The sequence below is a fragment of the Mus musculus genome, chromosome 12 (assembly GCF_000001635.26).
Source record: "Mus musculus strain C57BL/6J chromosome 12, GRCm38.p6 C57BL/6J".
NCBI lineage: Eukaryota > Metazoa > Chordata > Mammalia > Rodentia > Muridae > Mus > Mus musculus.
The window spans coordinates 93,413,115-93,485,203 of NC_000078.6; the positions used below are offsets into that span (position 1 = coordinate 93,413,115).

At 36.2% G+C, this 72,089-nt stretch overlaps 1 long non-coding RNA gene across 1 annotated transcript; it reads right to left on the reverse strand.

The window, feature by feature from the left end:
- Positions 1-3,342: 3,342 nt before the first annotated feature.
- Positions 3,343-31,709, reverse strand: 4930559C10Rik (RIKEN cDNA 4930559C10 gene). Its single transcript, NR_126436.1, has 4 exons — positions 31,600-31,709; positions 17,237-17,373; positions 16,231-16,335; positions 3,343-3,640 (listed from the first exon to the last, which is right to left on the reverse strand). It is a non-coding gene; the product is annotated as an RIKEN cDNA 4930559C10 gene (long non-coding RNA).
- Between the last annotated feature and the right edge of the window lie 40,380 nt (positions 31,710-72,089).

Below are 72,089 nucleotides of genomic sequence, written 5' to 3' on the forward strand. Positions count from 1 at the left end.
AGGAACACTTCTCCATTGCTGGTGGGATTGCAAACTGGTACAACCACTCTGGAAATCAATCTGGAAGTTCCTCAGAAAATTGGATATAGATTTACCAGAAGACCCAGAAATAATATTCTTAAAATACACTCAAATGATTCCCCACCATTCCACCGGGGTATGTGTTCCATTATGTTCATAGCGGCCTCATTTGTGATAGGCAGAAGCAGGAAACAACTCAGAGTTCCCACAAAGGAAGAATGTATACAGAAAATGTGGTTCACTTAAAAAATGGAATACTACTCAGCTTCTAAGAATGAGGATATCCTGAGTTTTGCAGGCAAATGGATGGAACTAGAAAATAGCATCCTAAGTGAGGTAACTCACATACAAAAGAACATGCATGGTATGTACTCACTAAGTGGATATTATCCCCCAAAAGATACAGATTACCCAAGACACAGTCCACAGAACTCAAAAAGTTCAACAAGCTGAAGGCTCCAGGTGGGTACACTTCAAGCTCACTTGGAAGGGAGAAGAAAGCAACCAGGGAGGAGGGAGGAAAGGATCTGAGTGTGAATGGGGACAGTGGAGGTGAAGAGGAGAACCTCTTCTAGTATTGGATGAAGGAAAAGGACTGAAGCCCTGATGGCCATCAGAAAGAAAGGGAACAAGCAAACTAGGGAGGTAGGAGTTGAAGGGACCCTCCAGAATGTACCAGAGAATTGGGAGATGAGAAACTTTCATGACTCAATGGGAGGGACTCTAATGAAATGCCCTAGAGTAGGGAGTGGGGACTTGTAGAGTACACCAATAAAGAAAGACAGGTTGTCAAGTGAGAGCTAGGGTTGCCATTCCACAGTCAAAACTCTAACCCATAATTGTTCCTGTCTGAAAGAACTGCAGGGACAGAAATGGGAACGAGCCTGAGGAAACGAGTTCAGGCGACAGACCCAAACTTGGATAAAGCTCAAGGGGAGGCTCCAAAGCCTGACACTGTTACTGATGCTATGGTGTGCTTACAGACAGGAGCCCAGCATTGCTATCCTCTGAGAGGCCCAACAAGCAGCTGAAAGAGCCAGATGCAGATATTTGCACCCAATCAATTGACAGAAGCTGTTGACCCCTGTGGTTGAATTAGGGGAAAACCAGCAGTCTCACTTAGCCTGTACCCCGAGAGCTCACAGAAACTGGGCCACCAACCAGGCAGCATACATCAGCTGATATTAGGTCCCCAACAAATATACAACAGATAACTGCCAGAGCTGGGTACAATCAGAGAAGATGCACCTAACCCTCAAGAGACTAGAGGTCCCAGGGTGTCTAGAGGTCTGGTGGGGTAGGGGTTGGAGTGGGGACATGTTTGTGCAAATGTTGCTGCCGTTCTTTCAGACAGGAACAATTCTAAGTCAGAGTTTTGACTGGGATAGCAACCCCATCTCTTACTTAATGCCCTGTCTTGCTGCTGAAGGTGAGTTCCACAAGAGGTTATGGAGGAGGTATGGGATGGGGAACAGTCAGAAGGTGGACTAAGAGGAGGGTAACATCTACAGTGTGAAAAAATTAAATAAAATTAAAACAAAAGCATAAATAAAACATGTATGTATGCGATAGGGTTTGTCAGTTTTGTAATTTGTTAAAAAAATATTCTGGACATGGACCTCTTTTGAGTTGTATATAAAGAGTACAGACAATGGCAGGACAAAGTTGAGATGTGACTTCATATGGTACTCAGGTATATCTTCTTCCTTTGTGACAGTGTACACTTCATCCCTATGATTTCTGTTTTAAGATTAAGAGAGCTAAAAATTATCAACAGAAAAACAAAGTAAACAGGGAGAGTGGAAAAAGAGGTAGCAGGGAACAATAGCCAGGTCTCAAGTCTTCTAAATGAAATGATTCTCAAACTGCATGCCCATATTCACAGAAAGAACAAGTGGTGGAAATAAACATTAAAAACATTTCAGAAAAAAACAAGACTAACCACTCTGAAGTAGTAACTGAAACAAGTAAAGAAGGATGTTTGCAATTATTTTAAAATTTATTTTATATTCATGTGAGAGAGAGAGAGAGAAAGACAGAGAGAGAGACAGAGAGAAAGAGAGAGACAGAGAGAGATGGAGAGAGACAGAGAGGGAGAGAAGGAGAGAGAGCAGAAAGAGGGTTTGAAGAGAGGTGGGAATGGGTGTGGTTGTGGGTGGGTGCACATGAGTTCAGTTGTCTCTAGAGGTCAGGGAGTCTAATCACTCTGAAGTTGGAGTGGCAGGCAGTTGTAAACCAGTGGATCTGGGTCGAAAGTGGTAAATCACAAATCCTCTGAAAGAATAGCATGTGCTCTTAAGGACTGTTTCAACTCTCCAGCTCTTAACACATTTTGAATAATTGTCATGAACCATGGCAGCCCAGAGCGTATCAGTATAGCTCACTATACACATGCATTCATTCAAGTTCTTATTAGCAGAGAGAGATAGCGAGAGAGAGAGAGAGAGAGAGAGAGAGAGAGAGAGAGAGAGAGAGAGAGAGAGAGAGAGAGAAAGAGAAAGAGAGAGAAAGAGAGAGACCTTCTGAAGTCAAACTAGCTCAAAGATTATTATTTTTCCATCTATGCTGGGTTGAAGTTTCACTCAAATTTACTCAATCCTTTTGCTTGTTTATTTCTCTATTTAATAAAAATTTTGATGTTATTTTAATGTAGAAACTTCAATAATTTAAAAATCACATTACACCACAAAAGTCAAGATGTCAAATAGTCATTTGGAAACATCACAACTGGGGGAGGCTTCAGCTTAAAGCACTTTCTAAGATATTTAGTGTAGGCTTGATAATTTATTCAGATTCTTTTAGTCTCCCAAATTTAGCTTGAAAACATGCCAAAGGGAATATAATTTCCCCCCATAACACTCAGTGCTTATTTGAAATGCAAATTAGTTCAGAGCTATGTCTTGCAGGATACTGTAACTCTTTCATTTCTACCTGCAAAACCGTACAGAACAGGAACCTGTTTCACAGTTTGCTAATTTTTCTAATATTTGAGAAAAAAAATGGACTTTTCTGGGGACCACTGGAAAATAATTAGGCCATAGATATGGCTGAGTCTCATTTCCTGAATCTGCATGCTATCTCAGAATTTTATCACCCATCTTTCTTCCTGTAGGGGCTGGGTGACTGACAGGCCCACATGAGAGATATATCTCTGAACTTACAAGCTGTCATTTCTGTTTTTCTAAGCAGCACCTTTTGTTAGGGATAATAAAACAAATTCCTCTGAGATTTCATATTTTAATTTAAATCCCTGGAAGTGAAATGTTCCCATAGTTACAGCTTTTGCTATCAAGTTTATTTTTTAAAAAAATTGAATGCCACTCTTTGTATGATAAAATGTTTATTTCCTATGATGACTGTTGCGCGGTCAATCCCGCAATCTGTCACTGTGCAGTGACCTCAGCATGTTCTTTGTTAAAATCTTGAAAGAGAAATTTCTTCACGGCCTGTTGAATTGCTTCATGAGTGCCCTGGCAATTCTTCAATTCTTCCTACAGAAGTAACCTCTGCAGTTTCAGACAGAGCTTAGAAATTCCAATGAAATGATACGCGTTGGTTTAAGAGTGGCATTTATGAAGACCATTGTTCTTTATAAGACAGGAGAAATGATCATAGTTCTCTGAGGAGAGAAATTTTATTTCATTTCAATTTTATGAAAGATAAAATACTATTAAATTGTTATTAATGGTAAATACATACCAGCATCAAATATTCATCAATGGAAGTGAGAAAGTTTGGTGAAATATATAAGTAGATCTTACCTCGTGGTATAAAAATATTACAGGTCTGTCAGGATAGACAAAACAATCCTGAACAATAAAAAAAAAAAAAACAACAACAACAAAAAACAAACCTTAGGGGGAATTACCATCCCTGACCTCAAGCTGTACTATGGAGAATTAGTAATAAAAACTTAATGGTATTGGTACAGAGACAGACACATTGATCAATGAAGTTGATTCAGTGACCCAGAAATAAACCCACACACCTATAAACAATTGACTTTTGATAAAGAATCCAAAAAAAAAATATAATGGGGGGAAAAGGTTCTTCAACAAATGGTTCTAGCCTCACTGGATGTCCGCATTTAGAAGAACTAATATAGATCCATATTTATCATCCTGTACAAAACTCAAGTCCAAGAGGAAAAAGGAGCTAAACATAAAACTGGAAACACTGAATCTCACAGAAGAGAAAGTGAACCCTTCAATGCATTGGTACAGGAAACAATTTTGTGAACAGAACACCAACGGCTCAGGCTCTAAGATCAATAATTGATAAACGGAATCTCATGAAACTGCAAAGCTTCTGTAAGGCATAGGATACTGTCAGTAAGACAAAACAGCAGTGTATTGATTGGGAAATGATATTCAGCAACCCTATATCTAACAGAGGGCTAATATCCAAAATTAATAAAGAACTCAAAGAGTTGAATACCAGTAATTCACACAAAACATGAGGTGTAGAGCTAAATCGAGTTCTCAATAGAGGAATGTCAAATGGCCTAGAAGCACATAAAGACATGTTCAAAGTCCTTAGTCAGGCATGGTGGCACACATCTTTAATCCCAGCACTTGGGAGGTAGAGGTAGATGGATTTCTGAGTTCGAGGCCAGCCTGGTCTACAGAGTGAGTTCCAGGACAGCTAAGGTTACACAGAAAAACCCTGTCTCAAAAAACCAAAAAAAAAAAAAAAAAAAAAAAAAAAAAAAAAACAAAACAAACAAACAAACAAACAAACCAAAACCCAAAAACCAAAACAAAACAAAGTCCTTAGTCATCAGGAAAATGCAAATCAAAACAACTCTGAGATTCCATCTTTTCCCAGTCAGAATGGCTAAGATAAAAAACTCAGGTGATAGCACAGGCTGGTAAGGATGTGGAACATGGGTAACACTCCTCAGATCCTGGTGGGAGTGCAAACTTATGCAGCCACTCTAGAAATCATTATGGCAGTGTCTCAGAAAAGTAGAAATAGTTCTCCCCCAAGACCCAGCCATTCCACTCCTGGGCATATACCCAAAAGATAGATCTTACAAAGACACTTGCTCAACTATGTTCATAGAACTTTATTTCTAATATTCTGAAACTGGAAACCACCTAGATAATCCTCAACTGAAGAACAGATAAAGAAAATGTGGCACATCTACACAGTGGAATACTATTCAGCTATGAAATACAAAGGCATCGTGAATTTTTCAGGGAAAAGGATGGATCTTTAGTTTATTCTGAGTGAGGTAGCCCAGTCCTCAAAGGACATCCATGGTATATACTCACTTATAAGTGGATGTGAGATGTAAAATAGAGGATGCTCATACCATACTCCACAGATCAAAGGAGGCTGGACAGAAAGGAGTACACAAGTGAGGATGCTTGAGTCTCCCTTGGAAGGGGACAATGTAATGGTCATTGAAGGCAGATGGAGAAAGAGAACTGGGTGGAAGATGGTATGGGGAGGAGGGTTAGGGGGTCAGGTTCAGTTATGGGGAGGGGCAGGGGGATGTCCTGATAGCCATGAGAATGAATGAAACTGATTCAGGTGGGAAGAGGTAGGGGGTCATCTCCTGGAAGAGACCAGGGATAAGGGAGATACCCAAGGATCAATGAACATGATCATAACTGTAATTCACAGCTTTAAGGGTATGGATGCTGTGTAGGCTGCCTCCTATGATCAGGAAGAAACCTCACTAGAATGATAGGAACATCAATACACCCACAAAACTTCTGACCCCAAATTTAATCTGTCTCCAAAAATGCAGGGATTAGGAATGGAGCAGAGACTGGGAAAACACCCAACCAATAGCCAGCCCAAATTGAGACCCATCCCATAGGCAAGTACTATTAATGGTACTCTTTTATGCTTGTACACAGGATCCTAGCATGCCTGTTCTCTGAGAGGTCTGACCCACCAACTGACTCAGACAGAAACCCACAGCCAAACAGTGAATTAAGCTTAGGAATTCTTATGGAAAATAAAAGCAAGGAATCCAGTCCCTAAGGAGATAGAAAAACAAACCGAATCAAGTAATCTAGATGCTTGGGACTTTCAGAGACTGAAAGAACTAAAGAACATACATGGGCTGGACTTAGGTTTCCCAGGATATGCATAACAGTTGTGCAGCTTGGTCTTCATGTGGACCCTGAACAACTGGATTGGTTGCTATCCCCAAAGCTGTTGTTACCTGTCTGTGAGATATGTTTTTTTCTAGCTGGGATGCTTTACCTGGCTTCAGTGGGAGAGGATGTGCCTAACCTCAGGAAGACAATATACCAGGGTGGGGAGATACCCAGGTGTGCGACACCCACTCAGAGAAGAAGAAGAAGCGGTGAGGAGGAATTGTGTGAAAGGGTAGTGAGTAGTAACATGAATAAGTAAAAACAATAATAATAACAATAATAAAAACAAAAAAATTATTACTGGTTTGGATGGGAATTAATATAGGTATGCATAGAAGTAATTGCTCCAAAGTGATATGTCCAATATCAAGTACATAGGTAAAGGTTAATGGCAATGTGGAGGGAAGAGACTAATTAGTCTGTGGGTAACTGTATAGAAATTTTAAGGAAATGAAACAAAAAAATTGTGGCCTAAATATTAAGACTAAACAATTATTCACATACTGATAAGACAGAGAACAGCAGTGAAAGGGGAGGCTATGGTTTTACTTGAAATTCTCCAGGTAAATAGATGTTTCTCATCACAAAATGAGCTGAAACACATGTAGAGGCTATGTAGTCATCATACCAAAGTATGTCACAGCAAGTAATATAAAGGTGTTTGATACAGAGACATATCCAAAGACAATGTTTTTGCTTGTTTGTTTCATTTAGTTTTGATGTTTTCTTATGTTTTCTGCCATTTTATCTTATTGATTATTTTATTTATTTATATTTCAAATGTTACTCCCCTTACTTGTCTCCCCTCTACAACCCCCATTTCATCTCCCTCCTCCGTGCCTATCAAAGGGTGCTCTAACACACATACACACACACTCCCACCTCACCCTATAGCATCCTCCTTCACTGGAGAAACAATTCCCATATGACCAAGCTCATCACCTTCCATTTATGCCAGATAAGGCTATCTTTGCTCCATATATAGAGGGTGCCATGGACCCACACATGTATACTCTTTGGTTGGTGGTTTAGTCTCTGGGAGCTCTGAAGGGTCCAGTAAGTTGATTTTGTTGTTCTTCCTATGGGGTTGCAATCCTTGTCATCTCCTTCATTCCTTCCCTATCTCTTCCATTGAGGTCCTCAGGCTCAATTCAATGGTTGGCTATGAGTGTCTGCACCTGTCTTAGTCAGGTGCTGGCAGACTGTCTCAGAAGACAACCCTACTAGGCTCCTGTCAGCAAGCAGTTCTTGGCATCTGCAATAGTGTCAGGATTTGATGTCTGTAGATAGGATGGATCCCAAGGTGGGCCTGTCCCTGGATCACCTTTCCTTCAGTTTCTGCTCCATTTTTTGTCCTTGTGTTTCCTTTAGACAGGAACAATTCCGCATTAAAAATTTTGAGATGTGTTAGTGGCCCATTCTCTCAACTGGGGACCGTGCCTATCTACTGGGGATCAAAGACCCTGTTCTTAAGAGATTCTCCTTCATAAGATTCTCCAAACTAGGATAACGTAAAGAAAAGAGATATTGGCTTTCCATATATATATATATATATATGGAATAATATATATATTATTAGTATATAAATAATATATATACTAATAATATATATTATTAGTAAATATATATATATATATATATATATATACAATGTTTCGGCAGGGCTAGAAAGGTGACACAACAATTTTGTGTTAAGCGAAGACATTATTTCAGAGAGAAAAGAAAGAAAAAGTTCTGCATGGTTCAGGATCTGAGGAAGATATGTGTACTTTATCATCCCAAGAGCAACAAAAATATCATTGGTTCAAAGCCGGGGGAGTATTATGCACAACCCCCTTGCTGGAATATTTGGTCAGACAGTGTAGTAGGCCAGTAGTTTGAAATAAATTATGGATGCCTTCAAAGGTAAAGTGCTAAGGGCTTCCAGGAGAGTAGTATTGAGGGAAGTTTGTTCAGACAATGGTCCTCAGGAGAATCCAGTTTCTTATTCTCCCACTCGTCCAGTAAACTATGCTGGTCTTGCAGTTTTGTGAGCGCCTGGGATATAATAAATTTTAAGACTGGCTGGAAATTATTTTTTTACACATGAGCACCACCAGTGTGTGTTGTTACTCACTTCTTCCAGCAAAGCCTTCCTGTGGACCTTATGGTTTGAAGGAAGAAAATACTTTAGGTAAGAGAGAGTGGTTTGCTAAGGGCCACACTGGATGGGAAGAGATGGTGTGAAAAAATATCTTTCTGCCCAAGGACTCACTCCTGAAGTTGGAAGGAGTTATGAAAAATATATCCTTTGTGTGATGTTCACAAGATGAGGAAGAAGTTGGCCTACAGGGTTCAGGATCTATCTATCTATCTATCTATCTATCTATCTATCTATCTATCTATCTATCTATCTATCTATCCATCTAGTTTTTTAGAGATGCAGTAAAACAGGCCCTGACATCATGACCCAATTCTTCAAGGGACCGATATTTTCTGCTTCACTCTGAGCAAACACCAGGCAGTGAAAAAGGAAAGCATGCCTGATATCACAGCGCCAGCAGAAAGATTTGCTGAATAATTAACCAATAATGAAAACAGCCTCCAAACAGCAAATGATTTCCTAGAATTCTAATGATTTATCTAAAACTTAAAGTATTTAACTAGATTCAAACAGCAGTATTCAACTAAACTCAGAATGCGAATCAGGGATAAATCCATTCAAAACGTACAGAAGAAAGCATTATGAGAATGGAACTAACATCATACTATTTAAGTCTCCTTTTATAAAGCTTTTGGGCCATTGCAATTTATATTCAGTTTTATAGGGAAATTAGATTGCAATGATATATAGATGCTATTAAGGTGTAGGTAGTAGGACTATATTCTGCTTCTCCAAGAGCCACTAATTGAATTGTTTCAGTGATAATGGATAAATTTTAAATATCACTGTGAAGAAAGAAGGGGAAAAAGTTTCCTGTGATCCACTTAATGTGATCCACAAGCCATATAGGTAAAGCCAACCAAAAATATTCAACATTTATTCAATCCCTGTAACTCCCCATTCTGAAGCTGACATTTCAACTACTTTCCTAAATGATGATAAATACTCAAGGCTGAGACATCAAAAAGATAGAATTATTTTATCAAAGTTAATTCCTTCACCGAATCGTCACCTGAAAGTTTTATGTCAAAGGTGAGTGGCTAAGGCAGACTTGAATTATGTTAGGTAGACAAGAAAAGGCAGAGAGGAGATAATAATGTATGAAAGATTTGCAACTATCTCTAATAGGCTTTTTCCATTCTGACACTGTTGGCTTAGGTATTTTGCAGGGATCAGCTTGAAGGGTGTGTGCATATGTGAAAGAGAACTTGCATGCACATGAAGCATGTACAATACACTTGAGCACTATCTACCACGTTTAAATTTGTATAATTAAGGTTTTTTTATGAATTCTAATCCTCCTAGTTTACCATGAAGATGAGATGAGAAAAAAAACAAAACAAAACACAACACCAACAACAAAAGGGTAAAAATATATTCACAGGGCTTCAAGATTTTAATTGAGCATGCCTCTGGAAATTCAGTGCCATTCCTGAAAGATTTTTCATCCATTTCTGCATATAAATTTGGTTTCAGGATCTTCATGCACTGTATGCTCCCAAGTGATATTAGTGGCATTTGAATGCTTATTTCCCAATTCATTCCAAAGTGATACAACACCTTAAAATGACAAAGTACAGCGCAATAAGTCTAAATAATAGCAATATAGATTAAAATAAGAAATGGTCAGCCGTATCTTGAAATTAAAGTGTGAAGGAAATATATTTATACATACAGAAATGCGTACAGAAAAAGTAATGTATGTTTACTTTTCTCAAATACCTTAAAGCTTACCTCTTTTGTTTGTCTTCCATCTGTGCCCTGACCAGATTGTACCTGTTCATACCAGGGTGATCAATTAGCATGTGCCACATAGTATTATTTACTGTACAGTAAGTTTTAGTGATACTGAAACAACCTGTTTTATTTTCTTCTCCTGAAGTTTTCCATAAGCTCTTACCACCTTCTCATTAAAGCTTTACTGAATTGTGACTTTTTAAATCTTCAGACAATATATGGTCATATTCACATGCCCAATCAAGGAATGCTAGTTCCCTTAATTTCCCCAATTGCTATCTACTAACATATTTTACACATAAGGAACTCTGTTTATTTCAGTTTCAAATACAATTTCTAGAAAAAGATAGAGTTTCACATTGGTTCCTGTGCATAGCACCTACAAATTGTTGCTTCCTGTGTGTACTATTTCTTAGAAAGAAATCACCCCAGGACATTGCTAAACTATTTTATTTGATGATTGACAACAGCCACTGTTAGACTGGTAATGAGCCTGGGCTCATCGCATGAACAGTATAAACCAGAACATGGAATTTAGAATGTTTAATTTACTTAACTTCTGATTTCTAATTTTAGAGATAATGAGAAAGGGGAAGGATAATTTTCATATAATTGAACATTTAAAGTATTGTACAAACCTCTAAGTCATTAATTGGAGAGATATAATGTGGCACTCATAATAAATTTGAGTAAAAGAATTTGAAGGAATGATGGGCAAAAGTAGGAAGTTTTAGGTAGGAAGGTATGAATGAGTGCTGTATCCACTGTGAATTAAAAATCTGCTTCATGATTTTAGTATTTAATATTAGCTTGGTCATAATCAGGTCTAGTTGCAAGACTCCTCAAAGAAACAAAGATACACAAGGAGTCAAGATCCTCATATAAAATAGGGTAGTGATTTACATATCTTACAAGAAGTAAAATGATACTAGAATATCCTCCAATCAGTATATTGTCTGCTTTCCTGTGGCAAATGTCAATTCTAGGAAGTTTATTTACATCGCTTACTTTTTATCTGGCTCCAAAAATGCAGATTATTTTGAGAGATTTAAATGGAAGTACAAAGCAAAATTAGTTCTCAATTGAGAGAAGTTATAAGAAAGGAATTTATTTATGATCCAGGTCATTTCCCCCACACAAAGGGCTTTGCATTGCTCATGAATTGGTACACTGTAGTGAAAGCCTAAGGCTTGTAGCAAGGTTCATATGGACCACACATCCTAAATTGTTTCCTTTCAAACAAGTGCTTTCAATAGAATTCTACAAAAGACCTCCTGTACCTAAGGCTCTGAGAGCTTTGCCAAAGACAGGGTGTGATTAATGTAAGTCTGTGTATCCTAGAAATGTCAGAAGATACATACAGAAGTATCACTGTCATGGCCTTTCCATCTCCCAACTCACCCAATTTTCTTCTCCTGCCTTGTCTCCATCTTTCAAAAGAAATTCATAAAACAAAAGCAAAGACCTAAACAAACTCATGAAAAAAAATCAACGAGAAAAAAATACCAAGGCAAACCAATACTCCCTACATACACATAAATGCATGCACAACCACATCCTCATACACACACACACACACACACACACACACACACACACACACACATACCAGAAACATGCAGTCTGTTCTTTGTTGTTGAATTGATACTGGCTAAAGGTTTGTTTTAAAGTGTGGTCGATAGACATGATGACACCCCACTGGAGGAAAATTTTGATTTCTCTCCAAACCAGCAGGTATCAACTACAAATAGGGTTTGTTTACTTGTCTGTCTGTCTGCTTGTTTGTTTAAATTAACAGTGTAATCTTGTGATTACTTCCTCATCTTTGTGCAGAGATAATGTCTGGGATTTTCATATTTTTTATCAGTCCTGATATATCTGGAAGACATTTCTTTTGGGGAATCCTTAAGACTTGTGTTCCTAAGGTTCTTTTTTTTATTTCTTCTTCCTCACAGAGCCCTGAGCCTTGAGAAAAGAGGCCCGATAAAGTCATCCCATTTAGGACTAAGTGTTTCAAAGTTTTCACTAACTGGGCATTGTCCAGTTTGTGTTTCTATGTTTATTACCATCTATTATGACAAGAAGCTTTTCTGATGCTTCTTATTGGAATCCATTTATTACATGGGTATAGCAATATGTCTCTAGGTATCAGTCTTCATTGGGCTCATGAACTATCTAGTCTCAAGCTCTTAACCCCTTAGATGTGTTTGGTATTGCTTCAATCTCAGAGAGTGGACCATAAATTTCATTGAAAAAAAAAAATTGGGTGGTTGTCTGTGTCACTATTGCCACACCATATTGTGCAGTCAATTTTCTGATGTATGTTGCTGAGTTTGTAGTTCGATTATATTGATGACTACTTTTCTCCTCTGGTAGCATGTAAAGTCTCTTCCAGCACAAAGAAGGCTACTCAGTACCAGGAAAGTTTCTAGCTGTGTGCTAGCTCAATTTTTAAGCATTCAAACACATAAACCAGTGGTGTCCTCAGCAACACAAGCCTTAATGTGTTATTATTTGAGTATAATTGTAATCTACAAAATAGAAAAATCGTCACCAATTAAATATGTGATAGAGATCTACTATATACTATATATAAACAACTAAAAAATGTAAAAATGTTAGAAATAACTCAAATTGAAAATGATACATAATACTAACAGAAAATTTATAAAAGATGAAATATAAATGGTGGAGAAAATTGATATTATTTAATATCAAGCTATATCATAATTGGACATATACATAAATGAATCCATATCTTACTACAGAATATCTATTACTGTTTACATTTCCTGAAATACATACATATATATAGTAGAAATTTAAATAGAGTCACCAAAATTAGGGGTGACAGTGCCCCCAACCATATGCCATCAAGTAAAATCTCACATGCAAGGGACATGTTGCATCTTGTTGGCTTAGTACCAAAATGATTCCCATAGATGCTTCCCAGACATTAGAGCCTATTGCCATAAGTATTTGGTTACACAGTTCTCTTTTGAAGAACTACCTAGTTTGAGCTCAAGAGAGTTCCTTTTGATAAGAGTTTTGTTGTTCTTCCAGAAGACATTGAGTTTGGTTTCCAAGAGCAATGCTTCAAAAACAAAACAAAGAATAGGTAATATACAGTCATACGGATTCACTCATAAATATACATAAAAACATCCAGAGAAACAGAATGGAAATGGTAAGACATGTGTAAAACTTGAAGTCTCTTTTGTGTCATGTTTCTGTGAATATCAAGATGTGTTAAAAGGAGGTTCATGAAACTATATGTATTTTGTTGATAAAGCACTTGGGTAATTGTCTAGAGTTAATCCCCAGAACCAAATTAACTATTTAACTAATTAAATTCAAAAATAAAAAAAGTGTGCAGATGTGTGGAGTGTGTTGTTTCACCAGTGGGTCCATGGTTTTAGAAGTGCAGGCATTAAGGCAAGGATTTAATATTGCATATATTTCTTAATCATTTTAACTTTATTCTGTGAGTCTTGGTCTTTCAATGAATGGGGACTCATGAAGTAGCTAGGCCAGCTGGCTAGCCAACTCCAGAAAACTTTTACTCAGCCCACCACCAGCTTTTACTATCTCCTGGTCTTATGGATGCATAAAGTCATACATCAGGATTAAGTATTCAAGCACAAGTCTTCATGTTTGTGTATCAGACAATTTTTTTCATGAAACTATCTTCCCAGTTCAATCTAAGGGAGGTTTGATTTCCATTATTTCACTCACTTTAGATGCATAGTTATTTAATTTGAGCAGGGGCTATCCCATTACTAAATGATGGGAATACCTCAATCAAAGAGACAGATAGCCACTGCTCTGCAGGAAACAAGGTAAGAAGTAGCAATATCATATGGAACAAATTAGAAGACATGTATTAAACAGTAAAGAAGAGCATTAACTTTCCATAGAGTAATGTGTACTCTTCAGAGAAGAAATAAAGCATCAGTGAACTGCAGTAGAAGTAACAGTGTAGATGCTTAAAATCGACTTTGATAAGATTCTCCAGAAGAGTAGGGGGTGAGTAGGTTAGACAGAAGATGACACATAAACAATGTCCCAATTTCTGATGTCTGCCTGACGATTCAAGTGGCTCCAACACACTGATGGCATACTCAGTATATTAAGTATGTTGTGCAGCAGTAGGAGCCTTTTCAATCAATGTAAGTACCTAACAACCCCTTTAAACTGTAGACCAGAGTCTCAAATCATTACAGCAAGTACATAATATATAAATTGCCATGCTAAACCACCAACCAAAGAGTACACATGGTGGGACTCAAGGTTCCAGCTGCATATAACTAAGGATGCCTTAGTTGTCATCAATGGGAGGAGAGTCTCTTGGTCCTATGAAGGCTCTATGCCACAGTGTAGGGGAATGCCAGGGCCAGGAAGCAGGAGTAGGTGGGTTGGTGAGCAGGGGGAGTCAGGAGGGAGGAGGGGGTTTTCAGAGAGGAAACCAGGAAAGGGGAAAACATTTGAAATGTAAATAAAGAAAATACCTAATAAAAATGTAAAATAAAATAAAATTGAAATAAATTTGTCATACTTTGATAAATGGTTTGAGAAAGGTGTCCAGGGCTGCACTTGGCTTGTTTTCTTTATTTTTCAATGTGCTGAATTTTTGTAAGGTCCTTTTTTATCTCATCTCTAGTGAACGCTGTGCTTATGAATCTGCTTATTTGAGGCCCCTGACAAATAGCATCCAGCTCTGTTTGTGACAATTGCCAGAAGGATAGTCTGCACGATGCATTTTGATATCTTTTAATATGTGATAAATGCGGCCCTGTGCTGAGTTTACATAACACACCTGGTGCAGCAAACCCACACAGCTGTTAGCAGGTGTGAACACTTGTTTTCCAAGGTCTCTGGTGTTTTGCTCTTTTGAGTCAGCTTCCTAGGTGTACTGCAGCTGCTAAATGAGTCCAACTCATCTTAATAGCAGCACTGCCGATGTGCGTGCTTTCCATTGCTGCTCAAATTGGAACAGCCCAGCAGGACTGAAAAGTGACTTTGCAGTTCATCTGGGATTGACCTTCCCAGACTGAGAACCTGATTTCCTGAATACATATGTACTGATTCTGGGGCTTTTGCCAAAACATAGAGCCTGGTATCCAGGAATGCATTTATAAGTATCAGACCTTGCTGGAGAAGAATATTCATGAACTGGAAAACTGCCCAGATTTACCCAAGAATAATGTTTAGGCAATCTGAACAAAAGAGACAGTTTCTTTGGGGCATCAGAGAGTACAGAAGGCTCAAGATTCATCTAGCAAGATCCAAAATCTACTGTCTCCTTCGGGCTACTATTTCTACTGCAAAACCCTTATCTCTACACCTAGAGGATTAAGATCTCATATTCCTCATAGGAGTTAAACTTTCCATAAGCTTTTAGGGGAAACTACACTCAAAGCACTTTTGATATTGATTCCTGTAGTTGTCTTATCATTGCCATAAGCATTGTGGTCATTGAACAGCGTGTAGGATGTGTTTGACAATGTAAGCAGACAGTACTGGATCCTTCTTTGTGGCAGAGAAGAGTTTTCTAGAGATGAATACCCACAATGACTGATAAAAATCTCAACATGGTAGAACAAAATATGGAAGCTAAAACAACTTCTGATGGTTAGAGAGAAAAACCCACAAAATATGTTCAAGTGGAAGTCAGTTTGTTAAATAGTGAAAGATTAATAAAATCCATTGAACTTTCCCCATTAATGCATTTTGAGAAGAGGAGATATATCATGAAAACTTTGAGTAAGAACAAGTCCTAGGAAATGCTGCGTGATGCTTGCCTAGCAAGTTCAAGGCCCTAGGTTTAATTGGAAGTATACCACAAACAAATCAAAAGCAAGAAATAATATGAAGTTAGCAGGTGACAATATCCTGGATGTTAAATTTCATATGTGTATGACTAAAATCAAACCAATCCTACCCTAAAAACAAAGGAGCAAAGGTCCAAATGACACTTATTACCATGAGTGTGACAAATAATTAAATCATGGAAATACTTGGTAAATCAGGGGTTAAGCAGACGAGGAAGAGGTATAATTTCTTGACTTTACACAATCTTATTATTTTTGGCCAAAACCTTCTTAGGCATGTTTACTAATTCTTTATGCAGTGTTATTTTTCAGTGTTCTCATAATCACCAGAGAAGATTAAGATCAAATGCTAGAGCTGATTTTTAAAAGAACAGTCACTTACTTTTGTTCTCAAGCCAATTTTAGCATCCTTTCATGTTCTTTATAATTAACATCTTGGCTCAGATTATAGCTTCCTCTCCCCTGGATGTGTCAAACACTGATGTCACTGTGAAAAGGATAGGCAGACCTCAGCCAGAGCAAATGGCACCCAAGGATGGCAAGGTTGTGGGAAAGAAGTGACATTGTCAGTTGGTTACCACTTTTAATCACAAAATTCCTATACCAAAGTTCCTTCTGCTTTGTTCTATTGTTAATATTGCACTATAAAAACAAAGGTCACTGACTACATAGTCAACAGAACGCTATTCTGTTCCTTTTACTGGAGAATTGTTTTGAAGTTGTCTAAGGAGGCAGGGTGAGATACGGCTTGATGACTGCTTAATTAAACAAAATACAGAAGTGAAAACCTAAAACTCAAGAATTCATATATTATTATAACACACACACACACACACACAGGATGTGTCTTTGTGTGTCTACATCTGTTTAATTTGTATTTATTTTCAAATATGCATTTTCTTGAATTTTCCCCTAAATAATGTTTTCTCTTTTTAAGATAAAGGAGGAAAGAATAATTTTTGAGATTATGAGTATTTTTTAAGAACAGCAAGCACTTACGGCTGAAAAGTATAGGGCTCACTTGAAAACATTTGACAGAAGTCTTTGTTGTAAAAGAAAATAGACATGTTTCCTCTATGTTCATAAGAAGGCCATTCTCATTACAGTAAAGCAGAAAGAAAGGGAAGGGTTAGTTGATAGAATACCTGAGACTGACTTTCCTCACAACACTACTCTTTCCTCAAGAGTTTTCTTGTCTAGTTCCATTGCTATCATCATTATTCATCTTACTTCTATTTAATGTCAGACCAAATTATTCTTTACTAGATCTTTACATATTTGGAAAGGACCAAAATTTCTACAGTTTTCACCTTGTTGCATAGATTTTATCAGTGTCCACATTTCGTTATGGTCATAAATTTCATAATTGTCATAATTATCAAATATACCATACTTCCTGATAATAGGTCTTTAGGGGAGTAAACCAATTCCAACTTTGGACACGTTTGCAGTCATAAGTGCCATACGATTTTCTAGGCTGAGTGATCAGTTTCATGAACAGAGCAGAGAACCCGAATAGCTGATCCTTGACAAAAAGATAAGGGGAGTTTATTAGCAAACCATCCATTCATTAGAGCATTGCAGCAATCATAGGCAACTCTAAGGGAAATGTACAAATGTGGCAATACAGTATTTATCATGCTAATATTGAAGCCAGGTTCACTCTGAAGACGACATGAAAGCAAACTCCTCTATAGGGAGACAGCAATGAAGAATTATGCAACAAATCTATAAGAACGTGGCAGATAACTACATTGAACAAGGGTTACTTCAGCTTACTTCTAATTTGATCATGCTTAAGAGAAAACTATGGTAGATTTTATTTGAGGCCATAAATAATCTTGAGAACGTATATTGTTAATTTGCAAAACCTTGTTTGTTTATTAAACGGTTGGCATGGTAGGTACAATTTTCATTATTGTTTTAAATTCCTTGACTTAATTTATACTATAACCTTATTTGATACATTTCCACAATAAGGGCACTAAATGTTAATAAGTCTACATAATGTCTTCAGGTTTATGGCATTTTTAATTTGTGTGGAAACTCATAGATTTTTAGAATAGTATGGTTAAAAAGTACTTCATATATTATTTCTCAAAAATCCTTAAATTTTACCAAATTGCAAGAAATTGAGTCTGGGATTTTAATGACTTGCCTTGAGCCATTTAAACAGCTGTGCTTCCTGCATGCCAGCTCCAAAGCCCACGGGGAGTGCTAGTGGTGCGATTATACTGGAGTACCTGTCTGCATAGGTCAATGTTAGATACTCTACTTTTCTTACTGCTTTTACACACACGCACACACACACACACACACACACACACACACACACACACACATACACACAGTCTGCTTGGAAAGTTAGGTTTTGATCACACATACTACGCGATTGTATAAGACTATAAAACTATGAGAGACCATCTTTTTCTGTTATCAAAAGCATCTTCCCATTCCATCCTTTATAGTCAGCAGCATTTGAAATCTTCTTTCACACTTCTTGACATACTGGTAGGTTATAGTAAGAGAGGAGAAAGTCAATTTAATTAACAGAAGCACAATAAGGTCTAGAATATCCTTTTACCTTTTTATTTCCACTAAGTTAAAACTTTGGTAACATTGACACTCTTAAATCAAAAGGAGAGAATTTCTTTTCCAAATAGTTCCTAAAAGTGAATATAGGCAATATTTTACTCTCGGGTTTTAAAAATGTTTTTCTTCTACTTAGAAATCACGAGGCCTTCAAATAAATGTTTCTGTGTTATTTTCCACTGACAACTATGTGGAAGATGTGTATGTTCGTATAACACATACTCAAATCGATGCAAACTGTCATTTTTCTTGTGTAGAGTTTACTGTATTTTTCAGGGAAAGATGGGTATGCAGAAATGATGTATTAATTCCAAAATCCCATTCTTTTCTTACATTGAATATTAAACAGATTTTGAAAGAGGGGTCTGGCTCTATACAGCATAGACTTTAAGGGCATCAAATTGATGGAGGCTGAAGACTCGAGATCATCACCAACATGCCTGCAGCTTCTGCTAATTCTCACAGTGAGAGGGAGAATTAGAGAAACCCAGACCTAATGTTTATTATCAGACACTAAATACAACACTGCACAAAATCAATAGATTAGAAATACAAACAAGGTCCCAAGCTCTCTTGGTATATCTTGAGGTTGGGGAAGTTAAGGAAAAATCATGTAATGTATTTGATGTAATACAGTCATTTCCCCTGGAGAATAAGAAATGGTAAAAATATGACATTAATGTTTCACAAGTTTAGTAAGAGTTTTCCAAGCCTCTGCTGTTTCCTTACTTATTAAACACTACAAATAATAGTGATAATTTCATATATTTTAAGAAGCTTTGATGTCTATAAAGGAATGATACATGTAACAGCAATTTACACAGATCACATAATAAGTCCCAATATTATTAAGTAACTAAAATGTCATCTAAAAGATATTGTGATCAGCTACTAGAGATCAATGAACTAGACCATAAAGACAAATGGAATATGACAACATCCTTAAGTAAATCAACATATATTAGGAAAAAGAATGTCTTCATAAAAATTCAACAAAAAAATTGTAGGTTTATTTTGCTTACAATGACCTATCACAGTATTTTAGCAGCACAAGAAGTAGCCATATCCTGCTCTAAAGGCGGAGACAAAATGAAAGGGGAGACTTCTTGCATGTATCTAAGAAGACAAAGAAATCTAAAACAAGAGCTCTTATATTCACATATAACAAAAACAACAATAGTTTAACTTAATGTTTTTAAAAGTATAAAATTATTTCTTTCCTCACTGAAATGTGTTCAGTGAATGTGCGAATTCTGTATATCTCAAAATAAGTGGGCTACTTCACTTATAAAAGTTTCAAATACGTTTGGCTCCCAGGCTAATAAATTGCACAGGTATTGAGGTACAATTCACTACTTTAAGAGATCTGCCTATCAGGGCAAAGTCCTTTTATTCATTTTAATTTTTTACTTATGCCTTGTTTCTGGGTTGTTGATTTTGGATGAAATTTCCCCATCACAGAGTACAACACAAGAAAAATACAATACTATGTAGAAACAATAGTGACAGAAAAGGAGTTCTGAGGTGGTAATGTTTTTAAAGCAATAGATTGAGTTATACAAACTTTATAATTACCCTTTAGAAGAAAAGCCAGGTCAAATTTTAGTTCAATTAACCTCTAGAGTGTCTCATTAATCAAAACCCACTTAAAGTGATTTTCTCATTCTAAGCACACCGCAATGTGTAATGTGCTGTTTATAAATACCCAGGAAGCTCGCTGCAGTAATGTCACAGTAGTCAATTTTTGTTGTTTCTGCTTATTCAATTGGTTTTGGTTTTCTTTCTTTGCTCTGTCTTTGGAGGCATTTATGAGGAAAGGACTACTTGATCATTTCATGGTACATATCTCCGTGTTTACCAGTCCACTGATTTAAGAAATATGAGATACAAAAAGGGAAGTGAGTTTGAATTTTAAATGTGTAAGTCATGGTAGACAAGCAGCCCAGAGATTGTATCAATGCCATCACATCAGTGATAGATTTCAAATAAGGAAAAAAAAAAAAAAAAGGAAGCAGATGGGAACAGTGACATCTGCCTTCCTTAACATTTATGCCTTGAGTTAGACTTGGCTGAAGCAATAATCTCAAAGCTTTCCCACTCTGACCATCATGTACTTTCAAGTAGCCCTGAGGAAAAAATGTCACATCTGTAGGTCAAGACAATTTTAAAAAGCAACGTGTTACACTGCATTATGAGTACAATATACAAATTTCCATGAGAGGGAGAGAAATAATTACATTTCTCAAATCAGAATAAACTGAACTCCTTTCACTGAATCTGTTGTTAGGTATTCTCTACTCTTTGCTATAAGAGCATGTTTACAGCAAAGTCAGCTAGACAGGCAAAGGATTGAAATTTTGAGGATTTATAAGACGAGAAGGTGAGGCTTGGGAGACAGCTCAGCTGGTAAAATGGTGTGCCCTCCAAATATGAAGAGCTTTGTTTGATCCCCAGAAAGTACATAAATTAATGCATTGTGACTCCTGCTGTAATCTCAACTCTGAATAGATGAAGACACAGCTATCTCTGGGAATAACTGCCCCGCATAAATTTACCAATAAGCCACAGATCCTAGTCTGAGACATTACCTCAAAAAAAAAAAAAAAAAAAAGGAAATCGGCTCTTGAGTAAGAGTTATTGAGCTTCCATACACATGTCTACATAGATGCATGCACAACTGGACACACTTGTACACACTCACATATACCACTACACACATTAAATATAACAGGAAATGATTACAGATGAATTGAAATAAATAAATAATAGGTTATTGATTTGCACAATATATTATCTCTATTACTGCAATTATTTCTGATAATTCAGATAACCTGAATTATATATAGATGAAAGTACTATAAAAGAAACAATATTTGGTAACAAAATGATACTGATCAATTAAGGGTTATTATTGTGATAAAATTCATATATTTAATCCGAAGTAATATGTAAATGTATAAATCTATAATAATACTTGGATACATAATAAAATTTTATATTTGCATATATATTCGTTTCATATATATTTGCAGCTTACATTTTACCCATAATCTGACCCATAGAATAATGTTTTGAAATTTAAAAAGGCTCATTGAATGTTTATTGATTCTGTATTAGGTAGGTTAATAGGCTCAGAGCAGCAGGGAAAGGGAAAGACATTCTTTCTGTCACAGCAAGTCATACTTAGTTGAACTGGAATGGCAATGTGTGGAGCTTAGTGTTTACTTTTCACTAAGGCTGATAAATAATGACTTCAAGTAAGGATGAACATGAAAATCTAAATCTCATCTAACACATTTGGGAGACCCCTGTTGTTGACTGTAATTACCTCTCCAGAATCAATGTAAATGGTTATGCACTATTGTTACTAACTCAGGAAAGCTCAAATTGTTAACACTTTCCCAGCTAAAGATAGCTGTTAGTAAACTATATGGCTTATATTAATTAAAATGAAGATGTAAGATTTTACTTCCTATATTAAATATTTCTAATAACTCCTCCAACTGCCTTCTTTGTTACACCGTTTCCTGATAATTTCCAATTCCAAGAAGAAGTGATTCATTAGTACACAGTTGAGACTGAATGGGGCATGCATGTACCAGGTATGTAGGAATATGTGGTGTTTATGGAAGGATGTTTCATTTTAGTAAAGATTCTTTATAGTGTCTGAAAGAAGTCCTACATATGATTTAACTTTTAATGTCAGTCATATAATGGTGTAATGATGTTTGGCAGGTAAATTATTAGTAAAATTCACAAAGTTGTTAACTTTATAAGAACACTGTTGTCCTTTGAGGTATAATTTTTCTGATTAAGAAGCAAAGAGATGACCTATATTTACTTACAGTACCATTTGCAGTTATTGTCAGATATAAAATACCTTGAGAAACTAAAATGTTAGAAGGTATGCAAGATATACTCCAAATCAACTATTATGCTTCTAATGAGTTTATCTGAAGAACAGTTGTAGTGGGTCTAAGAAATGATCTTTGCCCATATACAAGACTCTGCAAAAATGTACCATGGAGCAAGGACATTAATGCCTGCCACAGAAAATGTGAGGTCTTCCTCATTTATTGTCCCATATGGTTATCACTCTCAAATCTTTTCTTTATTTCAGCTGCATCTCTCCCAGAAATCTGACTTGTAGAAAGTCTTTCTTAACTAAAACAAAAGTGAGTGTGGCCCCTGAGAATACAGTAAGGCAGATTAAATTTCAGGACAAATTGTGAGAGAAGAGAAAGTTCTAATTTAAAGTAATACTATTTAATCTGTCTTTTGAATACACACACATACACACACACAGATACACACACACACACACCTTCTTTCTGTTTTCTACATGTACGTTTTGAGTCATGGTCTTGGAATGGTGGATAGTTGTTTTTTTGTTGTTGTTGTTGTTTGTTTGTTTTGTGTTTTTGTTTGTTTGTATTGATACCAGGCTATGGCAATTCATCAATGGACTTTTGTCTCCAATGTTCACACTTCTTTAAATTCAAAATCCAGTACCTCAGCTAAGAGTACATGAAACCACATTCTACTTGGCACTCTAGTTCAGCTAAGTAGCCTTTGCTGTGCTACAATGACTTTCTTCTTTCTTTCTTTCTTTCTTTCTTTCTTTCTTTCTTTCTTTCTTTCTTTCTTTCTTTCTTTCTTTCTTTCTTTCTTTCTTTCTCTTTCGATTTTTTGAGACAGGGTTTCTCTGTGTAGCCCTGGCTGTCCTGGAACTCACTCTGTAGACCAGGCTGGCCTCGAACTCAGAAATCCACCTGCCTCTGCCTCCTGAGTGCTGGGATTAAAGGCATGTGCCAAGGCACCCGGCTTCTTTATTTTTGAAAAAAAAAAAAAAAAAGGATTTTATTTGGCTTACTCATTGATTCACTGTACATTATCAAAGGAAGTCGTGACAAGATTTCCAGATTTCCTTTTCTTTTTTCCTCTTATTCTAATAATCTTTTTTTACAGTCCACACTTTATCCCCCTTCCAACCCACACTCCTACTGTTCCATATCCAACACCTCCTCCATGCCCCCCCTTTTCAAGAGGATGTCCTTACCCCCAACACACACACCCCACCAGATCTCCATACCCCCTGGGGCCCCAAGTCTCAGAGGGGTTAAGTGCATCTTCTCTGACTGAGTCCAGACCAGGCAGTCCTCTACTGTATACATGTTGGGGGCTTCATATCATCTTGTGTATGATGCCTGGTTGGTTGTTCAGTCTCTGAAAGATCCCAAGGGTCCAGGTATAGTTGAGATTGCTAGCATTCCTATGTGGTCGCCCTCATCCTCAGCTTCTTCCAGCTTTTCCCTAATTCAGTAAAGTGGGTCACCAGCTTCTCTCCATTGGCTAGGTATAAATATCTGCATCTGTTTCAGTTTTTTGTTGGGCCTTTAGGAGGGCATCATGACAGGCCCTTTTTTGTAAGCACAACATAGCATCGGTAATAGTGTCAAGCCTTGGGGCCTCCCCCTGGGCTGGATCAATGACTTTCTTAAAACAAGTAGCCTTTTCCTTTTGTTTGAATTCATTGACTTGACTACAACTTCATAGCTATATACCTTTCCACTTCTCTATGTATTTAGAATACTAGTGTTTTATTCTGTTAAGCATACCTTTCTTTTAGGTTGATTTTCTTTCCTTCTTGAGACATTTTTCTGAAAAATATATCCTCCTTCAATCCTTTCCTTTGTGAACTAAAGTCCAGCATGGTTATTTTGTCCCAACTACTCTATCCTGGTTTTTCTTCTTTTTACTGATCTGTGTATAAAATTCCTAAGTACTTCCTGCTTCAGTTACTCTAATTTTATTCTGCCTCATTTATTCTAGTGTATTTTTATCTATAGAGTTTATGGATTATATTATAATGAAGAAGAGGAGCTACATAATGAGCAAATTAGTAAAAAGGAGCTAACTTCCTTCTAAGATAAGCACAGAAAACTGTAGCTGAAATTTTTATAATGATATTTTAATGAGTATAATTTGGATGCATATGTTTACAGATAATATTGGCAACTTTAAAGTATATAAAGCCTTGAGAACAAGTTCTGGGTATTAAGAGATTGTTGCCTTCAGTGATGAAAATTTGGTAAAGTTCTCCAATGATTCATGTACTTTTATTTTAAGATTGCCTCAGATAGTTGAATTTGTCTTACTTGGGTTGTGATGACAAGCTTATTAATCTCAATAAACAATGGATCCTAGGAATTTTATTATTGGTTTCTTACTTAAAATGAGTCATTGTATTTTTGCCTTTACTTCCATACTTTTCACAGAAACTTTTTTCATGTGATTCAATTCTATAGAACATAAAATGCAGATTTAATGACATGTTTAATTTTCAAATTAGATTCTAAAGATCAAGTGAAATTCTATAATAGTCTTTTTTTGGTTTGTCATCCACATTTAGAGGACAGAGTGCAGATGCTGAAGACCCAATGCATGGGAGGATCTCTAGCTACTTGGAATAAACTCGAGTGACTGGAATAGTCTAACCCTATCCTCCCGTCTGCATTGGAGATTCAAATGAGTATCCAGGAATCCATTTCAGGCTTAAGTCATTAAAATATCTTTATTATTTGAAAGAACATGTGTGGGCAACTCTTAAGATAGAATATAAATAAATAAATAAATAAATAAATAAATAAATAAATAAATAAATCACTATAAAAAAGAAGTAATAAAACTTAGAGAAAGCAAAGAATTTCCTGAAAAAATCAGTATATTATTATAGTAAGTGGAAATAAAGGAAATTATTTTTTCTTGAGGACAGACTAAGTAATATATCAACCTTTCTGTCCCATGCCTTTTGTTCCTCTGTTTGACATATGGCTAACACATAAGAGTCGATGTGAAAATTCATAGACGACCCACAGTGGGCTAAGTAGTACCAGGACTGATAAAGAGACAAAGCTATATTCTGCTACATCTTTAAAAAAATGTTGATTCACAGAAACGTCCTGATACATAAATCTTCATTAAGAAATTCTCAAATATTAGACTTATTGATGAAGTCTGTATCTGGAAACAGAAGGTTACACTCAGTGTCATGTCACACTCTGATTCTAGTTCCCATCCCTTCCTTGATAACTAGTACCCTGATTTCTAGGTGGATTTGCGTTGTCTTCCATTTCTATTTTGATGTATACATTTAAAAACACACAGGACATTGTTCACCCATTCAAGAGTACTTGAATAGTTTTCCAATGGTGTTTTTACAAGTAACAGTACTTCTATAGATATTCTATTCTTCTATTCCACTGCTTAGGAGAAATGTGTAAAGTTTTTTTTTTTTAATTTTCAAATAACTTATTTCTCTTGATATGACTTTTCCTATATAATACAAAGGAATTTTTAAGTCTGAAAACTAAAAATGAATCCATCTTACTGGATAGGTATTTTATAACTGTATCCCATTTTTCTTCTCAAATTTACACTAAACTAATTTTTTAAACAGTGTCTTACACTCTAATTTTTCTTATGATCCTTCTATGAACCAAAACTGAAGGTTTTAATGGTCAAATTGATCTGACCTATCTGGTTCTTATGTCAAAATTCCCCAATAATTTTGAGATATAATCAAGAAAGAGACATAAGTGTGGTTAGGGTATCTCTCTACATCCTTCATTACACAAATGAAATGCCTTCTAATTTAGATTGAGTCACCTCTCTCAATGATGAGATGTACATAAAGAAAACCTTCATCCTTTGTCACATTTCTTAGTCATTTTTCCAGAAATGCCTTGTTGATCCATTATTTCTCTGCTTGTTTACTATAGGTTGTTTAACAAGTGCCATCTCTTTTCTAAACAATAATTATTAATGTGTTAGAAGATAAAACTGACACCATCTGTGTTTGCTTCTATCAAGAATGTCCCTCAGGTAAAGTTAAAAACACAAACCACTATTCCCCTCTATATATATTCCAAAGATATATTTGCTAATACCTGTTTATCAAGGCCATATATAAAATCTATTTTTTTATGCTGTGGTTATTCATCAGTCCTTACCTCCTACTCGATCAATCAAAGCAGTTGACATATCTGATGATAACTTCTTGTAATCTAATTTCATACTTGGCTTCCAGGACATTTCTCCTGTGCCTTTCCTCTTCCACTTCTTACCACTATTATCATTAATATTTCACTTCCCTGATTGCTTCTTCTCATCATGTATGTCTCTTAAAATGAGACTACAGCATAGTCCTTGAAATTCTTCTTTCTTATCCCTCTCTAACTTCACAGTGTCTTGACTTCAGGTCTCATCAACATCCTGAAAGTTCTAAAATGTATCTCTTTTCCTGTATTTGTTAATTTTTTTTTTTACACTCCATGTTTTATTCTGCACCCCCAGATCCAACCTCATACTGTTCCACATCCCATACCTCCTCCCCATACCACTATCTCTACGTGGATGTCCCCACCCTTCACCCACCAGACCTCTAAACTCCCAGCCCCCCCCCCCCCAGTCTCTTGATTGTTAGGTGCATCATCTCTGAATGAACACTTACCAGGAGGTCCTCTACTCTATGTGTGCCGAGGGACTCATATCAGCTGGTGTATGCTGCATGTTTGGTGGTCCAGTGTTTGAGAGATCTTGGGGTTCCAGATTAATTGAGACTGCTAGTCCTCCTACAGGGTCACCCTTCTCCTCAGTCTCTTTCAGCCTTCCATAATTCAACAATAGGGGTCAGCTGCTTCTGTCCATTGCTTGGGTGCAAATATTTGCCTCTGACTCTTTCAGCTGCCTGTTGGGTCTTCCTAAGTGCAGTCATGATAGGTCCCTTTTTGTGAGCACTCCAGAGCCTCAGTAATAGTGTCAGGCCTTGGGACCTCCCCTTGAGCTGGATCCCACTTTGGGCCTGTCCCTGGATCTTCTTTTCTTCAGGACCCTCTCCATTTCCATCCTTGTAACAGGAACAATTATGGGTCAGAGATGTGACTGTGGGATGGCAACCCAGCCCCTTACTTGATGTCCTGTCTTTCTCTTGCATACAGAAAATGTGGTTCATTTACACAATGGAATACTACTTAGCTATTAAGAACGAGGACATCCTGAGTTTTGCAGACAAATGGATAGGAACTAGAAAGTATCACCCTGAGTGAGGTAACTCAGACAGAAAAGGACAGGCATAGTATATACTCACTAATAAGTGGATATTCAAAGAGTACAGAATACCCAAGATACAGTCCACATGACTCAGAAAGGTCAAGAAGCTGAAGTGCCCAAATGAGGATGCCTCAGTCCCACCTGGGGGGATGAAGAAACCAATCACAAGTGGGGAGGGAGGGAGGGACCTTGGAGAGAAAATGAACTGGGTATGGGTGGGGGCAGGGGAGACAAGAATCAGATCTAGTACTGGGAAAAGGACTGAAGTCCTGAGATCCAGCAGAAAGAATGGAAACAGACAACCTTAAGGGGTAGGTGGTTGGTGGGACCCTCCAGAGACATAGTGGTGAGAGACTCGGGACTCAAAGGGAGAAATCTTAGATGAAATGCCTGACAGTAAGGAGAGGGAACTCATAGAGCTCTTTTCCCATCTTTTATCTTGATTTTCAGTCTCATATTTCATTGACCCTGCTCACATCTCTCCACCTATATGAATGTGATCTGAAACTTAATACGCCTCAAACAGAAAACATGTTCTTATTTTCAGATCTTGTTATGTAGTGAGACTCTGGGAAGCAATTAAAAAGAATAACAGAAAACAGCACACAGAGATAGAGAGGTATCAGAGATATTTAATGATTACTAGTTTTTTTGTGATACCTACTTTATTTGAAATTTCATTTTACTTTTTCAATCCCTTTTGCTTTTGTTAAATTAATATATTTTTCATGACCTTAAGATGTATATCTTAGCAAACATGATAAAATGCACAGACTTACCCTACTATCCATAAAACAGAAGGACTTATTATTCTGATATACGAAAATGCCAATAGGAAGAGTAGAAGATAACCTGGGTTGTCAGGATTTGACCCATTTTCTCTATGTGGTGTACCAATGGAAAGAACAAACATTTTCAGTCTTAGTCCAAGCCATGCCCCAGCTTCCATGTATACATGACAAACAAGGTCCTTAACAGTGACCTGATTCTTGTCTTAATTAGTTCTCTGATCTTCCCTACTCTCATTTTCACTTGCGCCTTTGGGGTGAGTAAGGTTACATTTTCTGATGCTCTAGAAACATGCCAATAATTTTCCTAATTTTAGAACTTGTTAGATGAGTCCATCTTCCTATAAAACTCCCCTTATGTCTTTTGTCAAACTTTCATTTAGAGACAAACATTTAGAGACTTTCATTTCAATGACCCTGTCTGAAATGGATCCCATGATTTATCTGCTTTCCTTATTTTCACAATGAATATTTTTATTATATGCTTGCTAAAATACTCTAAAATGGAGTTAATTTATTTGTTTCTTTGCATTTTTTTCTTGTCCCATTAAGGTATCAATAATTGTTTACTTACAGTGTCCCTTCCAGTATTTAACCATGCTTGATAGGTGCTTGTTCTTTGAATAGTACTGGACATATTGATGAATGAGTAGGTATATATAAATATAAATGTTTCTTACATAATTGCCTTTTGGAAGACAGTAGTAGAAACCTAAAATCTCTTAATTATTTTGTTGCTAAATATATTCAGAGTGACAAAAGCCTGGAAACTGATCACATGACATCATTATCTGTGTGTTTATGGGAGATAGTTTTTAGAAACATTTACAAAGGTATTTGATTTATTATAAAGCTATGCATCCATTATTGGGGAAAAGTGTGGTAATTATCTTCCCTGGAACAAAAGGAGGTGATACAGTTGTCAATATATAAATTCTAATAGTTTCATGAAGGATTTCATGGTTTGATTTTGTTTTCTTGCTTGTATCTTTTGTCCAAATATTGAAAGTTATGGAAGAAATTTCCAAATTGAAAATGAATAATTAATGGATCAATGATATGCACAGCTAGAGCAGTGTTGATTGGTATTACCAACTTCTTGCTTTTCTTTTACTAAATCCTCCAGCTCATATTGGGACCTTAGAGTTAGGCTCAGTGATAAAGAAATTGATAACAGTAGGAATATGTCTGGATGTCTAAATATGTCTGGATGTCCAACCTCCCAATGTGACCACATTGACTAAGTCTCTTCATTGTTCTCCTATATTCCTTGCCATTGAATAGTCCTTGTCTTTGTTGACTCTTGAGCTTAATAAACCACTGCTGCAGAGTTACAAAGTATAATGTTAGCTCCAGTAAGGAGGGCTAATTTGAAGACTGAACACCATTCTGTTGTTAACTCATCATGTGGATTCAAAAGGGAGTCTATGAGGGATGATATAAAACTTCATAGGATTCATTAAGTGGCTATGACCAGAGTAAAGATAGATATGTGAAGAGCAGTGGCTTTGCTAATAAAGTCTCAAATATGAAAATGAGGAGTACTCTGAAGAATGTTCACTAAAGGCCATGCACATTCCTCAAATTTTTGAAACAGGTTGGCACAATGTTTTACAGAATGCAAAATTTAAAAAATATACATTGTGGTTTATTTGAAGAAATATATTTAATTTAATTTAGATTATGTGGATAGAATAACAAATTTCTGATTAATTAAAAGGGGAAACAGATACAAGTCAGGATCAATTATTAAGAGGATTGCATAACGAATTGATATTTCTACAAAAGGTGTGCTCATGAAAATAAGATGAAGCATGAGTCAACCAGCCCCATGCTAAGGAGATAGTGGTGGATTGAGCCAAGCCAGGGAGCAGGACATACAAACCATGGGAAAGATGCCTTGAGGGTACCATGTCCATCTTCCAGGATTTTTCTTATCTTTCCCACCCAGAGATGCAAGAGTTCTAAATATTTCAGTGAAAAACACATAATGAGGTCACTGCCTATCACTGCTCTCAATTTCTTCCCTCTTTGCTTTCCCATGGAGTATACTTTAGGATTCTCAGCCCTAAGAAGTGGCTAATGAGGATAGCTGTGACCCAAGAGGTTATGCAAAAGCTAAGCAAGATGTAGATTGGTGGCATTGGTGATGTTGTAAGAGTCCTGAAGTTTTGCACAAATGTAACCGGTTTGGGGTCATAATGTGTATGGTACAGATAATGTTTTCCATTGGTGCATTTTCTGCTGTTTAGAAAACCTTGTTTGGTACACTGGTTCCTTTGCAAATCATCCATCCATGAAAGTAATTTGATTGGCAAATTATGGTCATCAATACTTGAATTCCTAAGTCAGATCCATTACTGTGGGTAAAAAAAAAAAAAAAATTGAACTGATTGAAATTGAAAGACAGCCTTTCTTCATGTGGTACTCCATTTTAACATTTAAGAATTTACCTTGGTATCTACATGATATGTGCCTCATGTCAACAAGAAAATGAAAATATATTATCTTCATTAAAACTCAGAAATAAAATATACTTCCTTCCCCAAAAATAGAAGGTGTGAGATTGAGAAATTCCAGGCTCCCTGTGGACAAATATCCTGACTCTACCCTTGATCTGGCTGGCATCAATACAACCGGTCTGTTGTGAAAATTCACATACATCTGTGAAGAGATGGACTGCTCTCTAGGAAGCCCAACTAAGACCATGGGAAAACAAAACCACTTCCAAAGATTACAGGTTTGACTTAGAAGAACCCAAAGAAAACACAGTGTGGTGTGAAAGTTATGGTCTGGGATGGCTCTGGCTGGCTTCATTTAGGTGATGTGGCTTGCGCATTCCACTCAGACCAAACACCTTGCCCTGCTTGCCTATTAACAAGTGAAGTCCTTCAGGTCTCTAACAGACTTGGATTTACTGTGATGTGTTAACTACTCTTTAAGCAGCAAAGTAGGAGGGCAAATTAGAAAGAGAACTCTGAGGGTGAGAAATTCTCAGAAGCCAGCTTTTAAAACACACTGCTGTTTAAGTAAAGCTGTAAAAGAAATCCATGTTGCCTGTTTCTGAATAGAGAATCCAGTCATTACAAGAGCATATTTCTCTGGTTTGTTCTCAGAATGAGAATACATTACTAGAGGAATTTTTAATAAAAAAGTATAGGCCTCTTAACCCTCTGCCCCCTCATCATGCACAGCCTTACTTCCTCTCATAACTGGCCCCCTCTGCCTCTTTTTCAATTTGTGATACTATGTAACTTTACCTGTGAGGGAGCTAAGGGTTTTCTTCCCCACGGCAACAATGTTCATGGTGAAGTTCCTTGGACATCTTGAACTTTCCCCTTTGGAGAGAATTCTGTCATGCACAGAGAGGAACACAACTCACATGGGAACTGTGTGTAGAAGAACTCCCTGCAAATTGGGTGATAGCTTCTAAAGTAAGTTTCTTTTGCTTTGTGACTTCATAAACCCTCCTGTATTTACACGGGGATGTAGCAAATTTGTGCTGGTTTGTCTCTCTATGGGCCACCTCTCTTTCTGTACTGGCTAGTTTTGTGTCAACTTGACACAGGCTGGAGTTATCACAGAAAAAGGAGCTTCAGTTGGTGTGGAAAGCCGGTACGTGCTGCGAGCAATCGCGTGTGTGCCGCCAGTAATCTCTGAGGAGAGCCGTGTGTGCTGCGAGCAATCGCCATTATAAAATGGTGCGGGCCTCCGCTGTGCCTAACTAGTAAACAAGCCTTGTACGCAGGTGCAAGAGTGAATTCACTCCTAGTCACTCCCATTCTCGAGGTGTAATAGTGGGGTGATGGGCAAGCAATGAATCGGGAGCTGTCACGCCATATCAGGTGCTGAAACGTCACGCTGTGGGTTATAAAAGCAGCGCCATTTTCCTGGTTCGGAATCTTCCTGAGAAACAAGCAATAAAGCTCTTGCCGGGGAAGATTCTGGTTTGTTGCGTCTTTCTTGCCGGTCGAGCAGGACGCAATAAGTTGGGAAAATGCCTCCAGGAGATCCAGCTGTAAGGCATTTTCTCAATTAGTGATCAATGGGGAAAGACCTCTTGTGGGTGGGACCATCCCTGGGCTGGTAGTCTTGGGTTCTATAAGAGAGCAGGCTGAGCAAGCCAGGGGAAGCAAGCCAGTAAAGAACATCCCTCCATGGCCTCTGCATCAGCTCCTGCTTCCTGACCTGCTTGAGTTCCAGTCCTGACTTCCTTGGTGATGAACAGCAGTATGGAAGTGTAAGCTGAATAAACCCTTTCCTTCCCAACTTGCTTCTTGGTCATGATGTTTGTGCAGGAATAGAAACCCTGACTAAGACACTTTCCTTCTGTTGTGTTTTATTAAAAAAAAAAAAAAAAAAAAAAAAAAAAAAAGAAAGAAAAGAAAAGAAAAGAAAGGAAAAGAAAAAGAAGGCATGGATATGTTTGCTGGATACAAGGTATGGTGTGGGGGAAGGGGTGCTCATGGTGAGGCTTCCCTTTCTGCTGAGGTAGCATCCACAGGATGGGTATAGTATAGACTAGAGTTTATTTATGGTATGAGGATGGGAGTTGTGGGGATAGTAGAGACAGAGAACGGCAGAGAGGGGAGAGAGAGAGAGAGAGAGAGAGAGAGAGAGAGAGAGAGAGAGAGAGAAAATGAACACATGGAGAGGAGAGGAGGGAGGGGAATGGGGAGAGAAGGAACAGAAGGTAAAGCAGGCAAGAGAGCAAGAGAGTGAAGAAAGGGCAAGCAGCCCACCTGCCTGTTGCCAGGTAACTGTAGGGCAGAGCATAGAAGAAATGCTAACACCTTCTCTCTCTCTCTCTCTCTCTCTCTCCCTCTCTCTCTCTCTCTCTCTCTCTCTCTCTCTTTTTAAATCTTTTAGCTTGTCTATGCCTATACCCGTTTCTCTATCCATCTTCTTTAACAGCAGAGTAAGTGTTGAAAAATTACTGGCAAGTGTAGTCTTCAGTTACCTGTAACTTAGTATTTTCTCTATTACAGAGAATGTTACTGGTATTAAACATTTCTGCTATATCTATTGACGTGTTGGTCCTTCGAAGGATACTCTGATTTGTTTAGAGTTCCACACCTATTTGTTTCAAATGTAAACAATGCAGAGGTAAGTATTACATTTCACAACACTCCTTGTCTTATTGTTTGATTCTTTAACTGAAAGCACAGTTTTGACAGTTAGAACTAGGAAAAAGATGCTTTTCTCTCCTCTCCTCCTCCCCTTCCTCCCCTTCCTCTCCCCCTCCTCTCCTCCTCCTGAGTCTTCCCCCACCTTTCTTCCTCCTCTCTTTTCCACTCCTCTCTTCTCCTCTCCTCTCCACTCCCCTCCCCTCCTCTCCAGTCCCCTCCTCTCCACTCCCCTCCCCACCTCTCTGGTCCTCTCCCCTCCTGTCTCATCTTTCTTCTTTTTTTCCATCTACCCTTTTTTTTATAGGATCTTGCCATGTGGCTCATTCTAGCCTTAATTTTTTCTCTCCCTTTATTTACTTTTCTGTGACTTCACTATTCTGCTGCATTCTTCTGATAGCTTATTCAACACTCACCCTAATTTTAACTTTCTGAATTCCTTCTTCTTATCCAATACCCATCACTAAATACACTTATTTAATCTATACTTGGAAGAATAAATGACAGATCCCTGGGAGCTGATTAAGTGAAACAAATATTTACATGCCTTTCGATTTACATTGTAATATTATATCACTGAGTCTTTTATTGCAGGCAAACTAACATGTTTTCTTTTCTGATTTTATTAAGCTATAAATTCAGTGCTGGCAAGATAGCTCAGCGAGTAAGAGCACTGATTGTTCTTCCAAAGGTACTGTGTTCAAATTCAGCAACCACGTGGTGGCTCACAACCACCCGTAATGAGAGGTGACACCCTCTTTTGGTGTGTGTGAAGTCAGCTACAGTGTACTTATGTATAATAATAATAATAATAAAAAATCGTTGGGCTAGAATGAGCGGGGTTGACCGGAGTGAGCAGAAGTCATAAAAATTCAATCACCAACAACCACATGAAGGCTCACAACTATCTGTACAGCTACACTGAACTCTTTTAAAAAAGATATAAAATACAATTTGTACTAAGCTATCAATAACAGAAATTGAAGACACTATTTTGCTGTCTACTAAAAAACAAACAAACAAGCAACCTATAAATCCAAATTTAAGGCCAAAAGAGTTACATTTCTTCAGTACAATCTTATATGACACAATACAGACATTTTGAATGACCCAATAGAGACAATAAGTAAAGAAACTGTGTAACTCCAGGGCAAGAGTAGGCTTGAGGATGGCTTAGATTAATCAGTTCTCTACAGTCACCATGTGGGTTCTAGCAATAAAACTCAGGCCCTCGGAATGAGTGCTAGGTAGCTCTCACTGCCACACTGCCAAAGGGTTTATTTTAATATACTTATTTTAATTTTTCTTATTAATCTAGACATGTAACACTTATGTTTGCATTTTCTGCAATATTAAATATGAGATATTTCTGCTCTGTGCAAATATTGTACAGTCTATACATGCATAAAATCTCTTGTAAAGACTCCAAGACTTTCATTTCTTGAGTAGTGAATCAGAGTGTTTTTGGGAACCTGGGAATTGGGGAAGGTGAGCATCCCTTATAAACGAAAGTAGGAAATTGTGTATAGCATTAAGTAATTGGCAGGTTCCTATGAAATGGGCTAAATATAATATTTAGTTATAAGTGGAATCTTGCTTAGATCACCCTAAGTGAATTTGTGTGTGTGTGTGTAAATAGCAGAGAACTATAACTGAAATTGGAATATTATCAGTAACCAAGGAATATTAGTGACTTGTCAAGGTACTTCTGGTTCCATGGACAGTTATGTGTTTGAACACTGAAAACATTGTAAGCTTAAGTCTGTTATTCTAAGTAAATTCTATTATTGATTCATTTGGATGATGTAGTTTTGGTGCTTAATTTTTTTATATGTCATATAGTTGGGAATAATAATTTCATTTATATGTGACTATTTCTTCTACATGATATCCATTGCTAGTTTACACATACATTTATTTACCAAGTGGTGGGCACATACTTAATACGCTTAGTGTTACGATGAATCTACACACATGGTTGACATGACATCTAGTAGTGGAGTGTTTATGGTTCTATTCTTCTCCATTCTCTTTCTCTGCACCTAAAGGGATTACACTTCAAATTCTTCTGTATTTCACTTATGTAATGATTTGGAAATGGACTCTCTCCCAAAGAAGTGTGTGCCAAAGATTAGGTCTCTAGCCTACTGCCCTATTGTCTGATGGTGGAACCTCTAAGAAGTGAACCATATTCGGTAATTGAAACTGAGACCTAAGAGGGGTTAATGGGATACCATCTCATTTTCTTTCTGTTTGTCACTCTTCAAGAGTTGAGCAGCACTGATCCATGCTGAGCTCATGCCTATGATGGAATAGATTGTCACAAGCCCAAATCAATGGTATATATACCTATAGACTAAAACCATGATCCAATTTAAAACTTTCCTCCATTTCAAGTTAATTATATCACATATTGTGTTATCATAATTGAAACCTGGCTAATTCAACCAAAAATATGAACTTCAATGTACCTTTTCAAGCCTACCAAAACTTTTGTTCAGGCCAATAAATATCATTGTGTACTTACCTGATACCATCTTGCTATTGCATTCTTAACATGTCTTATTTAGAGAGTCCTCTATCCCTATTTTGTACCTGAATGTGATTTTCCTATTTACCTACAGTATGTCTGTTTCACTAGAGAGGAATTTTTTATCATTAAATAAAAATCATCTAAAAGTTTAGAGTCAACAAATGAAAGATAAACATCATTTTGCTCATATTTATTATAGGCATGATATTTTGAAACACCTATACATTGTTGAATGGAATTAAGTTGCTGAATCCAATGTTCAACATTCTGATTAGTGAATGATCAAACCTGAAATTCTAGATTAAAGAGAAAAGCATAGAGAAATATTTCCTCTAGTGGATCTACTAAACCTGAAGCATGTTTTAACTATAATAAAGTCAAATCTGTGCTTTTACTATCTGCATCTCAACGCATTCTGTGTGGAGCGAGTGCAGATAATCATTTTAAAAACAGTACAGGAAACACTCATTTGTTTCCTGTAATCATACAACTACAAAATGTACTGGTATGCCAAACACATGGGAAGTTGTTTTTCATGCCCAGAACCTGCCAGGCACATGGAATAATTTGCAAAAACACATTTGGTAGTGCTATGTGGATTTTTAAAAATATTCCATGTGTGGTAGCTCTTGTGATACATAAATCAAACCAACCTGTGTTTAAATGTGTATTGAATTCACTGCAGAATCCTTTTTGCATAATGTACTTTTGAACAAGGCCATTCTTTTTCCTAAACATTCTTCACATGAGAACAGACCTGTGTTAGTCTCCTGAGCATAGGTGATATCTGCTGTATTTATTATTTAGGAAATTTTTGGAAAAGGCATCAAAATTTTATGAGTGTACAAATGTTTCCAGAATCCATTACCTATAGCTACACTCTAAATAGTCCTATTCCCTTCTGTGCTGCTACTATTTCTCCAATTCATACCCAATGAATGCATTCCCTTTATTTGCATAGATTAAACTAATTCACTTAACATTGACTCCTCCTGTCTGCCTTGGAGCTACATTTTGGTAGAAGCTGCTGGCCCAGTTCTGAATTGACTATTCCATACACTCATGCATCAAAATGCCCATACACTAGAATTTCACTCCCCTTTTCATCATGAAGTGGAAAGTCAAGACACAACTATGAGGGTTTTTATTATGTGATTCCGAGCCATTTCAGAACAGACCACATGGAGAACAGAACGAAGGCATGTGGAGAAGAGAACACAGATATTTTTTACTTCAAAGAACATGGTAAGGTATAAATAAGCCACTCTCTTGCCATCACTTACATGTATTTATTACCTTTTAAAAGTGGCCGGGAGTACTAAAATATAAGTGAAAGGAACTGTTCCCTCCTGCATGTACTCAAGTATGCCCAGCAGAGAACATTGTGCATGGTTGAGTGTTTGTTGTGTCAGTTCAATTACCTAGTAGAGGCATATTTGTTCAACAAATCCAATAATGTATGTATATATGCTTATTATACAAAAGCATAAAATGCCCTCTGTGCCTTTTTTAACTTAGTAATTTTGTGCTTATAAAATTTTGAGATTTTTTTTCCCTTCCTTGGGATGTAAATCCATCTGCATCGTTTGCTTCAATTTGGTTGGGTGTTCGAGAATCATCATCCTATTCAACAGTCTACTGTTTTATTTAATTAAAAATACAAGTAACTTATGTGAGTAATTGCTTAGTTTCCCGTAGTTGGTCATTGTGTGTAGTATTGCACCTCTTCTTAGTTATATAAACACATGAAATCATACATACCATATCCCTACAATCATTGGCAATCCAGTGTTTTTTAATTTCCTTGAGCATGCCTTTATGTATAAGCTGTGGTACTTTGTTTTAAAAATGAAATATATAATTGTTGAAAACTAAAATTTTCCTCTTCATTCAGTTATAAGTAATTTTGAAACACACACAAATGCGGCCACTCCTTTATTGCTTTATTATCTCAGTAGAATATAGAGGACATTTGAAGTATAATATTTTAGATTTTTATAACATGAACGTTAATGTTTTGGCTATTTTACCCATTGCTTAGATCAAACACATAATAAAACAGATCTTGGGAGTACAGTTTGTCAGGGCAGGGAATTCATCAGTGGCCTGTTGCAGGTCCTCACATTGTATATTCAGTCAAAATTCAGACAGAGGTAAATATTCCTGTTCATCTCTATTTTCTCCTTTTTCAGTCTATTTTGGACTACAGACCACATGCTGATGCCAGCCTCGTTTAAGCTAGTTCATCTTGCCTCAATTAACCAAGTCTTGATTCTCTCTCCTGGCCGATCCAAATGCTTGTCTAGTCAGTGATTATAGACCCTGTCAAGATGCAAATATATGAATCACCACAGCTAAAAGTGCTGCACTATACTCCTCAGTGATGGGAAATTTCTAAATATTCTCCTATCTGTATATTTTATTCATCTTTGAGAGTTCCCTGAATTTTTTTTTTTTCACTCTGCATCAGCATTTGTGGAAAAGTTGTTCTGTGGTCCAGTATCTTTTTCGTTTTGTTATTCATCAAACTTTTCTTGATGATGTTTTATTTCTGTTTTTTCTTCAAGCAATTTTTAGCACCAGCTTCTTTCTGTAAAGAACAAAGTAACAGTGAAATGACAGCTTCCCTAGAAGCCATCTAAGTGACTTCCTACGCTCGGGTTTGTTTGTTCTCCTTAGAAAAATCAGAGAACACAAAGCATGGGCTAGATATGACAGGATGCTGAGTCGAACTCAGTTTTTTTTTTTTTTTTTTTTTTTTTTAAGCAGGTGTCATGCTGTTTCAAGCAGTTATGCAGGCAGAATAGATTAAATCAGAGGGAAGAAATTGATGATATAGTATCATATCACTTGTTAAAAACACATCAATGTTGTTCAAAAAGTAATATCTGGCAATATAGTAGAGATGTGGGCTACTGTGTTGAACAATTTGGGGGATATCATGTTTTGTTGAGCTGGACACTGGTGCTATGAATAGAAGATGGACCAGCTAGCTGATGAAGGATGGGAAGTTTATGTGTGTGTAGCATTGCTTAGAGTTGGAAAAGAAGACTAGAAAAATAGTGTTAGAGATTAGTTTTTCCCATGAAATGGGTCTCAAGTTGAGCCAGTCATTGTTTGGCCATTCCCTCTGTCTCTGATATATCTTTGTCCCTGCACATCTTATAGGCAAGATGCACTTTGGGTCAAAGATTTTGTGACTGATTTGTGTCCTCTTCTCTCCACTGGGAATCCTTCCTAGCTACTGGAGGTAGCCACTTCAGGCTGCATATCCCCCACTGCTAGGAGTCTCAGGTAGAGTCCCCCCACTGAGTCCCTGGGGTTTCTCTGTCCCCACTCCTGTACCAGGTCTCTGGAAAGTCCCACAAATGCCCCCATTCTCTGCTCTTCCTACACATGATGCCCTTGTCCTCTTCCCCTCACCATCCCCTCTCTGTCATGCACACTGTTTTATACACCCACCACATTTATTTTGTTTCCCTTTCTGAATAAGATTTAAGCATTCTCCCTTGTGCCTTCCTTATTATTTGGCTTTTTTGGGTCACTCATTTTTTTTTTTATCAACTTTACTTTTTATTTTTTAGGAAACTATACAACCTGTTTTTATAGGAATTCTATAATATTTGCCAATTGATCAATAAATTGACATTGTTAAGATACTTTATGCTGGGGCCAAAATAACAATTGAATCAGATCAATTGTGAAAATATGTGAGAAATTTAAATAGTTTAAAGTTAAATCTGCACATATTTCAGTTGATGGCATTAATAGCTATGTAACCTGAGTTGTATTCTGTGCTGCTTCATGACAGCTGCATCATTTGGCTTCTCTTCTGCTTCCGGAATGTTATCTATCCATGAGCCAGTCAAGGACAGGATGGACTTGCACCTTAAAGCCTTTTAAGCTCCAGGCATTTAAATAATATAAACATTACAAATTGGGGAAATAGGAAATGTAGAAATGCAGTAATTAATTTTGTACACTTGATATTTAGCAATATCAAGAAATAAATCATTTTCTCTCCTTCACTTTTGCCTCTACTGTATGCTTAATAAACCATGACAAGACTGCCTAAGTTCATCTCTAATTTCTACCAACTATATGCTAGACGGCTATGAGCACTTTCTTCAATCCTGAAGTCATGCCAATCTAAATACAGTATTGCCTTTACTTCCTTAACAACTTGAATTGCTTTATGAAAGGAGCAATTTGCCTAAATACCTGAGCATCTGGAAGCCTGTCTTTTATTTACAATTTGCCTAGCAGAAAAGTCATTAAGAATTTCCAGAAAATGCCAGCTTGGTTTTTAAGATAGAATGTAAGTTATGATTCAGAAAAGCCATTTGGCTGAAGTGAAATTTTATGCAATCAAATCCCTGCAGTAAATATATTGGCAAATTATTTAGACTGTTCTACAGATTGGGGACCATGGCCAAGAAATAAGATGGAAGGGAATTAGGGTTTTCAGAGGTGAATGCTTCTTCCTCCATAGAACATAGGCAGTATGACCCTGGAAGACCCAATTGTACACTAGACTCAGGGCTTATGGAGAGTAAACATGCTTCTTAAAACTATTATTAAATTTTAACATAAAGACTAATTAGTCTTAAGCTTGGGAGTCACTTAAAAGCATATATATATATATATATATATATATATATATATATATATATATATGAATTTAAGGCCATTATCTTCTCTCTTGACACTATATTATGAATTTTAAAAAGGGGTCTCATAAAGGAAATGAACTGTGCTAGCATTTCTTGACTCCTCATCTCCTCATCTCATCTCTTCATTTGGACACAATGTCACAACCTCAATTTGCTAAGCTCTCTGTGTCAACTCTGAATCTTCGTCAATTTCTAATGTAATATTTGTCACAGAATTTCCCATATTTCTAGTCATCTTAGCCGTAAACTACCCAAAATGCTTTGATCTTTGCCAAACATTTGTTTCTTATTTTGATGGAATCTATTATTTAGGGCATTTGACATATATTTCTTCTGTCCCTACTTTATTTTTTACAAATGCATAATCATGCATGCCTTTCCTGTCTGAAAGGAGGAGGTATCTTTCCTCTACCATGCTGGCATCTGCTTGTTCAAGTCTCCCCTCTTGGTTTTGCATGCTTGCACTCTTTTTTGATACAGAATACCTCGTTGTTTTTGCATATGTTTTCAAAGCTCTGGAATATAAACCCAATGCTTTCAAGCTGTCTATTACCTGTAGAGACATTCACACATTTACTTTTGCCAAAGTCATTGATCTTTGAAAAAAAAAAGATAATAATATCACCTATTCACCCCCCCCTTCATTTTTTTTAAAGAAATAAATACTTCTCTCTTGGAGTCTTTTTAGAAATTTATTGAACATAAAATTTACCCTTATGGTAGCTACACTTGCATGGCCTCTAATAAATGTTTTTTTTTTCCAGCTTGATAAAAAGGAATGTATTTTGCAGGAAAACTCATATGTACTTTAAGCCTATATTCACTAGCACAAAGAGTAGAATGTCATGCATACACTTAGCACTCAATATGTTTAATTTTTTTTTATTTTATAACACTTCCTCTTCAAAGTGTTTTCATTTATTTAAATTTTTTAATCCATTTTATTTTTAGAATAAATTTGAGTTCACCAAAAAATTGACTGGAATATGCAAAATGTCCTGAATGTTCTCCTCTGCTTTCTGCTTATGCTGTGCCCACTTCTTCCTACACTGAGCCCCTGCCCCAGCATTTTCATCCAATGGTATCACTTTTGTATTAAAATGCTATACTATTACTGAGAATCCATAGATTACATGAAGTGATATATGTTATATGAAGATTCAGATTCATGGATTAGGACAAATTTTTTTTTTCATATCTGATAGAAAAGACGTGGAAAAGTTTTGCTGCCCAGCAATTTATCTACTGATTCTTCATACCTGGAGAAATTTCACGGTAGAAATCAATTATTTTACTGTCTCTCTATTTTCACATATTTTTTTTTTTTTTGGAATTTCTTATTGGTGGAATTACACATTACGGATTCTTTCATCTGGCTTTATCCAGTAACTCATCATACTTTTAGCTCCCTGGGACTAATCCACCAATCAAAGAAATCACATTGTGGGGCTCATGGCTCTAGCTGCATATGTAGCAGAGGATGGCCTAGTCAGTCATCAATGGCGTGGATGATAGGCCTTGTTCCTGTGAAGGTTCTATGCCCCAGTGTTGGAGAATTCCTGGGCCAGGAAGAGAGAGTGGTGGGTTGGTGAGCAAGGGGAAGGGGGAGGGGATAGAAGATTTTTGGAGGGGAAAGAAGGAAAGGCGGGAACATTTGAAATATCAATAAAGAAAATATTTAATAAAAAAAGAGGTTTTTGTCCTTGTTGATTTGTTTTTGTTTTTGTTTTGTTTTGTTTTTTTCCTAGAACTGAAAAAAAAAAAAAAAAACTTCACTCCTGGATATTCCAGAAATTTTCTAACCATTTACACTTATGAAAATGACTTTAGGTATCTCAAAAATATTTACAAATTTTAATGAATCTACCATAAATATCTATATGAACTGTTTTCATTTACTTCAGTGAACATTGGAAATTGTAGTTTTCTATCCTGTGTGGTAAGCATGTTTAATGTGGTAAGAACTGATAAACTTCTAAAGTGAAAAGACCATTCTAAATGTCCACCAATAGGTAATTAAAGGTTCTGTTTTCTGTATCATTTCTGGCACATAGTACTACAGGTATTCATTGTTAACAATTCATTAAAAGGTGCATAATAGTAGTGCATTGATTATTTTTAATGGTATGAGATAAGGAACAACTTTTTGTGCACTACTAGAGAATATGTAAATTTCTTTTAACAAAAGTCTTAAAGTTTAGACTCACTTTTAAAATAGCTTGTCTATCGTTTTAATTTCTTTTGAACTTTAAAGTTTTCATTACATGGGGAGAAGAGTCACTATTAGTTACTTTTCTAATTTGTTGTGACAAAATACCTCACAAAGTCAACTTAAGGATAGAAGAAAGTGTGTCTCTCAGTTTGATTGTATACTCCATCTTGGCAGTGGTACTTAAGAAATTTTCTCTGTTTTTCATTCAGTTCAAAATCTCAGTCATGAGATGGTATTACCCACGTCTAGGATCAGTCTTTTTTTCTTGGTTGAATATCTCTATTAACATCCTCTGTAATGAAATCAAATTTGTGCTTTCCAAACCCTTCTAAAACCAGCCACACTAGAAACAAAGATGAATCATCTTGGCTCTATCCACTTCTGAGTTGATGCATAAACATCACTTTAAATCATAATGGTCTTTGCCTAACTCCTGGTCTTACATATATTTCAAAATACATTTAGTCCAGTTCTTAAAGCCTGTCTATGATTTCACAGTATTAAGTGTTCAAAAGTCTAAATCATTTTCTAAGTATCAAGGCACTTTCCTAACTGGCCCTATAGAAATCAAATGATTCCACATGAAATGCCATTGAATAAGTTTCCAAGGAGGTTTGGGAAAAACTATGAATGAAAATCATCGTGACAAATATCATGTCCACAGTATCTATGTCAGAATTTGGGTTCTCAAGAGTCTTAAGGTGCTCTCACATGGGATCCAAAATCTTTGGGTGCCTGCACCCCCAAGTTATCTTCCCAAAGAAATTGTAGCTTGTTTGGTAGGTACCACTTTGTGTCTACAATTTCTTTGGCAGATAATTTACCATCAGGCCATCTGTAGCTTTTTGGGAACTCCAGTACAATTCCTCTTCATTTTCACACCTTCACACATGACCTCTTAGGGCTTTGGGTCAAGGAATCCAACCCTTTCACTTACAGCCTTGCCTCATTGGCTTGTGATATCCTTGATGCAAGCTTTCAAGATGCTGCGATTCTTGCATCTTTAATACATGCAAAATCAGGAGGGTTTAGATGCTGGTGCCAAGATTGCTACCAGCTCAAGATGCAGTCTGATTGAGTTCTACTGCTGTAGCATCTCTGTGTGCCTTAGTAAGCAAAGGAGGGAAAAAGAGTTCTGTAATGACTAATCTCAAGTAAAGAACCCTTTTTAGTGACAACCTTAATTTAAGTTCCCCTGTTTTTTTCTTCTTTTTTTCTAAAAAAAAAAAAATCCATTTGTACAAGTTGGTGCCTTCTATGTATGAGATCTTGATAACAGCACCCCTTTTCTAAGGTCCCAGTGGAGAACTTGGGGGTTGTATTTCTGTGTCTAATTTCTTATTTTAAATTACAGCTTCCTTCTCTGAACCCAGGTTTACACAATATCACAGTCCTTTATTTTCTCCCAGTGTTTTGTTAGCTTATGTTCTGAAAATTTTAGCTTTTTGAGAGTAGGTTTTTAGCTTTTATTAAACCAAATGTATCAGTGAACTGATTTCTGCATCATTCATTTGCTGTTGCATAGGAAATATATCCATCTTTAGACTTAAGGTAATCCAGAAATTCTCATAAGTTTTCCTTCTAGAAATGTAATAATTTTGTGTTTATATTGTCTCTGATCTTTTCTAATGATTATTTCATTTATAAATTTTAATATTATTTAAATTTATTATTATTTCCTTATATGTATTGTAACCTTAATCTTTTAAAAATAAGCTCTAAATATCATATATGGTATGTGTATGTGTGTGTATGTGAATGAATGGGAGCTAGATAGATAGATAGATATAGATAGATAGGTATAGATATAAATATCGATATAGATATAGATAGATATACATATACATACATATATATATATATACATATATGTGTGTGTGTGTGTTTGCTGATTGATGTGAAAGAGAATATAGATATATTTTCTAAGGATGTATCTAAATTTAAGATCATTGTTAGGTTCTTCAGAGGTATCTTTAAGAGGAACAAGTCCTACCCTTTTAAATGAAATTAAAATTGTTTTTTTTTTTTTTGGTAAGATGTAGGAGGTCCTGAATTGAGAATGAGGGCACACTTACTTTATTGCTGCAACTAACCGTCTCTGCTAATTCAGAGTAATTATCTGCTTCCTTGTGTATAAAATTACATTAATTAAATCTGAGCTACATACCTATGGAGCCATTAGACATTTACATAATAATGTAAACATACCACGTAAATTTAATGTGGCATATCCATCGTGAATGTAATGAGAATTTACAAATCAGGTAACAGATCTTCTTGAAATCCACGTATATTTATTGAACAACCTTGACTTCAGATAGATACCTTTCAATAGTGAAAAATAATTTTTAATAAAATTATATTTACCCATGCAAAGTTAAAGCATAAATAACATTTACATATACTTTAAATATAACTTAAATATTTTAATTTTCTTTAGAGGCTGATGTATTAAGGATTATGAGATCTCCCATGAAAAAATTGATATAACAGTGGTGTACCTACCTTACAGAAGGTGTCCTGAAAGGAAAGATTGCTTAGAAACTCAAACGTAAATACAGTATACACTTTATGATGAAGGTCAAAGTTAGTTGGACAAATTTTACTTATGATAAATAAAGATTTTCGTGTTATAGATACATTTATTAGTCATAGCAATTTATTAATTAGACTTTAACAAACTTAAGAACTTCCATGGTTCAGGGGAAGAACTGAGAGTATCTGTGGAGAAAAATCTTGCTCCTTTTGAGGAATGAGGTATGCAATGTCTTCTGTTGAAGAAGACTTAAATTTTCTAAAATGTAAAATAATGAACAGCAGTTTGTTTTGTTTTGTGTTTATTTGTTTGTTTTGTTTGGGCGAAGCGTTTGATAAAATAAAGTGAAACATGAATGTGTTAGGCATTTGCAGAGGGGGAAACCAAAGACATACATGACTATGAAGACTGAGCAGAGTATAACTGGTTTTTGTATGTGGAACTGTACAGTACTTGATTAAGTGGTCTTCTTGATAAAATATACATATGTTACTACTTGTTTCTTGTAACTGTTTCTCTATTTGAAATGATGATTCAGTGTATGACCTGTCTCTGCAAATAGTTAGGGAAAATCAGCCATGGAAACACATATACCTCAACAAAGCACTGTAGTACCTTGACAGCAATAAGCTACAAAGAGGAAGACGCTAACTGCTCCAAGATGACTGACTAAGTCTATAAAATGCAACCAGGACTTGATCAAGTAGAGGTGACCACAAGACGGAATTCTGAGAGCTCCCTAGAGACAAGGGAATCACTGTGACCAAATGTGTATAAATACTCTCAGAAAGACAAGAATGCAGGACACATTTTTCTCTTTGATGTTTTCCACAGTAGCTAGAAAGCATGGTTCTAGTGAGCTGCTCTACAAAAGTATACATTATCATTCTGTGCTGACCTGTATTTTTTTAACTCACAGGTATAGAACATGAATATAATTTACAAATAACTCCGGTAGACTTACTGAATATGTAATAATTCTAATTATAAATGTGTACCACTGAGTATTACAAATATTATCCAAATAATTGAAGGAAAACAAGTCAGTCTTATTAGCTCAAGGTGTTAGAAATGGTTTCCAACTATAAATATAATTTCTTCTACTCAAAATAGACTGTAATACAGGAAACTAAAGCATTACTCTATGCTATCATAGGTGGATACTAGAAAATAATAGCACAGAATGCAAATTCCAAAATTAGGGATATAATTTGCATACAAAAATTATACCAAAAGCATGAAGGATGATACATAATATGTCAATGTGAGAAAAAAACACTGCTTTCGCTTTTTGGTGGAAAATGTCAAAAACCTTGATCGTCATGTTCCTAAAACATTAGACTCTATATAAGTTTTAAGTGTGTATAAAACTTGAAAAAGCTTGATTCTTATTATGAAAATTAATGATAACAGCTTCGTTAATATCAAACTCATATTTTTAAGCCAGCTGGTTCATCAAAGGCTGAAAAAAACTTCTTGCCTTATGACTGTCTCCATGGATACAAGGATGGATTTGTAGATCAAGTAGAGGTGAACTAACCTAGCCAAGTAGCTATGGACTAACCTAGTAAACTTTGCCAAATCAGAAGGGTTGGGTTTTGTTTTGTTTTGTTTTGTTTTGCTTTGTTTTGTTTTGTTTTGTTTTGTTTTGTTTTTCTTTTGCAAGTATGAATGACTGTCTATCAGGTTTCTTTTTCTAAAAGTTTTTAAAAAAAGAAGCATTAGTTTTCCATCAGTAGAGAACCGGATCTGAAATTAAAAAATAATCTCTACTCAAACTGTGCCCAGCTACTAGAAAGACACAGGTTTCTCCACAAAGGAAAAGTTCACCCACACAAATCCAATGAAGACCATTTCCCAGTTTGAAATGTATGTATAGTGTGGACCAGGAACAAGGCAGGAAAGAACTTTAAGAAATAAAAGAGACTCTGGAGGCTCGTGCCCAAAGAAGTTTTCAATCACACTTTAAAATTAAGTGTCTCAAATCAGGATTTAATTTACAGTTTAAGATTTAATAACACAGTCATTTCATGTTAATTGAACAGCAATGGATCATTTACCAACGTGTTTAATGAGGTGTAACAACTATTGCATATAAAACATACCGACATTATTATTACACTGCCATTAAACTTCAATAAATCTGTTTGAATAATTATTGGTATTTAAGTGCTATAAAATTGCTAACATAGCTAGGTATACCGACATATATTTAATAAAAGAGGAATTTTATTGTAGGGATGATTAAATTCCCAGGTTCTTATTCCTATTTTTGTTTGACGAACAAGTCTTCTTTAGAAGAGTTTAAAGTTTCCACTTCACTGGATAAATGAAAGGGCAGAATTCATCCCTTGGTAAAAGAAACCATTCTTGTCATTGGTTTGACACTATGAGCTTTCTTTTAGGGCAAAGCTTTCTTGCAGCGAATTAATATAACTGGAAGAGGAGTCTCTATCCTATTCATTTGACTAGAGAATCATAAATCCTTACATCAAATCTGTTCTTCCCCGATGCAGAACATTGGAGGAGTACTGCCTAGGACTGTGACCTATCCAAGGTGTACCAATGGAACATCCTATTTTGGGAAGACTTTTGTTACTAGCAAGGTTCAAGGTGCCTAATGACAGAAATAGGAAACACTGCTGAACTGTGTTTGCAGTGTGAATCACCAGGCTGACATATGGAAGGTGTGTCTATAAAGCTTAACTTTGAGTAAAACAGTAGTTACAATGCTGATGCTCTATAGAAAAGAGCCATCCCAAGTGCATTTGAGTGAACAGACTGCAAGAGAAATTTAGCAAGCCTGTGGGAGGTGGAACTGCATGTAGGATTATCTCCATTATCATTGACTTGAGATATTGACATTCACAACATCTCATTTTCAAATGAAATTTATTTTTGAGTTATTTTTCTCCATAATTTTAATAATGTATTTGAAATTATAAAATAATTACAGAATTTCTCCCTAACCCCTCCTCTGTTCAAACAGTCCCATATAACACTTAGGGGTTCCATTAAATTTATGGATTCTTTTTCCATTGATTTATCTTGTGTGCATAGATGTATGAATATATGTATATGTTCTTATCTAACACCTACTTAGTCCATATAATATGATTTCAATGTATGTTTTATGGGATGACCTTTGATATTTGACAACCAATAGTGAGTTCTTCCTTGGGGAAGACAACCTCTCCTACTGCCCACTTTCCTCAGTTTATTAGTATATAATCTGTTACATTTGAATGCTATCATTGAGCTTGCCATGGATGAGTGAATTAAGGATAGAGCTTTATGGAAAGCAGATAATTGTGTTGCAGACAGAGAAGTTTAGAAGGTCAGAAGAAGTGAGCTAGTCAGCTAGGTGGTATAGGCAAATGTGAATATATACAAATATAAAATCAGTTGTAAACTAGGATTTTAATTATTTTTCTCCTTTTAATGTATTTTAGTATTATTTGGTATATGGACCATGTTTTACAATAGATATTTAAAGGTTGTTTCTCTTAATAACTGTATCTCACTGATTGGCAGCCTATTGTTTCTGTCTCTCATAAGTGTTGGGTGAATTTCCTTCAGTACATATGACCAAAGATGTATTTATTCCAGATAGAGCATGAAAAACAGATGAAATGAATCTAACCAAGCCTGATGTTGTGAGACAACCAGTTTCTTGGTGCCATTTATAGGCACATGAGTGACTCAAATTCAGCTGCATCACCAAAAAGCCCACCACAACCTTAAGGATGAGTCATGAAAGCCACATTAATGGAGTTACATGGTGAATGTGCAGGATGCTTGAGAACAGAGGCCTCTCTCAACAGCAATTATTCATTCCTTATGTAATCTTGCAGAGAGACCTTGTGAATCATGCAACAATCTGAGTTTCCATCCTTGTTTCTTGAATCTACTGAGACTCCTTATCTTTACAGCTTTAATGACACAGCATTAGATGGACACTGGAGTAACATGTATGTGTTCATGAGGGGAGATCTCAATGTGGTACTAGGGCCATTAGGCAAATTAAGATGATTTTCATGATGCATGTTGCAGAGGTTTATCTTACATATTTGTCTATGTACTTGTTACTTTGTACACTTTTCTTTTTCATTCCTACATTCACTCAAGGACAGCATTTCTGTAGGTCTCTGAAGAAATGTCTCATTAAGATCCCTAAGAGGCAGACATTATCCATGCATGGACTTTACCATGTTAGAATTGAGATTAGATAGAAAAGTGAATTGAAATAACAAACTCTCAGGAGCTGTAGGGTAGTGGTGTCAAAGCAGCCTTTTCATAACATGAACGAATACTGAGGAAGAAGATTCAAAATGTATTATCATATAAGTTATTATGGGGGAGTAACAAGAAAGAGATGGATCTTCGCCTATGCAATATTTATATTTACTATCTGGCCAATATTCAAATATCTAATGATTATTGATCATGAATCCAACATTTATGTTTTATATAGCAATTTAATTTCTGCTTGCAGAGGATGGGATATCGGGGGACACAGTAGCACGATGCTTTCCTAGCTTGCCTGAGGACTGAATTTCAATCTCTAAAATGCAGAGGTCCTAAGTAATGAGCAATTCCAAGATCTATGAAAGTTGTTTGGGAACATAGGCCATTCTACTCAGACAAGGCGATGTTAGAAATTCTTAGATAAGAGGAAGGAATGGAATGAAGCAAATATTTTGTTTGTTTGTTTGTTTGTTTTTTATTGGATATTTTCTTTATTTACATTTCAATTGTTATCCCCTTTCCCAGTTTCTGCCTCCTCCCTCTGCTGGAAACTTCCTATCCCATCCTCCTTCCCTCTGCTTCTATGAGGGTATTCCTCTGCCCACCCACCCACTCCTTCCTCCCTCCCTGACATTCCCCTAAACTGGGGCATCAATCCTTCACATGACCAAGGGCCTCTCCTCCCATTGATGCCCTATAAAGCCATGCTCTGCTACATATGTGACTGGAGCCATGGGTCCCTCCATGTATACTCTTTGGTTGGTGATTTAGTCACTGGGAGGTCTGGGAGGTCTGGTTGGTTGATATTTTTGTTCTTCTTATGAGGTTGCAAACCCTTTCAGCTTCTTCAATCCTTTCTCAAACTCCTCCATTAGGGACCCCGTGCTCAGTCCAATAGTTGGCATCCCCTTCTATATTTGTCAGACTCTGGCAGAGCCTCTCAGGAGACAGCTTTATGAGGCTCCTGTCAGCAAGCACTTCTTGGCATCTGCAATAGTGTCTGGATTTGGTGACTATATATGGGACTGGTCCCCAGGTGAAGCAAATGTTTTAAGGAGGTATATACCACCTTAACTACAGTAATGTCAATAATCTTTTGGTGCACTCAGATACACAGGTACAAACACCAGAGACACTGTAGGGAGGAAAAGGAGGAAAAGCAGTTTTAGACTTCTCATATGATAAAATGTTATCCTTTCTTATGAAAAAATTTTTATAAGTAATAGCGTTTAGATACTTAACAGGATGAAATAATTTTGATTACAATTGTTCAATTGTTGAATAAAATTTGCTGGATTCTGATGTGTCTTCCCCTGTTTTTTTTTTTGTTTGTTTGTTTGTTTGTTTGTTTTTGTTTTAGAATCAGAGTCCAGTGTCTCTAATACAGTGGTTTAGGAAATGCTCTATGGATGACAAAGACTGACACATATACATTTCTTTTCAGTGCAAGCATGTCATGATTCCTAACACATGTGGTATGAACTGATGCTGCCCAGAGGAGGTTGATGCAGACATGATATCAGAGACGGGGTGAAAACATTGCTTTCAAGAGAGCTCATGAAGGAGTTTAAATAACATTCATCCTGCTTCAGTAAGCATTCACTTTGAAGATCCACTTGGCTCTCAGCATTTTTGAATGGCAGGTAACATTTACAAAGGGAAAGGCAAACAACGAAAGCTCAACTCAAAAAATGATTTATATTCTCATGTTCAAGAAAACCAAAGAGTTGAGAGAAGCAGCAGTGGGTAGCAGATGAGTTAAATTCCTGAGGAAAAGTACCAGTCAAAACTGCTAAAGGGGTGCTGGATCAGCATACCCAGTAGTGACACAGAAACTTTCTATGAGTTAGAAGTTATTCTGTATTTCTAAACTAAGACTGAGTGGGCAGAATCTTGTACAAGTTTTTTTTTTTTTTAATGTATTTTTTTCTGAGTAATTGCAAGGGTTGAGCTTTTGTTATCCGAACAATGTAAAGTTACTCAGTGTTCATGTGTCTGGGGGTGGTAGATAAATATATCACTGTGTCTAACTTGGGGTTCAGATTGAGGCGAGACTATATCCTAGAGAGCAAAAAGACCAATCTATAGATGCTAATTAGATTCTGAGTGACAGTGGCTGCATACATTGGACTGACCCTTCAATCTTTACAATATCAACATTAAGGCAAGAACCACAGCTTATCTGTGTAAAATCTGTTTCTAATTAAAGACTGGCATAAGTTCTAACCGGGGGCGGGGGGAGCGAGAATCAAAGCAAGAAGCAGTAACTAGATAAAGAATTAAAAATCTAAACAATATGCCATCAAATGAGTAAAGAATATTGAGGAATTAAATGCTATTGACCACTAAAAGAAAAAATACATATTTGTTGTTATTTAAAATAAAAATGATTTCAACCTCAGACAACAATATCATATGGCTACTGATTCATAATTAATAGAGAAATGCTTTCCCAATTTCTAGTTCATGAATAAATGTAAGAAACCACACTAGAAAAGTAGTAAAATAATCTGATCTTATTTGACAATAAAATACAGGGGATGTGGGAAATGTGATGTGCTTAAGGACCTATTAAATTATAGCAAAGGATGGATAGAAAATTAAACACTGACTGGATTTCCCATCAGATCACAAGGGAATGGTGATGAAGTAATTTAAACTCTGACTTCCAAACATCATCGGCTTATACCACTCATGTTGTGTCCACTAATTTTATGATAATTTGATTCATGCCATGGAAAACTGAGAAATTGCCTCTCTAGATGTTAGAAAGCCTGAAGAGTCTTTCCTCAATTAGTTATTGTTGTGGGTGGACCTAATCCATAGTGGGTGCTCCTACCACTTATCTGATGTTGGTGGGTTCTATAACACTTAACTCAGATTATGCTAACTGTGAGAATCAAGCCATTAAAAAGGAATCGTCCAAGGCCTCTTCTACATCCAGATTTCTGTCTAGTTTGAATTTCTGCTTTGGTTTCCCTCAATAGGTCATAGCCTGTTTACTGAATTACCTACCAAGAAAATAGTCCAATTCAAATTTGGGTTCAAATTTGTAGTGGATGCATTTCAGTTTTCATAATAGAGTCATGTTTTAAAACAAAATCTTGAATTTTTAAGTCAGAGCCTTCTGCAATAAAAAATACACAATTTCCTAAGTGAAGAATTTATAAATATTATGAAATGTGCATAAACGTACAACTTCAATCAACAGTGAAATTTAATGAAGGAAAGCTGAATGAATCAGTGTTTGAAATTATGGGACAATATGAAGTTAAAGTCAGTAGTTTGTAGAATGATAACTACCAAAGTGTAAGAGTGCTTATGAAAATTTTAAGAGAGTGTTCCAGGCAATGTTGTTGATTATACTTTTGCATCAAAGAATTAAGACTTGGAGAATAAAGAATGATAGCTATAATTCTTTGGAGTAAGCTTAGAATATGCTTAGGAAATGACTCAGAGGATTTTAACTGTGTTTATAAGATCTTACTTTCCCCAGAAATGTAATAAGAACATACAGCAAACAATTATAGCATCTAACTAAGGGACATTATCCTGAGCAGATGATACATCACTGTTAGTGATCTTAGTATTTGAATTTTCTGCAACTTGAAGTAAGATGCAATTAAGACAAAAGGCATTTGAATAAATACATATTAAGGAACGGAAAGAAGGCAACAGCACATCTTTGGTATAAAGCTCCCTTGCATGAAGCCAAGGCCACTAAGTGCCTACTTTTAGACTGCTGCCTTAGCTAGTTGGGCCACACAGTCATCACAGTCCTCTGCTGCACTTCTGAGTCTTCACATTTCCCAAGTCTGACAAGTAAATACATGTCAGACTTTTCCTATAAAAGCCTGAATACTGGCTGCACAACTAGAGAGATTCTGTCTGACTTCCTAGGTTATGCCTCTGCTCATCTTTATTATTATTATTATTATTATTATTATTATTATTATTATTATTATCATTTCAATTCCTCTGGAAAGACCTGCATCTGAATATTCCTCTTGAAGTGTTTGGAGGCTTGCTCATCCTTCCTTTTTTCCTTGGTTCTTTGATTTCTTTCTTTGTTTCTTCCTTTCTTCCTTTCTTCCTTCCTTTCTTTCTTTCTTTCTTTCTTTCTTTCTTTTTTTCTTCCTTCCTTCCTTCCTTCCTTCCTTTCTTTCTTTCTTTCTTTCTTTCTTTCTTTCTTTCTTTCTTTCTTTCTTTCTTCCTTCCTTCCTTCCTTCCTTCCTTCCTTCCTTTCTTTCTTTCTTTTTCTTTCTTTCTTTCTTTCTTTCTTTCTTTCTTTCTTTCTTTCTTTTTCTTTTCTTCTTATGTAGCCCCATCATTGAATAGATTAATTTTCATTTTTAAAAGCTTTCTTTATGCAATTGACCATAACACCTGACCCATGTGCTTGAGTCTCTTGTAACTTGCTTGTTAGAATTACCTGTAGGCCAGGTTTGGCGATAGAAATGTTCTACATTTATTTTAAAATCCTGTTTTAAACATTTAGCAACCTGCCAGCAAGTATGAAAAAGTAGTGAAAAAATTTTAAACATGTTTGGAGTTAGTTATAGGTAACATATCTTACATACTTTATATTATTTCCTTTTTAGGGCTATGTGATAGATAATTTCACATGTAGACTTGATTGTAGACATGTAGGTGCTAAGCACATGTATGTATGTATTTTTTTCAGCCCAAGTTTAAGCAGGCATATTGTTTAGATTTTATGGACAGAACTTCTAACATTGCTTGGAGACAATCTCACAGCAAATCCCTGATCGCTCATTTTTACTGCTTTTCTGCTCCCTGCTTAGCAATGATCCTTTAGCCTTAGGTATGGAAGTAGTATTGTAGATGTGGCCTTTGCAACTGGACTTTACATGTATCATTATAAACAGATTTTGGATTTTGTTAATACAGATAAAACAACAACAACAAGCCATGAAAAAAGTTTTCCATGAATTTTAAAGACAGCAAAGTGGGGTTTACCAGGCTGTTTTGATGGAAGAATAGAAGGGGGATTTAAATAGTAGTATTAAAATTTCAGAAATCAAAAAATAATTGCATTATTTCATATATTCACATAATAATATATTTTCATATAAGAAAAATGAAGAAATAATAGGTTGGGTTTGTAGACCTTTTAGAGAAACATTTTATGACAACCTGCAACCTGGTTCTTACAGCAATGGAGATCACTGTGACTGGCTGTGATAAACGTAAAGGATAATGTGTGGGAGTTGCCCACTCAGATGCTGCTTCGTTCCTTGTAATTCACAGTTTGCAGTGCCTGATCGGACTGGGCTTCAGAGTATTACAAGTTGAAAACAGCTTCAAGCAAATGTCTGGGATTCCTCCACCTCCCCTCTAGAGCCCAGACCAGTGCAATGCCTCTTCTTCAGACCCAGCTGTTACAGAGCTGCACGGGTACGGAAGGCCCGTGTGTATCAGCATTTATTAATTACTTAATCAATAAACTCTGTAAATCGTGAGCATAATTATCCCAGAAGGTCACTGAAATAAAAGGACAGTGAGATCCCAGGGCAACAGGGTCTAGACTCAGATCCATTTATCTGAAGTGACTTGACAAGATGCTACACGTTATCTCGGCCTTGAATTTCAAATTAACATCTAATTGGAAAGACTGCATTGAAAAATGAATCTATAATAAGGGGACTTGCATCCTTCTCCTTGGAGCTGTTCCTTTGCCTATGCTGGTAATGATGAATGGGACATATGGACCTAAGGGGGAAATAAAAAGGTCTACTTACCTTCTCACAGAGGTACCTTAGCACCTTGTGAATTAATGGTCTAACACTTAATATTCAATCAAGAACTTTGGAAATTATATATCTTAGATGATTCAGAGAATGGTTTTAAAGTGTTTAACATGTTCTTATTTGTAAAAGGGAGCACTGTACACGTGCTTGTGTTCTCTGCTATCTGAACTTCTCGGTAATAGATGATTTTGCTAGGTGTGTGTGTTCTCTGGTGCAAGTTGTGTAATTCTGAGGGTGCAGAGAGATGTTACTTGTTTTGACAGCAATTTTACTGTTTCTTTTTCCAACGTTGTTTGGATTAACTTTTTCCTCTTTGTGTACTTTACAGGTGGGTAAATGGGTAAACTTAAGTGCACAATTATAGCTCTTGTGAAATCAATTCCAAAGGCACTGTGAGGGTAAATCATCAATACAGACTCACACTTCCCAACATAGTAGCATCAATTGCACGTGTGATCTGTAGGGATCTAAAACATCACTAGAAAATACAGAGCATGGTGATTGACAACCTTTGCAATTGATACCTGCTAGAAAAAGTGGATAATTTATATGTATATATTCACATACCTATGTAAATATGCACATATTTGTTAAGGATGAGTCATCTTCTTATGACATGTGGATAATATATATATACACACACACACATATATATGTTTCAGTGTATATATATTCTAACTTGTATGATATATAATAGCTTATATAATTCATACTGGATTGGATCAGAACAGGCAGGTATACTTATTTGGAGTTCATTTAATCTGGACAGGTGGATCCAAGTCTTGAGACTCTTGATTCCCTTAAATTTATGTGAATTTTAGTTTACAAAACATATGCATTAGCATTACCCTTATATTAAAATCCATATTTTAATAATATGGTTAACAGGTGTCTGTTAGATAACAGTAGTAGACTCATGCCTTTGAGTCCTAATGAAAGCTATAGGTTTGGGTTAAAATGCAGAGAACATGTTTTCCTCAATCCAGAAGGTTAGGTTTACAGATTGGACAGAGATTTATATTTCGCATGGTGAGAAACATCTTTAAGTTTATATTCAGAAGACAACAAAAGGAAAATTAAAATCTTGAGCTTTTGACTGAATTGTAAACTGCCAGTGTTCCATTAGTTTATAAGAACTACACTGATACATGTTAATATTCTGTCCTTTAAAATGACAATAGCACATGGGAGAATATGAAACATTTCCCATTTCTTTCCTTAAATTATTTCTTACATTTCTATAACTTGCATTTATATAACTTAAAACATCTTCTTAAACACTCCAACATTTATAAGTTGTATTTTCCAACTTTAAACATCTTTACTTGCATTTATTTTATTTTTTTAATTAGGTATTTTCCTCATTTACATTTCCAATGCTAGCCCAAAAGCCCCCCCCCCACTCCCCTACACACCCACTCCCACTTTTTGGCCCTGGTGTTCCCCTGTACTGGGGCATAAAGTTTGCAAGTCCAATGGGCCTCTCTTTGCAGTGATGGCCGACTAGGCCATCTTTTGATACATATGCAGGTAGAGTCAAGAGCTCCGGGATACTGGTTAGTTCATAATGTTGTTTCACCTATAGGGTTGCAGATACCTTTAGCTCCTTGGGTATTTTCTCTAGCTCCTCCATTGGGGGCCCTGTCATCCGTCCAATTACTTGCATTTATTAACTTTAAACATTTTTCATCAGAAACATTTTTTTTTCTAAATAATTATCATCCAAGTTCTTTTACATCCTCTAACCTTTATCACTTCCATTTATCAATCAAAAACATTTTCCATAAACATTATTTCTTAGAACTTAACATGCTGGATTGGATCATAACTCATCTATGCTAGAACTCACAAGTCTGCAGTAGACAGCTTTGTTGCCTCTACCGCTGCCCAAGAACGGAGAAGTGGGAGGAGCCTCCAGCCACTGGCCACTCATGACTTACTAATTCTAGAAGGGTGTTTCTGATGATTGACCTTCTTTAGTCAATTTTTTAATACTGAGATTCCAATTCTTTCTAATTTCTGTGCATTATTTTGAGTAAATAAAGATGTTATTAAATATATTCTTACATAGTATTGTTCTTCAATTTCGATATATGCTACTTCCAATCTCTCTCTCTCTCTCTCTCTCTCTCTCTCTCTCTCTCTCTCTCTCTCTCTCTCTGTCTCCTGAATAAAAGGTTAGGACACATCAAGAAACATTATTATTATTAAAATGTAGACATTCTAAAAGTCCTCCTGTTGAAACTATTGAGATTCTGAGGTCTTTTAACCTTGACTGGCTAGAATAATATCTTCTAGCTATAGCCCTCAAACATGTTGCACCTGCTTGACAGTGGTTCTTTCTCAGTGACAGGTAGGTCATCTTCAGAGCTGTACAGATCAATATTCAATCAAAGCCTTAGGAATCTTCCAAGACTGCATATCCTTCTTTCTCCCTTGTCTTTACACTCCTGTACTTTTGAACTTTGTCTTTTACACTTGGTCAGTTTTTAGAGCCTTTCCTTGGGTTTTTGCTCTGTATATAGACTCAGAAAATAAACTATAAACACTAAGCTGAGAGAATGATATGATTTTCATTTTCCAAGCTCTCATAGTCCCACACCTCTTAATCCTCAATGTCTAAAAGCTATTCTTCCTATATTTAATTCAGCTCACCGATTCCAGTGTATATTTGACATCTATTATTATGGCACAATATAATAATAGAAGATAAGTAGAAATAATCAATGTAATTTTAACTATCATTCTTACATGGTGTGACTTTTAACTATCCTTTTTAAATGATATAATATCAATTGACTTTATAGTTATATTTTAAACCTCTTATACCTTAAGAAGTTTAGCAACAATATTTACAAAGAAAACACATGCTTATTTTTAATTTTATTTTATAATCAAGAAGTATATGAAGTATCTTTATAGGATCTATCTGTAAGAAAATGAAGCACAATAAGCAAATATTGAATTTCTTATGAACCAGGGCAGTATTAGGAAAAAGGTTAAAAACCTAAAACAGAAGCCTATCTGAACAATTAGGATAACAACAAGGAGAAAATACTGATAAAATGTATTTAAACAACAGTTGTAAAGATTGCAAAAGAGGATGAATAGGCATACTTGACTTAGTCTAAGAAAAATGGCCAACATTTAATTATTATAAAAATTGAATAAATAAATTTCTTACGCACATCATATTTAGAAAAGTATCAAAGTGTTCTAGGGCTAGATTTCTAGTTCTAGATTTTCTTGGCAAAGTGTTTGCTGTATAAGGTTGGACTCTGTATCATGTATCTCCTGAGTGACAGAAATGGACATTTTAAGGAACAAACATGCTTGTAAAGCACACGCATCCTTGTACATTCAGAAATATTTACACAAGCATACATCATATGCACTCAAACAAACACATCATGGTGGCATATAACTCAGAAAATTCATTCTCATGAATGAATTGAAAACAGTGCAAACCATTTTATTATTGTTACTCCTACCAAACCCCATCCTCACTATTGTTATCTACCCACCAATACAAGTTGGAGAACGGTGTTTTTGGAAAAGGGTGTTTCTTACTTAAAAATTAAATTGGAAAACGTAAGAACACATTTCAGAAGGAAAGCAAGTTCATAGACTAATGCTATTTTTGCAGCTGTCCTGCGGAGACTTTTCCTGGATATTTCACTGATGATTTGTAATGTTGCTTATGTATTTACACATAATTTTTTTCTTCTGTCTGGCATGAATTTCATCTCCAGATTTTTACCAAGCTTTAATTGCTTATTGGAAACAAGTCAAAACTATGAGTAGCTGATATCATGAGTTGGAGAAAACACTGTACATTGGTTAAGCTACTTTGTAGAACTTGATGAATTTAGACGGTCCAATGTATGCTATAACTACTCTGTTTAATGCAGAAAAGTTGTATAAGTGTTTTGTTTATATGTTTTAATGAAATATATGATTAGTATTTTTTAGCATAATGTTACATTCGAGGCAATGGTGTGTAATTTAAAAAGACCTCAGGTGGAGAAGGATGTTTGAGTTGTGGTGAGTGTTGAACTTCACAATTTTGCACATATCCCAATGTCTTTTTCCCTTGTACTTTATAGCACCCAATCATCTGTATCCTTAAAAGGTATAAATAGGAAGATCAGCAGTTTCAACTAATCTGGACCCCTGAGATCTCTCAGACACTGAGCCACCAACCAGGCAGCATACACCAGCTGATATGAGGTTCCCAACACATATACAGAAGAGGACTGCCTGATCTGGATTCAGTAAAGAAGATGTGCCTAACCCTCAAAAGACTTGAGGCCCCAAGGAATGGACAGGTCTGGTGAGATGAGATTGGGGAAGAGATATGGGACGAGGAACAGCCAGAGGGCAGACCAGGAGGGCAAAAAGGACCGAACTGTAAAGAAAAAAATGATTAAGGAATAAAAACACGATGTATAAATACATGTCTGTGCCCTTATAATTTTTTATTGTAAGCATAATTACAATGATTAATTTTTAAAAAACTATAAGGTTGTTTCATAGAATGTACTGTTTTCTTCAATTACTGCTCTCGGCATCTGAATTACTTATATTCATATGAGGTGTGATTGCTAACAAGCATGTGACTTCCAGGTCACAGAATTCCTTTTGTATTAGATGTCGGTCCACCACCTTCAGGCCTCCTGAGTACACAGATACCAATAATTTACAGAGGGGTTTCATGAATTAAACTCATTTCTTTTAACATTTTTTTTTCTGATAAAACTTTTCTTATACAGAATTAGAGGTAAGTAATAGCTAGAGAAGTATGGAGACAGTGGGAATGCTATGAGCCTTCCAGGACTGCCTTCTCACAGAGCAAAGAAAGTGCCAGATACCTGTATTGGGTGAACAATGAGAGGTTTGATGAGTCTTTATTCTGATTAAGCACAGCTTCAACCAAGACAGATTTCTTGCTAAGGATGTGCTCAGAGCAGAAGGGCTGTTTCGTGGCTGAAGTCTAACTCCCTAATCATTTCCAATGTGCATGTAGAGTTGACAAGATGGGAGGTAACTTAATTAGCTACAACTGAACTATTTTGATTCTCTGAATCACATGAGGAATGACCTTTTAGTTTACAGCTTTCCACTGGCCTTTTCAACTGCTGAAGCTTATATATAATGTGATCTTTAGCGGCTTCAGAGACAGGTACTCTCAGGGGAATGATAATAGGTGTAGCAGGTACTTCATCATTCATGGTAAGAGCCCTGTTACAAATCACACAGTAATGAGCCTGGTTTGAGAATCCAAATGATCAAAACCAGCATGCCTTATAATACATGCAAAACACAGAATAAGCTCTAGAGTATGATAAATCGCTGTCTTTGAAACAATGGTAATTATTTACCACCCATAACCAAAAAGTACCTAATTGTTACATGGTCAATGTGCAATGCACTTTAACCCTGAGTTGACTTACTTTGAATTTGATGTAATAGAATATTTGCATGTGTTTTAAGCACAAATTACTGATGATGAGGATTATGAAAATATGCAGAATTGAAGAGCTTAATTTATTTTACTGTATTACTTCTATATTTGTATATAAAATCATTGATACTTTCAACTAATATCTGTAATTTTATGTATTATTTAGATTATTGATCACATTTGGGCCAATGAAATTTCAAATTATTGTTTTATAAGTCCAGTAGAAAGACTCAACAATTAATATTAAATACATAATAATTCTACTTTATGAAACAACATTTATGAATAAGTTATAAAATAAAAGGTATATAAACAATTTAATTTTTAAATATAAATTATACAAATAACAAAACCAAAAACAAAACCCACAGGTCTAGGGAGTTTGATTGTTTGGTAGTATTTGCCATGGTATCATGAGATACCTAAATTTGATAACCTAGAATAAATAAAAAAAAAAAATAAACAACTTGGAGGTGGGACTAAAGAGATGGCTCAGATAGCAGTTAAGAGCATTTGCTCTTGTAGAGAATCCAGATCCAGCAATCATTACCTGCATGCTACTTAACAACCATCTGTAACACGGATCTAGGGAATCCAAAACCAGCTTTAGACCTTGGTAGGCACAAAACACACATATTGTGCTTATACATGGATGCAGACATTATACCTGTGTAAATACAAGAGAACAAAGAAATTTAAATAAACAAATTGAGCACAATGGTGTTTGCTTAAAATGCTAACACTTGGAGAAGCACAGACAGGAAGAATCTTAGAACTCACTAGCTAACTAGATTCGTCTAATTAGTTTATTCCAGTCAATAGAGTGAAACCACTGTGTGTGCGTGTGCATGCACACACACACACACACAAACACACACACACATATGGAAGACATCTCTGGTATGATACTTGAGGTTTACCTCTATTCTCCACATATAGATATACACACACCCACATATAAAAATGTACTAAACATCCATGCACACAAAATAATGGAAATTGGTTAATAATGTTTTATGCTTAGTCATTTTTTATTGGATATTTTATTAACCTTAACCCTTTTCTGATTCCCCGCTAAAAACACCCTATCCCATCCCCCCTCCTCCTGCTTCTATGATGGTGTGCCCCCCCAACATCCACCCACCCGACCACTCCTGCCTCTCTGCCCTTGCATTCCCCTACACTGGGGCATCAAGGCTTCTCTGGAACAAAGGCCTCTTTTTCCATTGATGTCCAACTAGGCCATCCTCTGCTACATATATGGCTGGAGCCATGGGTCCTTCCATGTGTACTCCATAGTTGATGGTTTATATACTGGGAGCTCTGGTTGGTTAATATTGTTGTTCTTCCTATGGGGTTGCAAACCCCTTCAGCTCCTTCAGTCCTTGCCTAATAAGTTTAAAACAGCATTCAAGACACTTGATGTTTATAAAATGAATTCCTTTAAAATTAAAATACTTAAAATGCAAAGCTGTTCTGTTTGATCCGGCCCCATATCTTCCTATGCGCTTGGACTAAAGTTTATGTAGAGTGAAATAGAGCTTTTGTAAAATTCAATTCGACATTTCAAGTGGACCCATATTATGAACTTGGGTTTCAAAATTGTCTATTTCATTAAAACACACATTTTGCGTGCTTAAAAATTGCAAAATATACTTATCATCCTAGTACTTTTGATTTTATTTTTCAAAACAATTAAAACATAAGTACTTAGCCTATTTTTGCATTTAATTTAAATATTAGAATATCATCTTGCCAATGCTTAAGTTTCAGGAATCCTTTTAATTATTCTCTAAATGAATATCATTCACATGGTTTATTTTTCTTAATAATCAGGTAGTATATTTCCATCAATGACATGTGATTGCCAACCTAAAAAGCTCCTATTTAGTGAGAAATTCAACTAAAGTATAATTTCAATATCTTTTACAGCTGGCAAAATATTTCTCAAGTACTAAAATTTGCAGTGAATGTGCAAAGTGGAGATTCAGGGATTTTCAACTCATTCTACCAACATAAGTGCAGTTATCATTACCAAGCTTAGATATTAAAGACGATCAACTGTCACACCTATGTCATCTTCAAAATTAGCCCAACGCAGAACAAAACAGAATCATTCTAAGCAGAAATGTTTGTGCTCCATGATCAACACTCCTATTCTGGTTACATTGACCTATTATTGTACGCCGAACATGTGCATATTTACAGATTCTCTTGGCTGAGAATGCAAATTACTTCACTAAGAACTTGCTGAACTCATGCAAGGACCTAAGCTTGATCCCACATATTAGATGGGTTTGTGTGTGTGCATGGGTGTGTGAGTGTGTGCACATGTGCAGTGTGGTTTGGCATTTTTGTAGCCAGGTTGCTTGCTCTAATCTTAAAGTTGAAATTGTGTTAGGATAGAAATCTCAGTTGAATCAAATAAAACACCTAGAAGATATTTAGGGAGTATTGACGATATGAAGAAGATAAGAGTTTTCATGAATCTGCAGACTTACTGAACAATTCTACTGAGGAGTCTGTACAAAATTAGAGAGAAGAACAAGGTGAACCTTGCTCACTCCAGGTGAACACAGATTCAACTACCGTTTCATTCCACCAACTGACCTTGGCCAAGCCATTTCATTTTTATTGAGTCTCTTCATATGTGTCAGCACATTTCTCACTGAAAGATGCTTTTATAAACATCAAATTAGTGGCATGGAGCTTGGACAAGATGAATAACTCTGGATATATGACAAAAGTAAGTTCACATCCCTCATAAATTGCTTAATTTTTAAAAAATACTTTCCTTAAAAATTTGAGACAGGCTCTCATGTAGGCTAAGTTTGCCTTTATCTTGCTAATTATAAGTAGAGGATATTTTTGAACATTATCTAATCTTCTGTCCACCTTCTTTAGTTCATATATGGCAGGCACTCACCACCATACTACCTCATATTATGCTGAGCATTGGAATCAGGGATTGGTACACTGAGCAATATTCCACCAACGGAATGATAGCTTGCTTCTTTAAAATAGCCTGTTATTATACCTGATAAGAATCAATATATGTTTGAGGGGAGAGCATAATCTTCAACTGCAAAATGAACCCTTTTTTTTTCCAGATCTGTTTGGGTTCACAGACTTTTCTATGGAAAAGCATCAAGGAAGAGTAGTGAGTCTGCTTCAGAAATAAATAGAACTTGGAAAAGTAGATGTTATCTTTCTATTTCCATGTCAATAAGTGCAATTCTCTTGTCCTTTTGAAGTGCTCTTTTATTTTTTTTTCCCAGTATGAATTTATTTGTAGGAAAAACCTTTTTCAAAGTTAATAACAAGTTCACCGTCACTGAGATCATTGTCTGGAACGCTCTTCTCTACTTCAAGCGCAGATAGTCCATGGCTTTGTCTTCAGCTAGAAAGTTTAATTGTTGAAATGGCAGCAGGGTTTGTATTCATGTTGCTCCCATTAAATGATGAGAGTTCTCTTTAAATGACCTCTGTTCTTCAATAACAGAGTCAAGAAAGAAAATTCACCTAAGCTCCACAGTGAAGCATGCCCTTTTATTTTTATTTACTGTTTTTTTTTTTAACTCCATGGAACCATTTTTCACCCTTCTGGAGTTCCCAGAGATTCAGGAGAGAAAGATTGAGTTAATGGAAAATAATTGTGCAATTATTCTATTATTTATGTTATTGGTTTTAATATTATGGGTCAAAATTTGAGACATGAAAGAATATTTATGTGTCTCTGTTCATAAGTGAATTTCAATTTGGTGCATGAAATCTTAAGAAAGTACTTAACCCTTCATAAACATAGTTCATGATCAAAGAAATGATAATGACTCCCTTGAGAGCTTGTATAGATCAATGTCCTTTATCCAAATCCCAAACTCCTGCCTTTACAGAAACACACACAGCATTTGCCAGGGTTGGTTGCTGACATACACTTTCACTAATGACAGATTTACAGATGAAGACAAATGTTACCAGAAGATAAGGTAGAAACCCTTTTAAATGTCTCATTATCATTTCAAAAAGACTGCCACATTTGCTGATAAACAAAGCAATGTTTCACAAATAAACCCAAAGACATGCACACATGCACATGGGCCATTGTTATTCTCATTGCTAGAATTGTAGCAATAAAATCAATGACATTTACCATGGAAAATATTAATAGCACTCACAATTATATCATAGTAATTTCACTTTATAGCCTTGAAAATTAGCTTTTGATTAAACCTGATGAACATCAATATAACTATATGTTTGAAAGCATAACACATAGCTAGTCAAGGATGTTGGCTTAGGCGAGGGACAAAAGAAGAGGAGATGGCTGACGCAGCTTTGGTTCAAATGATGCTCTGGCTAGCATGCTAAGTTGATCTTATGTCTGCAAAGTATGCAGTAAAACGGGCAATGTATCATCTATAGACTTTTGTAACCTATAAATAATGTCAAACACTTATATTATTCCAGATATAATAGGTATGGAAAAATAATGAGGGAGTGGTGTGTAGGTGAACATAGATTTCACATACACACACACTCACTCACACTCAACTAATATTAGTGAAATTCTATCCATAATCATGTAACATACTTTACCATCTTAAAACTCTGAGTTAAAACAAAAATAATGATGTCCAGAGATAATACAATACCTAAAGCAACTGTTCTTCTTATAATAATCAGTATTATTTAGTAAGAAAAGTAGAATATATAATTTTTCTCAAGTTCTCAAAATAGTCCATGTACTTGCCATACTGTAATTTATCTGATAATAATAACAAACTCATGTAAAAGGAACTAACGCGCTTTGAAAAATCTACCATGAAATATAAAGACTATGGTTGTGAGGGTCTGGAATGTTTCAGTCCCTGTAAAGCCTTTGAAAGCTTCAGCTATTCTTTAATACCCATAGCAGTCCTGATTGGTAATTCATTCATTTTCCCATTGAATGAATGCAAAACTGTGCTGATCTCAAGGTACAACGAATGATGTAATATGGACAGATGCAACTGCTCAAAAATAAAGAGCATGGTATGGCTGGAGTACAAAATGCCCCTCAAACCCAATGAGTTTGAGCCCTGGTTCTCAGCTTGCAGTGCGGATGGGAAAGAGTGTGGGGTCTGTAAGACATAGTCCCTGATTGGCAGTAGCAAGGCAATTGGAACATAACTTTGAATGCTGTATCTAGGTTCTGTATTCTTTCAGTTGTTTGTTTCTTGAATAGTGACTAACACTTGAGCAGCCACCTTGGCTCCTGTCCGGACCCACTACAGACTGAACTGTCTCAACCATGCACTTTCTACATATACCGAAATGCCTTGAAACCATAAACGAATAATAAATAATCATCTCATATATTGCTTCTTTTATGTGTTTCGACACTATGGGGAGAAAAGTTGTTACTAATTTAGAAGTACTTCTCATATTTGATGACCCTGATATCTTAACAACTATAAATATGGTTTCGGAAAATGATTTCTTTATAGTAACTGTAGTCATTCAAAGCTGTTCAAGAGAAAGATAAGTTGATAAAACACTCCAATTAGTTCTTAAAACTTTATTTATTTATTTATTTATTTATTCATTTATTGTTTTTGCTTTTGTTTTTTTTTAATATATTTTTTTAATTAGGTATTTTCCTCTTTTACATTTTCAATGCTATCCCAAAGGTCCCCCATAACCACCCCCCCAATACCCTACCCACCCACTCCCCCTTTTTGGCCCTGGCGTTCCCTTGTACTGGGGCATATAAAGTTTGCAAGTCCAATGGGCCTCTCTTTGCAGTGATGGCCGACTAGGCCATCTTTTGATACATACGCAGCTAGAGACAAGAGCTCCGGGGTACTGGTTAGTTCATATTGTTGTTCCACCTATAGGGTTGCAGTTCCCTTTAGCTCCTTGGGTAATTTCTCTAGCTCCTCCATTGGGGACCGTGTGACCCATCCAATAGCTGACTGTGATCATCCACTTCTGTGTTTGCTAGGCCCCGGCATAGTCTCACAAGAGAGAGCTATATCTGGGTCCTTTCAGCAAAATCTTGCTAGTGTATGCAATGGTGTCAGCATTTGGATGCTGATTATGGGATGGATCCCTGCATATGGCAATCACTAGATGGTCCATCCTTTAGTCACAGCTCCAAATTTTGTCTCTGTAACTCCTTCCATGGGTCTTTTGTTCCCATTTCTAAGAAAGGGTAAAGTGTCCACACTTTGGTCTTCGTTCTTCTTGAATTTCATGTGTTTGGCAAGTTGTATCTTATATCTTGGGTATCCTAAGTTTCTGGGCTAATATCCACTTATCAGTGAGTACATATTGTGCGAGTTCCTTTGTGATTGAGTTACCTCACTCAGGATGATGCCCTCCAGGTCCATCCATTTGCCTAGGAATTTCATAAATTCATTTTTTAAATAGATGAGTAGTATTCCATTGTGTAAATGTACCACATTTTCTGTATCCATTCCTCTGTTGAGGGGCATCTGGGTTCTTTCCAGATTCTGGCTATTATAAATAAGGCTGCTATGAACATAGTGGAGCATGTGTCCTTCTTACTGGTTGGGACATCTTCTGGATATATGCCCGGGAGAGGTATTGCGGGATCCTCCGGTAGTACTATGTCCAATTTTCTGAGGAACCGCCAGACTGATTTCCAGAGTGGTTGTACAAGATTGCAATCCCACCAACAATGGAGGAGTGTTCCTCTTTCTCCACATCCTCGCCAGCATCTGCTGTCACCTGAATTTTTGATCTTAGCCATTCTGACTGGTGTGAGGTGGAATCTCAGGGTTGTTTTGATTTGCATTTCCCTGATGATTAAGGATGTTGAACAGTTTTTCAGGTGTTTCTCAGCCATTCGGTATTCCTCAGGTGAGAATTCTTTGTTCAGCTCTGAGCCCCATTTTTTTAATGGGGTTATTTGATTTTCTGGAGTCCACCTTCTTGAGTTCTTTATATATATTGGATATTAGTCCCCTATCCGATTTGGGATAGGTAAAGATCCTTTCCCAATCTGTTGGTGGCCTTTTTGTCTTATTGATGGTGTCTTTTGCTTTGCAGAAGCTTTGCAATTTTATGAGGTTCCATTTATCGATTCTTGATCTTACAGCACAAGCCATTGCTTCGAAGATATGGGTACAGGGGAAAAATTCCTAAATAGAACTTTATTTTTGTAAATGGATGTTTTTCCTGCCTCAATTGTGTACCTAGTGCCCACAAAGTCCAAGACAGGAAATTGAGTTTACTGGTTTTGGAGTTAGTGTTATGAATAGTCATGTGGTTTCTGAGGACCAAACCTAGGTCTTCTGGAAGGACAGCCAGTGGTCTTCAGGACTGAGATATCTGCCCAGCTCGTTATTTTAGGATTACTAACCATAATTTAAGCCTCTCATGATGACCATGCCCTCATTTTTCTTTCTAAAGTATATTGTACAAATGATACATAGCTCTCAGTTGATATTACAAACTATCTACTAGTATGAGTCATATGAAACTTTGCATTCATAATTATTTCAGACTCATATAAACAGTAGTTTAAGGATTTAACTGAATACATGGTCACTATCAGATATTTCGGACAGTTTTCTAACCCACTGGAATATTAGTAAATGACTGATTGACAGTAAGAATGTGAGATTAACTCTTGACAGTTAATTAGTAATACACTCTTCTATTATGCTAGAATTTAGATCTTCTTGGCAGTGTTATTATTCAGTAGTTCAAGCCAAGCCATGCCTGCTCATTTACCATGCCTTATATGAATATTTAAAAATTTCTAGTACCAAGGGGCTTCTTCTTGCATGTTGTCAGATTTTACGCACTCAGTATTTTTATTTTAATTTAAGATATAGGAGGGTAGTCCCACCTGTAAACAAGCAGACAAGCAGTTCAGCTACCTGGTGATCTATCACCCAACTGCTTTTGATCCACACTGTGAGAAAGCTCTCAGTTGCAGCTACTAACCCTCTTTTTCTGTTTATGCAGCTGTTGTCTCTTATCTATCAACCTTCCCTGCTGTGTTCAGCTGTATGATGCTGGAGTTGAAGGTTCACAAGCTACTTTGTTTTCTTTTAGGGAGCCTCTCTCTGAGCTTTTGCCAGTAGAGGCACTGGATGGGAATACAAGATTTTAGCATGGAGAAGAGAGGAGGATCTTGGTATTTTTGTTGAGTCTAAAATCACTTATTTTAGCATGTACTTCTCAACAAGGAGTTTCAATTGTTAACAATAGAAGTTGGTCCAGTTTGAGGTTTCATCTACCAGAAGAACTATTATTCTAGAAGTAATTCAAAAAAACCCACGGTAATACTGTCTTTCTCCTTTAATAAAGTCAGGGATCTGGAATCGAATCTTGGGTCAAGTCCAAACTCCAGGGTTTTGTTGTTGTTGTTGTTTGCTTGTTTATTTTGTTTTTTGGGTTTTTTTGTTGTTTTTTTTTATTCCTCAATGCTTCAAGGAAACTATGCTTGCTATTCTCTGTATTCTTATGGGATTCTCTTTTGTTTTTGGTATTCCTAAACCAATTCTATATCAGGTACTTTGTGGGCTCAAACAATGCATTTTATATCTTTATCGTACATCCAAAGTGTTTTGATTGATGTTAATAGCAAGCTATTTTGAGTGTGGAGTAATTTGACAAGAGACAGTAACAGCCTAATTCTCCAAGGTCCCTGTGATTTAACAGATGGACCATTATGCACTGACCTAAAGTCTATTTTCTCACTAGCTCTTTTATATTGAGTGGATGTCAATAGGTGCTTCAGCTCAGGAACTGGAATCATAAGGATGTTTAGTACATCATGTGTATATACCTTGTCTTTAAAAAATTATGTCTCCTGTTTATTTTTAATTATTTATATATGCCTTTTGTGGATTTGAATACATCTGTGTATGTCAGAGGTCAATATTCAGTAGATGGTTCTTTTCATTTGTAATGTGAATCCTGATATTGAACTCAAACTTTTATCAGCTGCCTGACTCTTATCCTTGCCTGACCTTTGGGACTCCAATGGAAGAGTTAGGGGAAGGGCTGAAGGAGCTGAAGGGCAGTGCAACTGCATAGGAAGAACAATAGTATCAATTAATCAAACGCCTCAGAGCTTCTAAGAACTAAACCACCAACCAAAGAATACACATGGGCTGGTCCATGGCTCCTGCTATATATGTAGCACAGGACTGCCTTATCTGGCATCAGGGGGAAGGAAGGTATTTGGTTCTGTGGAGGCTTGATGTCCCAGACAAGGGGGATGTTAGAGGGGTATAGCAGGAGTGGATGGGGGTGTAGGGGAACACCTGCCTAGAGGCATAGTGCAGGGGTAGGGGATCAGGTGTTCTTCGAAGGGAGACTGGGAAGGGAGATAACATTTGAAATGTAAACAAATAAAATGATTAATTTAAAACAAGAATTTAAAATAAAGCAATAAATTCTTACTAAAAGGATCTAGACATTTTGTTTCCTATTGAACCTTTAGTACCTGTCTCTCTCACACACACACACACACACACACACACACACACATTCACACACACACACATACACTACATATATATAGTGTGTGTGAATATATGTATAAATATTTATGAAGTAATTGTTGTGAAGACATAGATAATATTTACCAAAAGGAGTTTTATATAATTACTAAGCACAGGAAATTTTTCAGTTGGGTCATTTTGCTTCAAATATGGAACTGTTATTTTAAGAGTGAGAGATGTGACAACATTGCTTTTCTCATTGAAGTCAGGGATCTAGAATACCTCATGATAATTTACTTGCCAGGTCCTTAACATCAGACATAATTCTATTGTATTTCCACAGGGGAGTGCCTTTTGAATGATCATGATTTTGCAATTCATTTGCAAATTGTTCACAATCCACACAACACAAACTTCTATATTGAATTTGCTGACTCTGTAAATAGTGTCTGTTTCACTGAGACCCTATATACCAATGAAACACATCAAAGATTATTGTTATCAGAGGACAAAGTCTCAAGAAATATATAACCAAGCTGTAATCATTGTGATCTAAGATGAAGGTTGGTTTGTATTTCCCAGATTGGAAGGATTCTCATAAGGTTATTTTATTCTTTTTAACTATCTTTGAGTATTCTTACCTATAAATTAGTTAGACTATGGATATGTTACCTTTGTAGTCATCAATTTCTAGGAAGCAGTATTTGGTCATCACAAGCGTGATTCCTGTGCTATTTCTCCTGAGAGTAAAATAATTCTCTCTCTCTCTTTCTCTCTCTCTCTCTCTCTCTCTCTCTCTCTCTCTCTCTCTCTCTCTCTCTCTGTGTGTGTGTGTGTGTGTGTGTGTGTGTGTGTGGTCTTAAAGAAAAAATACATGAACATGTTTTCTTTGATTTACTTTTTACATCTCACTTCTGTGCATATAACCAAAGTTTACTATCCATTGTTACAAACTTTTAAAAAATGAATGTAGTAACAAGTTCTTCAGTTGCCTTTATTGTTTATTGCTAAATTTTTTTGGCCCTTGAATAATGAGAAAAACAAATTGCAATATTTCATTACAATGGATAAATTTAGCGAGATATGGTTCTCAGGAGATTAATTTGTCCTGGATGGCAATAGACCACAATCAAAACGTTACCAACTGTACCCATTTGAGACCTGAGTTAACTATGATGAAAAAGAAACTATGAACCAAACATTAATTCCACAGTACTAAGTTCCTGACTGTGGATGCTTACTGTAGCATAACATCATAATACATGCTATAGATAATTAATATACTAAATATCACACACAAGGACTAGAAGCTTTAATGGAACTGCCATAGTACAAGTTTCATTGTGTTTTCTGTTTTAATCTTAAAGGAACATTTAAAAATAAGATTTCATTACTAAGTTTGCTTTTACCATTAAATATCATCTGCTTTAGCCATTCTCAGGACCGAACACATATATTTTAACAGAATCTTCTCATGAACTTTCAATTTTTCTCCCTCTTGGGGTGGTGACCTGTATGTACTCTTTTGAGTCTAAAATCCTATTTTGAGAATGATGTGCAATCTTTTTCAAATTGACCACACAGATCTATGAGCCAATGTGGGATGGACCTGTATGGACAATTTAATTCCAACAAGCATATTTGTTTTATCCCAGAATAGAAGAAAAAAAATTTAAAATAATAGGGAGTTTTATAACATAGAACATAGAATATATTTTGTATT